General features: G+C 46.1%; 1 protein-coding gene, 1 long non-coding RNA gene and 1 pseudogene across 3 annotated transcripts; 2 read left to right on the top strand and 1 right to left on the bottom strand.

Moving 5' to 3' along the window:
• Window positions 1-598: 598 nt before the first annotated feature.
• Window positions 599-12,267, bottom strand: LOC109027560 (uncharacterized). Its single transcript, XR_008674044.2, has 4 exons — window positions 12,141-12,267; window positions 10,855-10,944; window positions 1,438-1,527; window positions 599-766 (listed from the first exon to the last, which is right to left on the bottom strand). It is a non-coding gene; the product is annotated as an uncharacterized lncRNA (long non-coding RNA).
• On the top strand, window positions 11,892-25,214 carry NEK2 (NIMA related kinase 2). Of its 2 annotated transcripts, none has more exons than XM_004028357.5 (8): window positions 11,892-12,625; window positions 13,495-13,712; window positions 14,285-14,525; window positions 16,722-16,804; window positions 17,593-17,719; window positions 18,668-18,887; window positions 20,765-20,890; window positions 24,334-25,214. In XM_004028357.5, exons 1-8 carry the CDS (start codon window positions 12,530-12,532, stop codon window positions 24,558-24,560), a joined length of 1,338 nt encoding a protein of 445 aa, XP_004028406.3. In that variant the 5' UTR covers window positions 11,892-12,529; the 3' UTR covers window positions 24,561-25,214. The 2 variants fall into 2 exon arrangements, with proteins under 2 accessions (XP_004028406.3, XP_018885830.3); XM_019030285.4 differs by having other exon boundaries at window positions 12,046-12,625; window positions 24,358-25,214.
• Window positions 25,215-26,715: 1,501 nt separating this feature from the next.
• On the top strand, window positions 26,716-27,786 carry LOC101143169 (farnesyl pyrophosphate synthase-like; annotated as a pseudogene).
• The last annotated feature ends 43,288 nt before the right edge of the window (window positions 27,787-71,074 follow it).

Below are 71,074 nucleotides of genomic sequence, written 5' to 3' on the forward strand. Positions count from 1 at the left end.
AAAACCAAAGTGCCGATAAAGGCACGCCATGGTTGATCAGGCCACGTGTCCACTCAAATGGAGTGGGCAAGTTCCTAAGACTGGTCCTGTCAAGCAATTCAAACCAAGTCAAAACCAAAACCAAAACCAAAACCAAAGTGCTGATAAACGCATGCCATGGTTGATCAGGCCACGCTTCCACTCAAATGGAGTGGTCAAGTTCTCAAGACTAGTCTTACCAAGTTTTAGATGTCCAGACTCCAAGAGCCCGTTCCTTCCCGGTGTTCAGCCACTGTGTTGATCCTCCACGGGGGTCTGCCACACACTGCTCTGGTGAGGCATCCCACCGGGGCAGATGCCTACCCGGGAGCGTTCTCAGGATCCACGTCGCCTGGGCTGGTCGGAGTCCCCCACAGGGATGTTTCACAGGGCATGCTTAAGCTGCCTAAGCAGCTGCCTCGACCATGTGCCAGTCACCTCGCTTCCTGGTCAGGGAACCAGGAAATGTAGCAGGACGAGCTGCAGACAAAACTCCTCAGACTCCGAGTTAAAGAAGGAAGGGGTTTATTCGGCTGGGGGCATTGGCAAGACTCCTGTCTCAAGAGCCAAGCTCCCCGAGTGAGCAATTCCTGTCCCTTTTAAGGGCTCACAACTCTAAGGGGGTGCGTGTGAGAGGGTCGTGATCGATTGAGCAAGCAGGGGGTACGTGTCTGGGGGCTGCATGCACCGGTAATTCGATCTGAACAAAACAGGATAGGGATTTCCACAGTGCTTTTCTATCCAATGTCTGTAATCGATAACATAACCGATTAGGTCAGGGGTCGATCTTTAACTACCAGGCCCAGGGTGTGGTGCCGGGCTGTCTGCTTGTGGATTTCATTTCTGCCTTTCAGTTTTTACTTTTTCTTTCTTTGGAGGCAGAAATTGGGCATAAGACAATATGAGGGGTGGTCTCCTCCCTTAATGCCTGTAACCCCAGCACTTTGGGAGGCCGAAGCATGTGGATCATCTGAGGTCAGGAGTTCAAGATCAACCTGGCCAACATGGCAAAACCTCGCCTCTACTAAAAATACAAAAAAATTAGCCTGGCGTGGTGATGGGCACCTGTAATCCCAGCTACTCAGGAGGCTGAGGCAAGAGAATCACTTGAACCCAGAAGGCAGAGGTTGCGGAGAGCCAAGTTCGCGCCACTGCACTCCAGCCTGGGTCAAAGAGTGAGACTCTGTCTCAAAAAAACAAAAACAAAAACAATACAAAACAAAAAACATGTTTTACTCAGGAAGACTGGTTTTCAATGTAATCAGTAGCAAGTACTTTTACAAAGTGATGAGGGCTTTGTGTCACAAATAACTCCCTTCCCCCAATTACTCTGTGTGGTCAGTTCTGATTTCACTGTACTTTGGGTTTAAGCCACGTATTTGGGAGAAAGTCATACGTGTCATTTCTCATAATATTCACCAAATGAAGAACTTTGGAAGGCTATGCAGGAGTCTACAGTTCACTGGAGGCCACGTGGCAGATCTCCTCCAAGGGGTTTCCAGATGTTTCCTGAAAAAGAAGAGAAGAGAGAGAGAGGTCTCTGCATCGTGTCTCAGATCTGAGTGAGGCCAGTTCTGGAACTTGTGGCATATTGGGGAAGAAATTAGGTCTCCAGAGCCAGGGACCAAGGCCTGTCCTCTCCTCAGCTGCCCCTCTACTGCCTCTCTGCCCTAAATGGGTAGCTGAAGGGGGACGAGAAAGAAGAGAGAGAGAGAGAGAGAGGGAGAGAGAGAAGACAGGAGCAGCAGCAGGAGAGTGCGGGCACTCGGGAGCAGCTCACATCTGCTTCTTGGTTGGGGAGTGTATTGAAAACCACCCTGAGAAGGCTCATGCCTTGGCCTCACTCCCCTTGTCTTGGGCTGACAGGACAGCTATACACTCAAATGCCCCTAAATGCAGGTTTGAGGACCTTCCTGGGGCGGGATGCCACATGGGGACAGGCAGAGCGGAAGCCAGGTGACAGAGCCAGACCAGCTGGGGAAGTGTGCACCCTCAGAAACGCTGGCTGGGCGGCCCTGTTGGAGGTTGTGTAAAATGCCCATCATGGTGCCTCAACAGTCAGCAGAAAGCTTGGGGTGTTAGGTTTCCTCTATGACTTCGTTCCTACCCCAAAATAATTATACTAAAAACCATAGTAGCTATTGCGTCTGGGGCATCTAAGCACGTCAGACACTACATACCTTATTTCACTCACCCTTCATTGAAACCCTGTGAGGCAGGCATTATTTCCCCCATTTTACAGGGAGGTACTGGGTCTCAGCAGGGGTGTAGGCAACTGCCAGGGGTCTCGCCCAGCTTGTAGGTATAGGGCTGGGTGTCAGCCTTCAGGTCCACATGACTCAGGTCAGGAGCTCAGAGCCCCTGTGCCGCCACACAGCCCTTAGCGTGTTGCACTGTTGCAGTGGACAAGCTCTCCAGGATCTGGCAAGGATGGTGAAGTCTGGTCAGAGGGTAGATGCCAGGCCTCACAGCACAGCTATCACAACAGAACCTAAACTGGAAATTGGGTTTTTGCTGTTGTTTTTTTAAAAATCCCCTGCATCTTTGTTGTTGTTGCTGTTGTTGTTTGAGACGGAGTCTTGCTCTGTCGTCCAGGCTGGAGTGCAGTGGTGCAATCTTGGCTCACTGCAACCTCTGCCCTCCGGGTTCAAGCGATTCTCCTGCCTAAGCCTCCCAAGTAGCTGGGACTACAGGCGCCTGCCACCACAACTGGCTAATTTTTGTATTTTTAGTACAGACGGGGTTTCACCATATTGGTCAGGCTGGTCTTGAACTCCTGACCTTGTGATCTGCCCCCCCTCAGCCTCCCAAAGTACCGGGATTACAGGTGTGAGCCACCGTGCCTGGCCAACATCTTAAACTAGGTAAGCCACATAAGCTAGCTTTCAAGATCTTGAATCTCGAGTAGATCCCAGCTGGTCTTCAGTTTGTATCTGCCACTCACCACCCTGAGTCAAATACTTAAGGTCTTTGTGCCTCAAGATTCCTCATTGGTAAATTCCTATCGGCTGTTGTGAAACAGAATAAGATGATGCTTACCCAGTGTCTGGCCTGAGAGCTCAGTAACCAGCTGTTCTAAGAACTAGAGGAACAGGCTGTAGCTTTAGGCTTTCCTTTCTGCCCTGGGATGTTCTCCCTGTCAAAAACAACAGCACTGAGACTGCTGTCCTGGTGGGTTCCACCGAAGGATTAACACTGAAGAGCAACAAAAAAGGGTGCGGGCTCTTCCTTCTGGAGCGAATGCACACTCGAGTTTGTTGCAAGTACCTGAGAGCTCATTACCTGCCTTGGCTGTGGAATAGGCCCATGCCGGTGCTTATGTCTTTCTGTTCTATCCCCTGAAAGTCAAAACAAAAGTTTCTTGTCTTGAGGTAGGAGGTGGGACTCGACTCCAGAGGTGGGGCTTGGACACCAGACTAGATTGAGGACTAGCTAAAACAGAGCCGGGGTGAAAGCAGCTTTGAATCAGACATGCCCACCACTGAGACATGTCAATTTACTGTAGCCATGGCAACACCTGGGCATTACCACCCCTTTCCATGGTAATGACCCAATGACCCAAAAGTGCCTACCCCTCCCCTAGAAATTTCTGCATAAACTGCCCCTTAATCTGCATGCAGTTAAAAGTGGGCATAAATATGACTGCAAAACTGCCCTGAGCCGCTACTCCCTGCCTAAGTTAGCCCTCCTCCGCAGGAGCAGTCAGGGAGTTGTAACACTGCTTCTTCAATAAAGCTTTCTGCTACCTCTGGCTTGCCCTTGAATTCTTTCCTGGGCAAAGCCAGGAACCCAGCAGGCTACGCTCCACTTTCGACCTTGCCTGCCCTGTGTCACTGACTTCCTTCTGCACCCTCCTCACACTAAGCAAATGCTCAGCCACCTGCTGCCTTTTCCCCACTCCCTTAGCCCTTCCCAAGGTCTGGGCTGGGTTGCATTCAGATTGGTGTGATCACCACTTTCATGGTGGCACAGCTTGCTTGGGGAACTCACTGATGGCGGATAAGGGGAAGGCGTGAGTTGTGACATGTCCTACAAGGTACTATGTCATGAGCATGGAATATGAAATCAGCTGCAGGCTGATGCCATGTGGGTGGTGCCCTCCTATGTCAGGGTGGGAGGCCTCCTGGGCAGGATTCTTGTTCTCCTGGGGCACAGCAACAAGGTGCAAACAGACAGAAGGGCAGGTCCCACAGCTGCTCTGGAAGGCTGACCAGGCTGTCCACACACACTCTATCAACCCCCCTCACTATCTTGTCCCACTGTAACTTCTGCTGGCTGGCTTCAGCCCCACTCAACTTGCAAATGCTCTTAGGGAGGTTGCTATACTCTCCAAATGACCAAAGCGAGTGTTTACAACTCTGCCCTTACCTTATTTGCTCTTTCTGCAACATCTGGCATCATGGACCACTTCTGCATTCTGGAAACCATTTCTTCTATGGGAACCTGTGTGACAATTTTTTTCCATATTCTCTCCTACTCCCCTGGATGCTTCCCTTGGTCTCCTTCACTGAGTTTTCTTCCTCTGCTTGCGCAGAATAACCTCCAGGGTTCCTTCCTTTCTCCCTTCCTGCTCTGCCACTCTTGGGGCATATTCATCTCCAAACGTGGCTTCTGTTATCACCTCCCAGCTATCTGTCTCTGGCCTAGACCAATCTGTTGAGACCTTGTATCCAACTGCGTGTTGGCCAGCTAGCTCCTCATAGGCCTTTGGGGCTCAACATGAACTCAGTATCAGCTTTACCCAAGCTGCTCCTGCCCCAGCATTTCCTCCTGTGGTGAACTACGCTACCATCCATCTGGTCACTCAAGCCAGGAATTTCCCTCCGTTTATCTTATGTATAGTTGATCACCATGTCTCATCTAACCCACCTTCCAGGCATTTCTGGACTCCCCTCTTCATTCCCACAGCCATTGCCTCAGTTTAGTCAGTGTCATTTCCCCAGTGTTGCTGCGATAGCCTCCCACGCTGTATTCCTATGCCCTGCATTCACTCTTTACCAGAGAAGTCTTTCTACAGCACACATCTAGTAGTGCTCATCTGCTCAAAGCTTCCACTGTGAGTCCATCACCTTCAGAAGACTGCCTCAACTCTTGGGTCTTCCTGCTCACCTGTCCATCCACCTGTCTTACAGGTAACGAACCACAGGTACCCTTTGGTCCACCAACCCAACCTGCAGGTCACAGCAGGCCTCCATGCTTTCACCTACAGTTTCCCTTCTCCTAATTCCAACTGCTCCTTTAGATGGGATTCAAGTGTCACCTCCTCAGGAACATTTGCCCTGACCCCCATGCCCTGCCATCTTTATCAGAATCTGGGTCCTCCTGTTTGCATTTTAGGCAAAGCTCTTTCAGAGCAATTATCATACTACATAGAGACAGCTTATTTACACAGCAGTTCCAGTGAAGTTTTGGTGAGAGGGGATGGAATCACAACATTTAGAGCAGGAAGGGTTCAACAACTTCATTTTACAGAGCCCAGAGAAGGGATGTTGAAAAGCTAATGCAGACATAGCTACTTAACAAAAATTGTCATTCGGGGTCAGACCAATGACTAAACAGCCCAGTGTTCCAGTGAGGTGAAATGGATTCCCTTGGTCACATAACTCATTAAGACAGAACTAGGCCAGACACGGTGACTCACGCCTGTAATCCTAGCACTTTGGGAGGCCAAGACAGGAGGATCACCTCAGGTCAGGAGTTCAAGATCAGTCTTGCCAACATGGTGAAACCCCACCTCTACTAAAAATACAAAAATTAGCCGGGCATGGTGGCAGGTAACTGTAATCCCAGCTACTCGGGAGACTGAAGCAGGAGGATTGCTTGAACCCAGAAGACGGAGGCTGCAGTGAGCCAAGATGGCGCCACTGCACTCCAGCCTGGATGACAGAGCGAGCAAACAAACACACAAAGAAGACAGAACTAGAAGAGCCTGGGAACCTGGAGCTCAAGCTCACTGCTCCTACCATCACTGTGCTGCCCCCGATGGAAAAGGTAGGTGTGTTCTCTAAAACCTCCTAAGTCCCTTAGAAACACATTATGGTCCTGTGCAAGGTGGTTCAGGCTGCTATAATAAAATACTTTAGACTGTGTAATTTATGAATAACAGAAACTTATTGCTTACAGTTCTGGAGGCTGGAAAGTCTAAGGTCAAGGTGCCAGCAGATTCAGTGTCTGATGAGAGCCCGTTTCTCATAGATGGCATGCTCTATGTGTCCTCACATCATGGTAGGGCAAACACATGGCAAACAAACTCCCTGGGGCCTTTTGTATTAATATAAGGGCACTAATCACTCCCCAAGAGGCTCCACCTCTTAATACCATTACCTTGGGGGTTAGGTTTCAACATACGAATTTAGGGAGGTCACAAGCATTCAGACTCTAGCAGGCCTCACCGTCCATAATTAGTTTTAACATTTGTCTTATCACATTTAGGTGATGAATATTCTTAGAGATAACAAATATCCTGAATTTACAAGTAACAGGAAAAAACATGGAAAATTATGAATGTCTGTCTTTGTCTGAAAGTTTATCCTTATATTGAAAAGAAATATGTTTTTCCCTAATTTGTACCCTTGGGTATAAATTCAAAACTATTCCCTTTTAAAATGTGATGGAGCTCTTAACTAAACACTGTTTGGTTTCAAAGATAACTTTCTTCTCATCATATCCTCCAGCTGCCTGCCATTTAGCTGAAGCTGTCTCTCAGTCTACATCTTGTCCTGTTTATCTCACGTGGTATGTGGCTGTTAAGAACAGTCTGCCTAACACCTCATTCTTTGTTCTAGAAAGTGGTTATTTGTTGAGCATATAGTATGTCATGCATCTTTTTTTTTAAAGCATCTCTTAGCTTCTGAATGTTATAAACAAAGAATCTCTCCTTTTTTCTCTCTAGAAATCTTTTTTAATCACTCGAAAGAATTGCCATAATCCCTGACTTCAAATTGCTTCAAGTAATTGTGGAGATAAGACTTATACACAAATGTCTTGTCTGATTTTAAATCCTACACATGCAAATCTGGGGATTTCCTGTAGGGACAGGCGTAGTAGTGCTGCCGCGCAGGTGCCAGCTCCTCGTTTATTATGCACTGATGTACAGCCCTCTAGTGGGTCTTTAATGCAACATAAAAAAACGAAGCTGAGGGCAATGAAGTATGGCTTTGTTCATTCATCCATTCATTTGATGTACAAGTGCTGGGTTCCTGCTTTGTTCCAGGCACATTTTAGGTGCTGGGAATACTGCAGTAAATCAAACAAACAGCAACAAAATCAGATACATTAGTTACTGGAGACTAAGAAGATGGAGAGGAGAATAAATTTGGGATGAAGAACAGGAACTTGATTTTTGGCACATTAAGTCTGGGATGCTCATTAATCTTCAAGTAGCTTCTTTTAAACATTAATTAGGTGCCGGATGCAGGGGCTCACACCTGTAATCCCAGTACTCTGGGAGGCCGAGGCAGGTGGTTCACTTGAGGTCAGGAGTTTGAGACCAGCCTGGCCAATATGGTGAAACCCTGTCTCTACTAAAAATACAAAAATTAGCCAGGCATGGTGGCCCACACCTATAGTGCCAACTACTCAGGAGGCTGAGGCAGGAGAATCTGTTGAACTCGCGAGGCGGAGGTTGCAGTGAGCCAAGATGGCGCCACTGCACTCCAGCCTGGGTGACAGAGTGAGACTCTATCTCAAATAAATAAATAAATAAATAAATAAATAAGAAAAAGAAAATTAAAATTAAAATTAATCAGGCCAGGCGTGGTGGCTCATGCCTGAAATCTCAGCATTTTGGGAGGCTGAGAGGCTTGAGCCCGGGAGTTCAAGATAAGCCTAGGCAACTTAGTGAGACCTCATCCCTACAAAAAGTTAAAACAATTGGCTAGGCATGGTGGTGTGCACCGGTGATCCCAGCTAACTCAGGAGGCTGAAGTGGGAGGATTGCTTTAAGCCCAGGAGGTTGAGACTGCAGTGAGCTGTGATCGTGCCACTGCACTCCAGCCTGGGCCATAGAGTGATACCCTGTCTCAAAAAACAATAATAATAGTAATCAGTGTCTCTATGGACATGTAGAGAGTGCCTGTGGGAGAAAATGCAAGTGCAAATACTCTCTTATTTGAGATTTCACCAAATTTAAATGAAAACTGACAACATGAGCACAGTTAGCAAGAAAAGTGTGAAGACAGTGAATTAGACCATGGGTGTGGGGAGAGTGGTTATAGAGAAGTTCAGCGGTTGGCCCCACTCTTATAGAGTTGCTCATCTTCTTTCTCTGTTTAAATGGAATCATCTCAGTTCTTCGTTTGTTTTCTTCTTAATTCTTGCCACAATTTGTCACAGTGGAGTTTCTCTGTGTACTTAGGTTACATCCATCTCTTCCACCTACAGGACTATATGTCTGTCCTATTCACTGTGGTATCCTCAGCATCTGGCACCTGGCTGAGCCTCTATTTATACTTGTTGGAGGATGAATTTTCCATTTAATAAGGCAGATAAGATACATGCACATGAGAAGCTAGTAATATGGCCTAGTATAATTCGAAATGAGTAAAAACACAGTTGATTACTCTTAAGAGTAATTAGAAGATAGATCATAGTGGGTTGAAGTCAATCAGGAAAAATTTCAGAGAAGAAATTGGGCATGAGCTGAGACTTAAAGAATGGATGGAATATGAAGGAAAAAGGAAAGAAGTTATAGGGGAAAGGATGTTCCCTGTAACCTGTCCCTGTTTGACTCCCACATGCTTCTCATCTCCCAGTGTCTCTTTCTATTCTGGTGTCTAGTGGTCTCTGCTGGGCTGTCCTGCCCTCACTCATGATGCGGGCTAACTCTGGCCAACCTTTAGGGTTTGTCATGTGAGTGATTCCTATGCTACCCTTTTTTTTTTTTTTTTTTTTTTTTTTGAGACGGAGTCTCGCTCTTTCGCCCAGGCTGGAGTGCAGTGGCGCAATCTCGGCTCACTGCAAGCTCCGCCTCCCTGGTTCATGCCATTCTCCTGCCTCAGCCTCCCGAGTAACTGGGACTGCAGGCACCTGCCACCACACCCAGCTAATTTTTTGTATTTTTAGTAGAGGTGGGGTTTCACCATGTTAGCCAGGATGGTCTCGATCTCCTGACCTTGTGATCCGCCCACCTCGGCCTCCCAAAGTGCTGGGATTACAGGCTTGAGCCACCGTGCCCGGCCTTTTTTTTTTTTTTTTTTTTGAGACAGAGTCTCGGTCTGTTGAGCAGGCTGGAGTGTAGTAGTGCGATCTTGGCTCACTGCAACCTCTGCCTCCCAAGTTCAAGCGATTCTCCTGCCTCAGCCACCCAAGTAGCTGGGACTACAGACGTGCCACCACACCCAGCTATTTTTGTATTTTTAGTAGAGGCAGGGTTTCACCATATTGGCCACACCCAGCTAATTTTTGTATTTTTAGTAGAGGCGGGGTTTCACCATATTGGCCACGCTGGTCTTGAACTCCTGACCTCAGGTGATCCGCCTGCCTCGGCCTCCCAAAGGGCTGGGATTACAGGCATGAGACACCACGCCCAGCCTCCTGTGCTACTCTTTATTATTGTCTTTGTGGTTCCACTGTCTTTTTTTAAATGAAAAGCCAGCATGTCAATACCTATCATTATACCTGGGCCATAGCAAGTGCTCAATAAACACTTGTTAAATGAGCATATGTGCGTAGGAGCCACATTCCATACTCTTGGGATGGCTCCTTCCCAGATATTTAGTCTCTGCCTAGAGCTGGGGCATTTGGCAATTGAGTACTTGAGGGCCCACTCAAAATCCTTGCATAATTATTAATAAGGGGCTTTCGCAGATTTTTATTTAACGAAGCTTTATTGCATGCCTTCTCTATTACAGGACTTATGCTGGCTATAAGCAGTTCGGAGTTCAGCTACTGTGAGAGCCATGTAAACAAATAATGATAAGTTTTGATTTATGTATAAAGTGGTCTATGAACACTGTAGATGGAGGATTGACTGTCCAAGTACGCCAGAGAGGCTTCTCAGATTACAGGAGAGAAAGTTGGAATTGAATCTTGAAGGACACGTTATGTCCTCTGGGCAGACATGACTGGAGTGGATAAGGGAGTGGGTTGGACAGTATTCTAGACAAATGCAATCACAGGTGCAAAGATGGTGGTGGTGGTGAGGAACTGAGAAAGTGTGCGTTTAGAGCAAAAGCAGAAGTGGCCAGAGAGAAGGTGCAGGACTGGATTTGGGGCAGGATAACCAAACGGCTCTTTTTTTTTTTTTTTTCTTGAGACGGAGTCTCACTCTGTCGCCTAGGCTGGAGTGCAATGGTGTAATCTCCACTCACTGCAACCTCTGCCGCCCGGGTTCAAGCGATTCTTCTGCCTCAGCCTCCCGAGTAGCTGGGATTACAGGTGCCTGCCATCGCGTCTAATTTTTGTATTTTTAGTAGAGACGGGGTTCACCATGTTGGCCGGGCTGATCTTGAACTCCTGACCTCGTGATCCACCCGCCTTGACCTCCCAACGTGCTGGGATTACAGGTGTGAGCCACCGTGCCCGGCCAGGGCTCTGTCTTATACAGTTTCATGTTGCTATAATAGGATGCCACAGACTGGACAATTTATAAACAATAGTTTATTTGGCTCACGGTTCTGGAAGCTAGGAAGTCCAAGATCAAGGGATAGCATCTGGCAGCAGCCTTTTCTCTGGGTCATAAAATAGCAGAAGGCATCACATGGTAAGAGAAACAGCAAGGGAAAGCCAAACGCATTTTTATAACCAACCGACTCTCAAGATAACCCACTCCTGTGATTACGTTAATCCATTCGTGAGGGCGTAGCCCTCATAACCCAATCAATTTAAAGGTCTCACCTCTTAACACTTTTGCATTAAGAATAAAGTTTCCAACACATGAACTTTGGGGGATACATTCAAACCACAGCAAGCTCTATGGATACCAATCTGTAAGAGGCACAAAAATAAAAAAATGATGCTAATTAACACAGCCACTTGCAGTGCCTTACATAACTTTTGAAACCTAAATTGGTCCTATTCCCCTGAGGTAAGACAGTGCCCTTGAATGTTAATTTAAAAATTCTCCTGGTTGGCAATTCCAATTATCTTATGTTATATTCAGGGCATGTAATAAGTCCCTTATTTTTACATAAAGAGCTTTTAAATTCTTATTAATAGAAAATCGGGTGTCTTTTAATCCTTTGCTGAACAGATATTTAAAGAAAACTGGCCTGTTCATGCATTTCCAAATTATTAGCTTTCTGGTAATGTACATATTCCTCTAACAAGCCCTGGATGGAGGCCTCTAAGTCCTCCTTCCCTGGTAAACATGGGGCTGTTCATTTGGCTGGGTAAGCTGAGAACGTTGGTTTGTGTGGGTGCGTAAAAGAGAATCTGTGTTCAATGAAGTATTGTCAATAGGGTTAATTATGTATTTGGCATACATAAACGGGACAAGACGTGTAAAGTACTTGGTAGGAGAGCGACTGTATTTCTTCTTTTTTTTTTTTTGGAGACTGGGTGTCACTCTGTCGCCCAGGCTGGAGCGCAGTGGCGCACGGCTCACTGTAACCTCTGCCTCCCGGGTTCAAGCAATTCCTCATGCCTCAGCCTCCCAAGAAGCTGGGATTACAGGCCTGCAATCCCATGCTCTGTTACTTTTTTTTTTTTTTTCATTTTTAGTAGAGACGGGGTTTCGCCATGTTGGCCAGGCTGGTCTTGAACTCTTGGCCTCAAGCAATCCGCCCGCCTCGGCCTCCCAAAGTGCTAGGATTATAGGCGTGAGCCACAGCGCCCGGCCTAATTTTCGTATTTTCAGTAGAGACGAGGTCTGCCCTGTTGCCCAGGCTGGTCTGAACTCCTGGGCTCAAGCGACCCACCCACCTCGGCTTCCCAAAGTGCTAGGGTTACGGGCGAGCGTGAGTCACCGCGCCCACCCGGGAGTCTGTATTTCTAATTTGTATTCAGCTCTCAGCATATCCTCAACGTGACCCCACCCAGGGTCAGGGTACTGGAACCTGAGCGAGGAAGGCGTGTGCCGGGGAGAGTAGTTAGTGTGAGGGGCCAGAGTGCAAAGGTCAGAAGGCATCTGGTGGAAGCGGTGTCCAAAGAAGCCTGAGGGGAGGTCCTTAGATCTCGGTTACCTTGGCGATCTCTACCAGACGGTTAGAGTTGCCGAGAGGCGCCGGCTGCCGCTTCCTTTCTCCCGCCCTCCGTTTGGCTTAGCTCGCCCAGTTCTCCCACAGGTTAAAAGCAGACGCCGACGCGGTTGCCTAGTGACACTTTTCCCAAAATGCCTAGGGTATTGTTGTGTTCTTCTTAGCCAATCAGAGAGGCGAAGCGGGCCCACCGCCTGCCAATAGACTGCGAGATCAGGGCCCGCGACGGTTAAACGGGGCCCGAGGCAGGGGTGGCGGGTCAGTGCTGCTCGGGGGCTTCTCCGTCCAGGTCCCTGGAGCTCCTGGTCCCTGGAGCTCCGCACTTGGGGGGCGCAACCTGCGTGAGGCAGCGCGACTCTGGCGACTGGCCGGCCATGCCTTCCCGGGCTGAGGACTATGAAGTGTTGTACACCATTGGCACAGGCTCCTACGGCCGCTGCCAGAAGATCCGGAGGAAGAGTGATGGCAAGGTGAGCGTGGGACCTACCCTGCGCCTGCCCCTGCTTAGGTTTCGTCGCCCCGGGGCGAGCGCCCTGCGCCACCGAAGGGAACCGAGAGGGCTGAGGAAATGGGTGCCCGGAAGACTAAACCGTCTTTCCTGGGTCTGCATCTGACAGCCTGTCCTGGGTGGCTTAAAGGATGGGAGACCGCTTCTTTTGATATATGTATTTCCATCTTTTCCCGTTTCTCTCCCCATTTCTCTCTTTCTCCTGCTTTGGCTTGCTAAGGACCTTCCATTGGTGACACGTAACTAATTCCTGAGCTGTTTTTAGAGCTCTAAGAGTGGCCCTCTCAGGCACAAGAAAGGGGCAGGACTACCAGAACCCGAAGCTTTGTATCTGCAGTCAGACTCCCTCAAAATATCCATTATTAGGATTATTGGATTCATATTTCCCAATGTATATAGGTAGAACTTTTACAGAAAGTAACATTGGACAGGAAACTGCCTGGCTGCTGCTGGAGGGATCTTTACCACGGTGTCTCATCCTGGGGAAACACGACTGGGGTGGAATGGGGCAGGGACTTTGACCACCTTCACCCCAGTTTTGACTATAGTACCTTTTAGCCAACTTCCCACTAACCAACTGAGGGTAGGGGTTGGGGGAGTCCTCATGTGCCTCATTCCCGTTTATCTCCCCACAACATCATTTACTGCTTAGAACTGGAGGAAGATTATGGAAGTAAACTCACAGCTCCTTAAGTTCATTGAACTAAATTAGATAATGACCTTGATTGTAGGATATTATTAAAAGGGAGGTAATTTGTTAAATCTTGGAACTTTCATTCTTTGTTTTTGAGCATAATGAGTTCATTCATACCTTGGAAATTCTTATTTCAGATATTAGTTTGGAAAGAACTTGACTATGGCTCCATGACAGAAGCTGAGAAACAGATGCTTGTTTCTGAAGTGAATTTGCTTCGTGAACTGAAACATCCAAACATCGTTCGTTACTATGATCGGATTATTGACCGGACCAATACAACACTGTACATTGTAATGGAATATTGTGAAGGAGGGGATCTGGCTAGTGTAATTACAAAGGGAACCAAGGAAAGGTAAGCATAATCTTTTAAAAATGTAAGCTGAAATTGGTCTAGTTTCATTTATTTTAAGTATCTTGTTTTAGGATCAGTAATATGGAAGAGTGTACTTGTATTTGTTTGGTAGGTCCATAGTACTTTAAAAAATTCCCGGTGAATCAACACCCATATTTTATATCAAAATAACAATTTATAGGCTGAGTGTGGTGGCTTACACCTGTAATCCCAACACTTTGGGAGGCCGATGCGGGAGGATCACTTGAGCCCAGGATTTCAAGACCAGCCTGGGCAACATAGTGCGACCCTGTTTCTACAAAAATTAGCCAGGTATGGTGACGTGTGCCTGTAGTCCAAGCTACTTGGGAGGCTGAGGCAAGAGGATTGCTTGAGCCTGGGAGGTCGAGGCTGCAGTGAGCCATGATCGTGCCACTGCATTCCAGCCTGGGTGACAGAGTAAGACCCTGTCTCAAAAAATATAAATAAATAAATAAATAATTTCCCTATTTGTACACTGGATAATTTATATCATCCCATCTTGGCAATGATTTTTTTAGAAGTTATATGCTGTATAACTGCTTTGGTTTCAGGCAATACTTAGATGAAGAGTTTGTTCTTCGAGTGATGACTCAGTTGACTCTGGCCCTGAAGGAATGCCACAGACGAAGTGATGGTGGTCATACTGTATTGCATCGGGATCTGAAACCAGCCAATGTTTTCCTGGATGGCAAGCAAAACGTCAAGCTTGGAGACTTTGGGCTAGCTAGAATATTAAACCACGACACGAGTTTTGCAAAAACATTTGTTGGCACACCTTATTACATGTCTCCTGTAAGTATTTCAGAATTTAGCTACTTTTTAAAACATCTTTTATTTTTGTTTTCTTGTTTGTTTGTTTTTGAGACAGAGTTGCCCAGGCTGGAGTGCAGTGGTGCGATCTTGGCTCACTGCAATCTCTGCCTCCCAGGTTCAAAGGATTCTCCTGCATCAGCCTCCTAAGTAGAATAGCTGGGACTTCAGGTGCATGTCACTATGCCTGGCTAATTTTTGTATGTTTAGTAGAGACAGGGTTTCATCATGTTGACCAGGCTGGTCTTGAACTCCTGACCTCAAGCGATCTGCTCACCTCAGCCTCCCAAAGTGTTGGGATTACAGGCGTGAGCCACCATGCCCAGCCAAAACATCTTTTAATGTTAAGCATTCTGAAGCAGGGAAATTGAGTTTTCTGTTTGTTTAGTAATATCTAGTAGCCAAGAATTGAAAATACTGTTATATTTTTCCACATGGACCACCAGACCAATAAAGTCTATATCAGTTTTTGTTTGCTGCATGAGTTATGTGCATTAAATGTAAGTATGATGAAGACAGATTCCTAGTCTAAGGTTTGCGCCGTTTGTCATCTCTCACTGGGTTAAATTTTTTGAGCATTCATGCAAATTAAAGCATATTCAGTTCAAGCTTTTATGGAGTGACTATGATGCATTAAACTCAAGGATTACAAAAATGAAATGAATTTTGTCCTTGCCCTCAAGAGTTGTTTCCCAATGTGTAGGTCCTGGTTATCTGCATCAGACTCACTTGGAGTGTTTGTTTAAAATGCAGAGTTCTGGGTCCCAAACCCAAACCCAAATCCACTGAGTGAATTTCGATCTCTGGGTGGGTTCTTGAACTCTGTTTTTTTTTTTTTTTTTTTTTTTAATATTTTACTTTTTATTTTAGACTTTGCATTTAAGAGGCTCTGTAAATGATTCTTGTGCATGCAGAATCAGAGCTTAGGAAGTTTGCTCACTTCAGATAGCATGTTTTTACAATGTTAACTTTTTGTACATTTTATTTTTTTGTTGCCTATCCCTGAAATATCTTGCTGAGTCCACTCACCAATTACCTCTATTGCTGGATATTTTGTTTCCAACATGTTTCACCATTCTTAGAAGTACTGCTCTGCATATCTTTGTATGAATTATTCTTTCTTCCTTTTTGGTTATTTCCTTGGAGTGTAGCTCATAAAATGAAATTGCTGGGGTAAATGTTTATGGCTGTTATTAGATATTGCCTGATGGCTTTTAAAAAGTTTAAGTCAATTGTGATAGCACTAATGTGTTAGTATATGACATCTGAACAGATAAAGATGAAGAAATATTTGTTAGTATTTTAGTAGTTCACCTTTCTAGGATTTTCCAAATATTTATAAATTATGTTAACAGATCTTACTATAGTATAAAACTTTGTAAATTAATGATTTTGGTTTTGACTAAAAATAGCCAGAACAGTACCATTTTCTCACTGTATCAAATTCCAAATAGAATGTTTTTAACATAAAGGACAATTATCCAGAAGTGGTTCTTGGGAAATTTGAAACCTATTCTTTTGTTCCTTTTCCCTCCTGCCCTTGTAATTAGAGTGGTTCAGCTTTCCTAAGGCGCTGATTGTCAAAAAGTGGCATCAGACTCACCAGTTGGACTTTAAAACACTAACCAGCCACTAGAGATTGCTTCTATTCCCTCTGTTGAGAATATAGCTCTGGTAGGCTGTTGTTATTGTAGATGTGGAAGAAAGGCAAACAATAAAATAGGTAAGGATAATATTAGTTACTACTGTGATTTATGGAGTGGACTAAGACAAAATATAAATGGATAATTCAATTAGCTATTTATGTCTATATCCATTTAAATGTGGACTAGATACATATTTTGACTATTCTTAAATTTCCTCTAGTTCTTCTAAAATGGTGTTTCTTAATTTGCCTTGAGAGTAGAAGTCTCTCATATTCACCTCTGTATTGTCAGTGCCTAGTCTATACTAAGCACTTTCATTTGTGAATGGAAAATGAGTGAATGAATTATGTATGATGGAGTGTATTGGAAGAAGATCATTGCCTTTTTTCCATTATAAATTTCAAGATAAAGTATAAGCTAAAAACTTTGAGGTTCTGTTTTTATCTCAGGAGTAATTTAATGTGTTTTTTAAGTTTCAAAACAAAATGAACTCTTAACACCTTCCACTTTCTTACCCTTTCTCCCTGTATAGGAACAAATGAATTGCATGTCCTACAATGAGAAATCAGATATCTGGTCATTGGGCTGCTTGCTGTATGAGTTATGTGCATTAATGTAAGTATGATGAAGACAGATTCCTAGTCTAAGGTTTGTACTGTTTGTCACATTTCACTGGGTTCAGTTTTTTGAGCCTCTGTGCTAACGAAAGTGTATTCAAGTCTGAAAGAATTGTACCCTGCGTAAAATTAAGGTAGATGAACAGGCTAAAAGAAACTATTCACAAATTAAAACTATAAGCCATGAGGCTGGCTCTTGACTGTTCAAGGGTCTTGGCTGGTTAGGTGCTTTCTTATTAGATTGACGCTTAGCTCAAGGGAGAGCACATAGGTCAGGCAGGTAAGGTAAAGCTACTGTAAGGATGTGGAAGAAATGAAACGACTTGGGTAGAGGTCTGGGGATCTGTAGAGAAGGGAAGAGCTCCAGTTCTTTTCCTTTGTTCTTCTTTTCATTTTTTTTCCCTTTGAAACTATTCTGTAGAGCAGTGATTCTCAACTAGGGATAAGGGAAGCAAATTTGCCTCTTATGGGGCATTTGATGATGTTTGGATAAATTTTTAGTTATCACAGCTGGGGAGTGCTTCTGGCATCTAGAGGGTAGAGGGCAGGGAGGCTACAAAATACCTATAATGCACAGGACAGCCCCCCACAACAAAGAATTATATGACCTCAAATGTCAATAGTGCCAAGGTTGGGAAACTTACTTATAAGAAGAAAATCCCAGAAGTAGAAACTTAAATACAAACTGGAGCTTAAGCTGTGCTTTTGATTTAGTTCCTATTGTATATTTTCATTTTTACAATTTGAAAATGTCTTCGTCGTCTTCTTCTTCTTTTTTAATCCTAGGCCTCCATTTACAGCTTTTAGCCAGAAAGAACTCGCTGGGAAAATCAGAGAAGGCAAATTCAGGCGAATTCCATACCGTTACTCTGATGAATTGAATGAAATTATTACGAGGATGTTAAACTTAAAGGTAAAGATGATAAGATGATATATTGTCTGTTTCTAGCTGTCAGTTAAGTGTCGGAGCATACATTCTCTCTTGTAGATCAATGGAGACTGAAGAAACGTTAAATATACTTTCTTAGCTAAATTTACTGTGTTAACACAAGTGAAAACATATGTAAATTTGGCAAATTGCACATCCTTGCTGGCCCACCTTCTGCGCTTTCTTTATTTCTCCTCCCACTCTGTCATGCTAACAGATGGTTGGTAGCAAGGAAAGATTGCAAAAAGAATTCAAATTCTTGTTCCCCTTGTCCTTGCCTACCTCACAGTGGCAGGTAGTGAGGGAAGGGGCCAGAAATAAGAGTTTATTACTCTGCCTCTAGCTCTAATTGAGAGATTAAAGACCAGAAGAAGGGGAGGGGTGATGGAGGGCGGAGGGAGGACAGCTAAAAAGCAGAGGGAAAATCAATAAAGAGATTATGTGGAAAAAGTCTGGCTATAGAATGGGGAAGGAGATGTTCTGGGGATCAGGCTGACATAAGAGAAGAAGGAAAATGCCGTAGGATCACAGACAAGGATACAGATGAAGTGACAGGATTGAGTCAGTGAGAGAGTATCTTGCTAAATGTAGTTTAGAAATGCAAGGGCAGTACTTCCCCTAAAACAGACCCTAGCAATGCTACCAAGCCCCAGCACAAGATGTGCCAATCTTCAGGGGTTGAACCTTCTTAGAAAGGTGAAAAGGGGAAAAGGGAAAAAAGGTAAGTTAACATCTGCATTACCTTGTGGACCCAGAACCTCATGAGTTAAAACCACCAGTGAACTTATTTTTCCAAGTGTTTAAGACCTAGCCATAAAGGAGTCCTTTCTTTTGTCTTGGAAACACATTTTTGTCGTTTTATTTTAACTGCTGTCTTAGGAGGACTATTCTGTTATGCAATCTGACTATAATACTGAGTATTTTTTTCCCCAGGATTACCATCGACCTTCTGTTGAAGAAATTCTCGAGAACCCTTTAATAGCAGATTTGGTTGCAGACGAGCAAAGAAGAAATCTTGAGAGAAGAGGGCGACAATTAGGAGAGCCAGAAAAATCGCAGGATTCCAGCCCTGTATTGAGTGAGCTGAAACTGAAGGAAATTCAGTTACAGGAGCGAGAGCGAGCTCTCAAAGCAAGAGAAGAAAGATTGGAGCGTAAGTCTGAATGGGGGTCAAAGCAAAGGAGAACTACCAAGTGGGTTATTTTGATGTGTCTGAATATCTCTTTGAGCAGAATATTTTATACATACAGATCTTATTAGAAGCTTTTGAAAAATACTTGAGAAACCAAAATATGTATTTTAGACTTTTTAATAATCAGGCTTGCTGGCACCTTCATGTTGGACATCTTTCTCTGAGATCAGTTGCTAGTTATATATTATTGGGCCTTAACTGTGATGGCCCTAATACGATAGCCTTGTATTTTACTCTAGAGTTACTTTTTTCTTTTTCGTCTCTACTGTGAATACCCTAATGTTTTCCCACTGTAAAGGAAGGTCTTAAAATTGCTGCTTTCCATAATAAAAAACCATGACTTTTGTCTTTTGAAATGGCCACTCCAACAGAATTCCAGGTCTAAAACCCTACAGTATGTAGATGAGATATGTTCAGGCAATTCTTTTTTTTTAACTTTTTATTTTTGAAAATGAGATGGGGTCTCACTATATTACCCAGGCTGGTCTTGAACTCCTGAGCTCAAGCGATCCTCCCATCTTACCTCCCAAAGTGCTGGGATTATAGGTGTGACCTACCACACCTGGTCTGTTCAGGCAGTTCAATAGAGAATCTAGATACAAGATATTTTAAGTCTATAAATAATACTCTGGTGGGTATTAACATTGACTTATGAGTATTAACTGATTAGATGCTAATTTAGTTTTGATATTGAAAGTGTGTCTACTCCACCAAGATGAGAGCTACTAGCAAGCATTTAGGGTTATGCAAGGTAGCTACGGAGTGAGGTTCTTCATTTTAACATCAGGAGACGAGAGATGGGGTCGTATTTGTGACCTGTCACCCTCGTGACTCACCTGATTTTACTTCTGCAGCTTTATGCCCAATCCAGGCTTTAAATAATGAAATATTGTATAGTCCTGTGAGATATGCTTACTGTATAGGTACAACCTATACTTACTTGGAAACCTCTGTAAAAAATAAGAAAGCTTTTTCTTATAACTTTCCCCAGTGTTTCATAATTTCTTTTCTTTTTTTTTTTTGAGATGGAATTTCACTCTCGTTGCTCAGGCTGAAGTGCAGTGGCACCATCTTGGTTCATTGCAACCTCCACCTCCCGGGTTCAAGCAGTTATCCTGCCTCAGCCTCCTGAGTAGCTGGGATTACAGGCGCCTGCCACCATGCCTGGCTAATTTTTGTATTTTTTAGTAGAGATGGAGTTTTGCCATGTTGACCCGGCTGGTCTTGAACTCCTGACTTCAGGTGATCCACCTGCCTCGGCCTCCCAAAGTGTTGGGATTACAGGCATGAGCCACTGTGCCCAGCCATAATTTCATATAGCAACTGAAATCTGAATACTTTCTGAATTTGGGGCCATGAATAAATAGTAACCTTTGTTATTAATACTAATCCTATGAACTACCACCTAACTGAATTGTGTTTTTTTTCTTTTGTTTGGGTGTGGTCATTCAACCAGCAGAAGGAGATTTTTGTACTGTGAGGCCAGATCATGCCCTGAAAATTAGCTGTTGCTTATCTTCAGTGAAGAGCAGAGATAGCTTTAGTTTTTTGTTTTCCCAAATGAGTTACTCCCACAAAAGATGACCAAAGGTTGAAGCTAACTTTGTATTTGTTTAAACAAGTCCTTTCAAGAAAATCTAAGATAACATACAGCCTACTAAAACACTCAATTAAAAACTAACATAATCAGGTTGACTGAGGCATAGTGAGAATCCTTTCCCCAAACATTGCTTATCAGTATCAGGCATGCTAGTAGTGATAAGATTGCCAAATGTAAATTGTTTTTTAGTCAAGGTCAGTTGTTAATTTTTTTTTCTTTGTCCATTCTCTTTTTAAAGAGAAAGAACAGGAGCTTTGTGTTCGTGAGAGACTAGCAGAGGACAAACTGGCTAGAGCAGAAAATCTGTTGAAGAACTACAGCTTGCTAAGGGAACGGAAGTTCCTGTCTCTGGCAAGTAATCCAGGTATGAGAATCAATTTGGTCAACAGAAGCTGGTGCTACAAATGAAGAAATGTGCACCAGTGTTGCTCCCAAAGTGGCTTAGGTAGCCCTTTTCATTTACAAATCTCAAATTTTAAGATGGATTTCATTGAATATATGCATTTCAATGGAAACAAAATTCTGTTATAGCAATGATTTATTTCCTGGGTTCATAGACCTGAGGCAATGAGTCATAGAATTTCATGTTTGATTTTCTTTACCTTATCAAACTACATGTTTAGTAATTGATACTTATTTTTATTATCATTTTTTTTTTTTTTTTTTTGAGATGGAGTCTCACTCTGTAGCCCAGGCTGGAGTGCAGTGGCACAATCTCGGCTCACTGCAAGCTCTGCCTCCCGGGTTCACGCCATTCTCCTGCCTCAGCCTCCCAAGTAGCTGGGACTACAGACACCCGCCACCAAGCCCGGCTAATTTTTGTATTTTTAGTAGAGACAGGGTTTCACCGTGTTAGCCAAGATGGTCTCGATTTCCTGACCTCGTGATCCGCCTGCCTCGGCCTCCCAATGTGCTGGGATTACAGGCATGAGACACCGTGCCCGGCCGATACTTATTTTTAAAAATTAGGGCACTTACAAAACTATTGTATGTTTCGGATTTCAGAGAGATAAACTGCATTTCAAGTAAAAATCAACATTTTAATATTGCCATGCCTCATTTTTCATAGAAAGCATGGCTTAAAAGGCATGATAAGCCACCTGCAGAATAGGCTGTCACGTTTGGATCTTTGCTAACACCCTTTCAAGTTGAAAGACATATTTGTTGAAATTTGATTGCTTAATATCTACATATGTTCTCTGCATTTCCTTCTTTATTTAAAGTCTGGTATATAGATATTCAGCTTTCTCAGGGTCCTGCCTTTGTGTGGCATTGTCCCTTCACTCTGCCGCACTGAGATATGGTTATCGTATATACCAGTGAACCATTGTCTAACATTCTCTATTTTATAGAAACCCTCAATCTAATTTAATCGACTCTTTAAGATTATGTAAAATGCAAACTGTGAAACATCTTTTTGCTTGATTTATGACGCAAACTAACTGTTAAAAGTTGTTGGTTTCAAAAATCGACCTTCTGAATTTTCAATAAAATTTAGAGTTTTTATAACTCCCTTATTCCATGTAGGACAGCATATATGAAAGCTATTATTCCCATCTTTAATAAATTGAGATGTAATGTGATCAATTTAGTGAGCATTGGCAGCATTTTGTAAATGGAACAGACAAAAAACCCTACTTAAGTTAGATTGATGATCACAATAACTTTGTAGTGAATAAGTGATGGAAAGAAATGAAACTACTGATAGAAGTAAATGAAACAAGGATTATATGAAACTTTGGCTTCATCTCTGTTAAAATACCTTCTTTTTTCCCAATATTGCAGTCTACCATTTCAATATTATAAAAATATTTATTTTGGCTTTTCATAGATTCCACACTGTCATCCATAAAGACAAAATAGACTTAAATCATGATTAGGGTGATAAAATGAGGAGAAAATTTTACCTGGATGAATTTCATGCATCAAACCCATTGCAGAGAATTACTTAAGACCCTGTTGGGGATGGCTCTTCGGTTAAAGAGTTTATTTACATTTGCCCTGATAGTCTTTGAGCAAAAGATGAAAATAGCTAAGTAAGGATGATGTGTTTTACTTTATAGGATACACAGATAAGTATGGGAATCTACTTATATGTGAATCATGGCAAATATTTAAAATGAGCCATAGGAATCAAGTATCCACTGGGGCAAGCAGACATTTTAGGGTATTGAGTGCTGAAAGTAGTGAACACATCAGAGCTATAAGATAAGCATCATAGCAGTGGGGAGCGGGTACCATTCTGAACTCAGGGCAGTTGGAAATATCCTCTCCCCATCCTTGGGCTATAAAATCCACACATGAGGAAGCCATCACAAGTATATTGAAATCATCACAGCAAGCAGCAGTGTCTTTTTTTAAAGCTGTTCTTTTCTTATTTGATGAAATATTCATTCTTCTATTTAATGGAAGAATTTTAAAAATGTTTTTAAAACACTTTCTTTCTTATAAAACTGTCCCATTAAGAGCCAAGTGTGGTGGTGCACCTATAGTCCCAGCTACTCTGGGGCTCAGGCAGGAAGATCACTTAAGCCGAGGCATCCGAGGCTGTAGTGCACTACAGCTGCACCTGTGACTAGCCACTGCACTCCAGCCTGGAAAACATGGCAAGACCCCATCTCAGACAAAAACAAAAACAAAATAAAACTATCCCATTAGTAAGACAATGTTGACTTACAAATGTAAAGGTATTTGTAGTAATAAGAAGGTGGATAGAGTTGAAACAGTGGAGATAAGGTCTAAAAGCAATCCAGTTTGCTTTGAAGCAGAAGCGACGTATGAAGCAGGAAGTCACAGGACCCTTGGAAGGCAGTGCATCTGTGTGCCAGCCTTTCCTATTTCTTCTGCCTGGAGCACTCTTCATCCAGACAGCCCTGTGGCTTCTTACTTCAGAAATGCTGTATGAGGCTTTGTATCATTACACCCACCACCCAGCATGTCCCTGTTTCCAGGGCTATTTTTCCTAATAGCACGTATTACCATCAAATATTCCCCACCAGTACTTGTTTATTTGTGTTTGGTTTATCTCCTCCTACTAGAATAGGGCCTTTGTTTGGTTCACAGTGGCCCATCCTATGAGCTCAGTAAATATTCGAACATATTTCCTTTAACACAAAGGAAAAATAAAAGGATTCTAGAATCTGTAAGCCTCCAGCCCCCAGTAATTCTGTCAGCAGTTAATAGTGTTGCCACTTTAAGTAAATATGATTATTATTTATTTTTTCCATGTAAAGAATAGTTTACAGTTTTGACTACTCTTACTTGATTTACCTTTTCCACACTGAATTTGTTTAGATTTTTTGGAAACAGATTTCTCGTCCATTAAGATGCTTTAAACTAAGTGTTCTTGAATATTTAACCAAAACTGTAGGTGTTCTCTATTAAAAAAAAAAAAAAAGCAAAGACAAAAAAAACCTCAGCTTCTATACTTTTCTGTAGGTAAGGTGTTCTGCATAGAATGGCACTTATTTTCAAGGACAGAGATAAATAACATTGATTTCCAAAAGTTTTATGTTGTCCATAATACTCAGTGTGTTTAAGAGTAAAATTGATTGTTGGTTGTTAAGAGAATAAAACTTATGTTCCTTGAATTTTGGCACATTCCAATATTATTTTTTCAATGCTGTGGATTAAAAGGCTGATTTCTGCCAGTCCTACACCCCTAACCTCCTATCCCAGAGAAAATAAAACAGGCACCTAGATTTCAAATGTGAGCCATAAGAGCAAATACTTTTTGATAAGTATAAGTATGAAGGAGTTGAACTCTGTTCAAGTAACTCAAAGCCCTTTTTCTTTTTCCTTCTAAAGAACTTCTTAATCTTCCATCCTCAGTAATTAAGAAGAAAGTTCATTTCAGTGGGGAAAGTAAAGAGAACATCATGAGGAGTGAGAATTCTGAGAGTCAGCTCACATCTAAGTCCAAGTGCAAGGACCTGAAGAAAAGGCTTCACGCTGCCCAGCTGCGGGCTCAAGCCCTGTCAGATATTGAGAAAAATTACCAACTGAAAAGCAGACAAATCCTGGGCATGCGCTAGCCAGGTAGAGAGACACAGAGCTGTGTACAGGATGTAATATTACCAACCTTTAAAGACTGATATTCAAATGCTGTAGTGTTAAATACTTGGTTCCATGAGCCATGCCTTTCTGTATAGTACACATGATATTTCGGAATTGGTTTTACTGTTCTTCAGCAACTATTGTACAAAATGTTCACATTTAATTTTTCTTTCTTCTTTTAAGAACATATTATAAAAATAATACTTTCTTGGTTGGGCTTTTAATCCTGTGTGTGATTACTAGTAGGAACGTGAGATGTGACATTCTAAATCTTGGAAGAAAAAATAATGTTAGGAAAAAAATATTTATGCAGGAGGAGTAGCACTCACTGAATAGTTTTAAATGACTGAGTGGTATGCTTACAATTGTCATGTCTAGATTTAAATTTTAAGTCTGAGATTTTAAATGTTTTTGAGCTTAGAAAACCCAGTTAGATGCAATTTGGTCATTAATACCATGACATCTTGCTTATAAATATTCCATTGCTCTGTAGTTCAAATCTATTAGCTTTGTGAAAATTCATCACTGTGATGTTTGTATTCTTTTTTTTTTTCTGTTTAACAGAATATGAGCTGTCTGTCATTTACCTACTTCTTTCCCACTAAATAAAAGAATTCTTCAGTTTCCCTGTATTTATGTGTCTTGCATTTGTTGGTCTCTTAGTTGATGGGAGTTGTGTTTATGATTTGTAGGTCTTCACTGTAGGGTACAGAAGGAAACATGGATCTGATGCTCAAGGGAGTGGCATTCCAGTCCTAAACTGTATGGCGCTTTACCTCCCATCTCATTAATCCATGTATGTAAGCCAGTGGTCCTTAACAGGGTGATTTTGCTCCTCAAGGGACGTTTGGCAATGTCTGGGGGCATTTTTGATTGTCATGATTTGGGGTAGGGTGCTACTGGCTGCTAGTGGGTACAGGCCAGGGACACTGTAAACATTTTACAATGCACAGGACAGCCGCTGACAACAAAATGTCAATGGGTTTGGATCATAATCCTGAATGATACAATCTCAAATGCGAAAATCCTGAAAGACCAAAATCCCTAATGTCTTAAATCCCAAAAGATCAGAATCCCTAATGTGTGAACTTCCAAAATCACAATCCTGAAAGATTAAAATCCCAGATGTTAAAATCCTGAAAGCCAAATTTGAGGTTAGGGATTAGTGCCGTTTCAGCTGTATACAGGATAATTGCATCATGTTAGGCAGAACTATTACCTTGTTATTGTCTTCATTTGGAAATTAAGTATGGTTTAAGAGATGTGGATGGATATCGAGTTGATAAGGGGTGAACTTGTTGATTTATGTGTCAACTTGACTGGATTAAGGAATCCCTAGAAATCTGGTAAAGCATTATTTTAGATGTGTCTGTGAGGGTGTTTCCAGAGGAGGTTAATATGTGAGTCTCAGTAGACTAGGTGGGGAATATCTTTCCTCAATGTTTAGTGTTTTGAAGATCATAAAAGCGACTTTTCAGGTGAAAAGTACAAGAAATCTCTCCTGCCAAATTATTCAGTTATGTACAAATTCTGCTCCTTCATGAATAGTGCCACGCTTGCCTTCAAAAAATGCCCTTTGTCAGAGAATAAAATTCGACAAGCTGAGCAACCTTGTGAACCAAAGACACTTGCTGATACTGAGGTTCCTCCAGTGTTACAAAACTCATTAACCAAACTGTTCTTGGTTAGGGATTTGACTGTCGAAGAAGATAGACTGCTTATATTTACCACTAAATCTAACAGAAAAATTATCGCATGTTTTCATTTTGGCTAGTGGACGGCACTTTCAAAACTATCCCCACTGGTTTTTATCAACTATACATGATTCATGCCCCTGTTGGTTCTGAAGATTCTAGAACTTATCTAGTCATTTAAACAATTATTTGAAGATTTGCTGCACTTTGCAGAAGAAAATAGCTTTCGATTGAATCCCCAAACCATAACAACAGATTTGGAATTAGGTGTGATCAAAGCTTCTAAAAGTGAATTTCAAAGTGTTACCAATAAAGTTTGTTTTTTTTCCATTCAGCCCAATGCATTTGATAGAAAATTAGATGAGTAGATAGGCCATGAGATACAGCAATGACAAAAACTTCAGTTTAGAAGCAGGAACCCGCATCAAGGAATAGAGCCCTTTGCTCCTCCCTCAGAATGAATGGAGACCAAAAATTAGATGCTTATGCCCAAGAAAAACAGGATTTCATTCAGCACTTCTCCCGGATTGTTAGGGTGCTGACTGAGGATGAGATGGGGCACCCAGAGACAGGAGATGCTATCGCCCAGCTCAAGGAGGTCCTGGAGTACAATGCCATCGGAGGCAAGTTATCACCGGGGTTTGATGGTGCTTAGCATTCCAGGAGCTGGTGGAGCCAAGGAAACAGGATGCTGATAGTTTCCAGTGGGCCCTGATGGTGGGTTGGTGTGTGGAACTGCTGCAAGCTTTCTTCCTCGTGGTAGATGACATCACGGATTCATCCCTCACCCACTGGGGACAGATCTGCTGGTATCAGAAGCCGGGCGTGGGTTTGGATGCCGTCGATGCTATGCTTCTGGAAGCATGTATCTATTGCCTGCTGAAGCTCTGTTGTTGGGAGCAGCCCTATTACCTGAACCTGATGGAGCTCTTCCTGCAGAGTTCCTATCAGACTGAGATTGGGCAGACGCTGGACCCCATCACAGCCCCCAGGGCAATGTGGATCTTGGCAGATTCAAGGAAAAGAAGTACAAATTGTCAAGTACAAGACAGTTTTCTACTCTTTCTACCTTCCTATAGCTGCAGCCATGCATATGGCAGGCATTGATGGTGAGAAGGCACACACCAATGCCAAGAAGATCCTGCTGGAGATGGGAGAGTTCTTTAAGATTCAGGATGATCACTTTGACCTCTTTGGGGACTCCACTGTGACTGACAGAGTTGGCACTGCCATCTAGGACAACAAATGCAGCTGGCTGGTGGTTCAGTGTCTGCAATGGGCCACTCCAAAACAGTACCAGATCCTGAAGGAGAATTATGGGCAGAAGGAGGCCAAGAAGGTGGTCCAGGAGAAGGCACTATATGAGGAGCTAGATCTGCTGGCCGTGTTCTTGCAGTATGAGGATGACAGTTACAGCCACATTATGGGTCTCATTGAACAGTATGCAATGCCGCTGCTCCCAGCCATCTTTCTGGGGCTGGCGTGCAAAATCTACAAGCGGAAAAAGTGACCTAGAGACTGCAAGGGCAGGGAGAGGAGGCTCTCAATAAATTACTGTGTAACCTTGAAAACAAAACAAAAAACTTCAGTTTAAAAATGCACTTTCCAGCTGGGCGTGGTGGCCAAGGAGGGAGGATCGCTTGAACTTAGAAATTTCATAACAGCCTGGGCAATGTAGTGAGACACTGTCTCTAGAAATAATTTTTTTAAAAGTTAGCCAGGTGTGGTGTGTGCCTGTGGTCCCAGCTACTTGGGAGGCTGAGGCAGGAGGATTGTCTGAGCCCGGGAGGTGGAGGCTGCAGTGAGCTGTGATCAAGCCACTGTACTCCAGCCTGGGAGACAAAGAGAGACCCTGTCTCTTAAAGGACGGGTGGGTGGGGGGTGGGGGAAGAGTGTTTCCTTGTGTACAGTATGTATTAAGAGATGGGGAAAAAATGTGTCATTCGCCTGCCTTGGAATTCCTTCCAGCTGATGACATTCTAGAAACTTTTAATGAATTAAAGCCACATTTGCCTGAAGACGCCAGCAAAGTTACTGACTGTTTTGAAAATAAATATGTACATGGTAGGATAAGAAAATACACAATGGTGTTGCTGTTTGATCACCAGTATTGTTTCTGTCAAATTTGTGGCCTAATGAGTGCATGCAGAACAGATTTCTGAGTACCCAAAACAACATAGAAGCATGACACAGAAAATAGGGAAATTTAGTAGGGAATGCTCATGTCAGTGTATATGGAATCATAGAAGAATGCCAGGAAGAACAGCACCATGTAGAAAATGAATGTGAACATATTCTCCAAGTAGAGCCATGCCCTAAAAGAGAAAAAGCAGCTATTCCTCATGATGCAAGACTTTAAAATATAGTTAATGATTGTGGAGGTTGGCCAGCTCTTATGGACTATCTCCATGCAATTGCCCATAATCCATTCCTGTAATACACTTTTTCGTATGTCAAATTATCTTGTTTTTTTTTCTGTCTTATTTTTTTTTTCACTATTTAAAATTGTCGGCATTCTTTTTTACAATTTGCTATGCTATATAATTCATCTTCAAATCATTTCTGATACTGGAGGCATAATTTGTGTAGAGACTTAGAAAGTTCTGTTTTTTTGCAAATTTGACTCCATGAAAGTACATTGTCACAGCATTGACTGTGTGTAAGCATTGTTCCTGTACATAAAAACATTGAAGCATCCTCAGTAAGTGAAGAGGTGTCCTTTTTGTACATCTGCATTTGTGAAAGGTAAAATGTTTGAACATCTTGGCTCTTTAGGTGGCTGCATATGCAGTAGTGACCCATCCTGTTTTTGATAGATCTCATCAAAAGAATCTTAGGTTGTTATGGTATTTCAGATGACCAAAGGCATAAAACTGGGTGCACACATTTACCAACCATGGGGATATGCATTTACATTTCCCTTCTTGACCTATTTCTTTTTTTTCTTTCGTTTTTTTTTTTTTTTTTTTTTTTTGAGATAGAGTCTCACTTTGTTGCCCAGGCTGGAATGCAGTGGTGTGATCACAGCTCAATGTAGCCTTGGCCTTGTAGGCTCAAGTAATCCTCCCACTTCAGCCTCCTGTGATGGAGTCTCACTGTTTTGCCCAGGATGGTCTTGAACTCATGGGCTCAAGCAATCCTCCCACCTTGGCTGGGATTACAGGTATGAGCCATTGCGCCCAGCCCCTTTATGACCTATTTCTTTATGAATATGGCTTGTCTGTTCATTACTGATCTAATTATGCAACTTTCATTAGTATATATGAATGTTTATGCTTGCACAAAAATGTATGTTATTATTGCCTATTTTATTGCATAAAGTGACCTATGAAGTGTTCTGTGTTTTCATATGTTTCTCAAATAAATTCCCTTTAAAAATGTAAATACATGTAAATGTAAAAAAAAGTAAATAAATATCTTTTAAAGAATTTTTAAATTATATTTTCCAGAATTACATTTTTGGAATTCTGCTCTTTCAGGATTATGATTTTCAGGTTTTAGACTTTACGGATTTTGACCTTTTGGGACTTCAGGATTATGACATTCGGGATTATGGCATTAAACATTGTATCTCCTGGGACTATGATCGGCTCCCAATGTCAATAGTGCCACTTTTGAGAAACCTGATCTAAGCTCAAACTTGTTGGGACATATCTCAGCCTTGAAGGAGAGTTATTTTGGATTTTGATGGATATTTAAATATGTATATATCTGACTTTTAGTATAAATTAGCAGTCTATGCTGTGCCTTTTCCTTTGTGAGATTTTCCTGGCAATGCTAGTCCTTTTAGCTTAATGAAATAAGACCAAGTTTTAAAGGGTTAATAATAAATGAGAGGAAATAGCTCCTTTATATAGGTAGGATTATCGCACAGCTGGCAGCATAGTTCCATCAAGTACAAATGATACTATCCAAACACAATCAGAAACTGATTACCAGACCTTTAATCCTAACAGAATCACCTTGACATGAATGTTGAGTATAACTCCTGGCCAGCTATAAAATTTGCAAGACCCAGTGCAAAATGGTAATGTGGAACTCTTGTTCGAAAAGCAGGAAACAAGCACCCTGAAAGGTACCTACAATGCTTTTCCCTTGTTCCAAGGTTTCTCTCTCTCTCTTTCTCTGCTTATTGTGATGTTATTTGCTATTTAATATTCTAAGTAAAGAAAAATTAAAAATTTAAATGATTTGCTTGAATTTTACCATTTATATCGTGCAATGCAGATTTTAAATGCAAATAGCAGAGCATTCAGCTGAGATAGGGAATGAATTTCACAATTCATATTTTGTGACTCTTCTCTGAGGGTGCCTCAAGTTGACCAGAGGAGACAGACACACCAGACCCTCAGGCATCTGGGAACCCCTGACTCTGACACCTGCTCAGTTCCCCTTTCCTCCAGTCACCAGACCTATGCAATGCCAGGCCAGGAGGAGCAGAGCCTGGCATCTTCCTTTTGCACAGGCCAACGGCCCCAGCCCATGGCAGTTTGGCCACCTCCAAGGATCTTTAAACCTCCAAGCTGGGACTTTATACTTGGATCAGGGTACCTCGATGGCCCTTGTCAAGACATGGCCACCAGACATGCCATGGGGCTGCCATGGAGGAGAGGGGAAATGGCTTCAGAACAGCCGCTGCCATGACCTGCCTGGGGATGCATTGGAGCCTAGATACTCAATGCTGACCCTTCCCTTGCCTGTGCCCAGGCCCCTTCTGGTCATGGGAAGGGGAGGTTGGGTGGGGCCCAGTGCACTAGAGGGTAGGGAGGGGTCTGAGAATCATCCTGGGAGTCTATGGGGCTGATGGGAGGTGGGATCATGCATGAGGAGAGGCCCTGAGCCACCACGCAGGCTCCCATTGTCCCACTGGACTCCACTTACAAAAGGCAAATTCAAAGACACAATTAGTAGCCAGGCGTGGTGGCTCGTGCTTGTAATCCCAGCATTTTGGGAGGCCGAGGTGGGGTGGATCACCTGAGGTCAGGAGTTTGAGACCAGCCTGGCCAACATGGTGAAACCCTGTCTCTACTAAAAATATAAAACAAATTAGCTGGGCGTGGTGGTGGACGCCTGTAATCTCAGCTACTCAGGAGGCTGAGGAAGGAGAATCTCTTGAACCTGGAAGGTGGAGGTTGCAGTGAGCCAAGATCACACCACTGCACCCCAGCCTGGTTGACAGAGTGAGACTCTGCCTCAAAAATAAATAAATAAATAAATAAATATAAAGATACAAGTATTAAGAATTTCAAGACTTCAACCTCAGAGCACTAGACTCCAGGTGCCAGGCCCTTCCTAATACCAGGTTTTTCTACATGTGGGGTCCTGTATGGCTGTGCAGGTTACTCGGCTGTGAAACCACCAGTTTCTCTAGGAAACTCCTTTCTACCTTAGAAAATAATACGTTTTCTTCTCACTTTGAAACCTGAGGCATGCTGGACAACTTCTCTAATTTTCCCCATCCCAGATTTCACCTTTATTTTCATTCATGGCTTAATTCAACCAACAAGCAGTTATTGAGCACCCACTATGAGCCAGGCACTGTTTAAGGTGCTGAAGATACAGCCATGAAGAAACATTGAAATCCCTGCCCTCACTGCCCCCTTCAAATGGGGCGTGACGGTCAGCAACTAATCAGCCACAGGGCATGTCAGCAATAAGCGTTAAGGAGCAGAGCAAAGTGGGAAAGAGGAGCAGGAGTGGGGGCTTGCAATTTCAGAAGAGGTGGTGATGAGGGGTGCAGCAGGAAGAGGAGGAGACTAACCATAGCAGGTTACAGTGGAGGTGGGGGTGGAGGGGAAAAGCAAAGGGAATGGGAGACCTGAGCGGTCCGGGGAGAGGAAAGACAGCAGACCAGTGGTGGGCTAGGGGGCTGGGGAGGGGAGCGGGGGTTTGAGTGAAACTGGGAGAAGCAATATGGCAGGACTTGGAAACTGAGGAGACATTTTAAATCTGATCATGAATCCCCTCTCCTTGCTCTTAAGCTAACAAAACCTTGTTTCCAGTTAGTCGCTGAAGCTGGGAACGTCTGGGGTATTTGAACAGTCATGGTAGCTTAGAAGGGGGTCCCTTTGATGGGGGCGTGGAGAGCGGGTTCCTTCCAAACGATGTTTCTCCAGCATCACACTGTAAGATCTTTCCAAGATGTTCTGCTAGACACTAGCACTGTACTTACCATTACACAGTTTACATGTTTAAATAATAATGAGTTCAACCCAGCACAGGCCTACTCACAGGCGCTTGAAAAAGGGTCACTGGATTTGAATCTGATTAACCGACTGTCCTGGCCGACAGAACCGCAAGGTGGCGCCATGGCTCTGCTAGAGCCGCAGTCCCACCCTCCCCGACTAGCCTGAGCAATTGGGAGTTACTGCGAGAGTCTATGCCGGGCATTGGATAAATGCCTTCTCCCCATTATTTCCTTCAATCCCTACAATACCCCTGTGAAGTAGGTATCATTCGAATCACATTTTACACGGGGAAACTGAGACTCAGAGATCACAGCTCCGGAGCTCAGGCTTTTAGCAATAACCCTCCACTGCCTGCCTCCGCAAGACAGCAAAAGGTTGGCCTTGTTCCCCAAGTCATCCAGTTTCCCACAGTGATGGGTTAAGCGTCATAACCCACGGCTTTATCCAAGCCATTTGAATTGAAGAGGAAGGTGGACGCAGAGCCAGCATGGTTAGGGCCAGTGGCCTTTCCAGACTTGCGTGCCAGGAGAGATGGGTTAGCGTGGGGGAGGCCGGAGAAGGGGTTTTCAAGTGACCCCGGTAGGACCCCCACGTCGCTCTCCCGCCTTTGCTCAGCATCATCTATAGCATGGCTTTGCATTTCCTCAAAAGCCCAGGCCAGATGCCCAGTACCTTCAGGCGGTCCAGTGTCCCCCACCCCCTAGAGCCATCTCATTCAGGACTGCCCTCCCCTGAAACGTTTTATGTTTCCAGAAGACCCTTCTCCTTCCAGGGCAAAGCCCTTTCAGTTAGGCAAGCTAGTTCCCTCAGTGACTTAAGGCTGTCCTCCTAGGCTGGACTTGGGCTGAATGCAAAAGGCGACACAAGGCAGCTGTTTAAAAAAGAATGAAGCAAATTTATATGCACCAACAAGAAGAGATTATTGCTCATTGTGACTTGGTGGCTGGGAAAATAAGGATCCCTATTAGATTGATGGATTTCACACCAAGGAGGAGGATAGAACCAGCCCTCCCAGAGGGCTGTGCTTGCTGCTGGCTAGCTGATGAAACACGTGGCTTACTTTACCCCTCGCTCAGCCCCAGCCTCAGCTTCCCTCCCTCTACACAGGGAAGACAGAGGTCAGCTGCTGAGGGCCTCCTCCATGCGAAAGGTTGCATTCCACCCTGCATTCAGAGGGGCTCCCTCGCTAACTTCCATGGAGGCACCTTGCTTACATTTCTGACACCACAGCCACAGCGACAGCTCTGGGGCCCTACAGCTCCCCTCAAGCTGCTGAAATCCCAGACAACCAAAGCTGCTCATCCCTTGATGCCCTACGACCACCCAGCCAGGAAACAAATCCCCCCTCCTCCCACTGCCCGGACTCTGAGACAATCTCTGGCCATCTTGATGCAACAGAGTGTTCCATAATCATAGTCACACATTCACAGGAAGTGTTCACAGATGATTCACTCTATTAAAAAACAAAACAAAACAAAACAGTTAAATCATGAAGTGACAACATCGTTGTAAAAAGTTCTAACGATATGGAAAGTATATATAGTGAAAATTAAAAGGTAAACATTCCTCACCCATTAGCCTAGTTTCTATCTCTGCTTTCGGAAGTAGCTATTAACACTTTGGTGTTTGGTGGTCCTTTCCAGACTGTGTGTGTGTGTGTGTGTGTGTGTGTGTGTGTGTGTGTTGCGGGATGGGGATAGAGTGTCTCTGTGTATGGGGGTCTGTGTGTGTGTCTGAGTGGATCCATCTGAGTATGTGTATTTAAAACACACGTAGGCTGGGTGTAATGGCTCACACCTGTAATCCCAGCACTATGGGAGGCTGAGGTGGGCAGATCACTTGAGCTCAGAAGTTCGAGACCAGCTTAGGCAACTGGTGAAACCTAAAAATGCAAAAAATTAGCTGGGCGTGGTGGTGTGTGCCTGTGGTGCCAGCTACTCAGGAGGCTGAAGTGGAAGGATTGCCTGAGCCTGGGAGGTGGAGGCTGCAATGAGCTATGATTGCGCCACTGCATTCCAGCCTGGCGACAGTGAGACCTCATCTCAAAAACAACAACAACAACAAAAAAAAAACACACTGGGAAAAATAGGATATGAATACATGCACTATTCTTTAATTGTTTTTCCAATTAAAAAGAATCCTTTCTTGTTGGTTTAGATAAATAAACCTTTCTTTTTCAGACAGCTGCCCTGTGTCATCATTTACCTTCATCCCAAGTTTACTCTAGAAGGCAGTTTACCTTGAGTCTTCAGGGAACTAGCCTGCCTAGATCAGCCAGAAAGGTGGAGAGTCAGCTCCCACCTCAAGAACTCAGGGCCTGGCAGCCGAGATGGGCGCACATCTTTGAAGCCCTTACTTATTCCCACAAAGCAGTTCATCAGCTCCAGTCACAGAATCACTGGTCCCAGTGCTATCCTTAAGAATCTCGTGCTTAAGGCCAGGCTCAGGGGCTCATGCCTGTAATCCCAGCACTTTGGGAGGCCGAGGCGGGTGGATCACTTGAGGCCAGGAGTTCAAGACCAGCCTGGCCAACATGGTGAAACGCCGTGTCTACTAAAAATACAAAAATTAGCCAGGTGTGGTGGTGCATGCCTGTAATCCCAGCTACTCGGGAGGCTGAGGCAGGAGAGTCACTTGAACCTGGGAGATGGAGGTTGCAGTGAGCCAAGATTGTGCCACTGCACTCCAGCTTGACCAACAGACTGAAACTCTGTCTCAAAAAACAACAACAACAACAACAACAACCTTGTGGTTGATTAACTGCAGGAGTGGTCATAACATAAAGAAGACCCCCATTAGGGTGTGGCCCCAAAGCACATGCTGGGGGGACCCCACAGCGGTTCACTGACAGCCTCAGGGCTTGCCAGAAATCTGACCCACACCTCCCCTCAGCTCCCTCTCAGCACCGTGTTGGCCTGCCTGCTGCCAAGACAGGATCCAGGTGGTCCCTTCTGAGGCCCAAACTCTGAACACAGAGAGCTGAGATACCCTGGCTTGGACACTCACCATTGCCCTGAGCCTGGCTTGCTTGTTTCACCTCTCTGCGCTTCAGTGTCCTCATCTGTGCAATAGGGATGGTAACAATCGCAAAGATCAAGAGGGAATACGCCATAGTCACGGACCTAGAACAGTACCTACTTATAAAGTTATTTCACTTGGCTTCAGGAGAGATTTAAAGTGGCTTATATGAATACATGGTTATAATAAAATGCATATATTAAAAGTAAGGAGGAAGAAGACAAGCTAGGGTGAAGCCAGGGATCAGTCCAGCATGAGAATTAGACATGATCATACACTTACCGTTGTTGGACCACAAATCTGTCTCTAAGCTTCCTAGTGGCCAAAACAAAAAAGGGCAAATGGATAGTTATGCCCCAGAGGCCTGTAAAATAAAGGCAGTTCACTTGCTCAGGTAATATTGAACCACTCTGGATGCTAAGGCAAGGCTTTTCTCCTTTGCGTCCTTAGACAAGGGACAGTGTGGTAGAAGGAGCGTCCTCCTCTGTGACATCTGTGAAGTGTGTGCCACCCCTTCTCACCTCTACCCTCCATGTAGCCTGCTGGCATCACCTGAAGCTCAAGTCAGCAAAAGCTATTGTAGCTGGGAGAGTAGTTTTCAAGTATGTTCATGTGTTTCTCTCTTTCTCCATTCTGTATATTTGCCTCTTTCCCCAGTGCCATTTTCAAGAAGAATGCCCTGAGGAGGGCTGGGATTCTTACAGCAAGAATGTCAAGAGAAAGAAAAAGTCCTTATGCAGCCAGTGACATCCAAGGCATGGAGGCAAGATAGTTGAGTCTGCAGCATCTAGAAGTCAAACTTTGACAAGAGAGAGAAGGGTTTCCTCAATTTGCTGAGTTCCACTAACATATTAAGAACCAGGTCTGGCGGACCAGATCCCGGAGTCTGACATAAGCTAAGGAGAACACGCCGCCAGGATGTGCTGCAAGCCAGCACCGCTTCTCTGACTTTAATGTGCATGTGAATCACCTGGGCACCTTGTTAACATACAAGCCCTGGTTCCGCAGGTCCATGGTGGGGCTTGAGAGTCTACATTTCTAATAAGCTCTGGGGATACTGATGCAGCTCGTCCGTGGCCCACTGTCTAGTGGCAAAGATGTTAAGGATATCAAGGCTAAAACTGAAAGGGATTAGAGCTCCCCTCCAGGCCCAGGAAACTGGGAAAAAGATGGGCTGAGGTTGGGGACCTGGGTGGTCACACTCGTGGGCTGATCTTCCTACTGCAGGCTAAAGTCCCAGGGTAGAGGACTGGATTGGTGGGAGTTGGGTGGGGTGAGCAGTTGAATAGATTGAGAGAAAAGGCAAACACAGAGTATTTTGTGCCCTGACCCCCATTTAGAACTTCGTTAGCCTGGTGGTGGCGGTGGGGGGGTGTTGGGAAAGGGGAGGGTGCTCTGCTGAGGACAGGGGAGTATTTGGTTTGGCATTCCCAAAGCCCCTGATGCCACGTAATGTGGGAGGAACTGGAAGAGATCCACTTTCTTGCACGTTCCCATGGGGGTTTCCAATGAGGATCTGGCTGGGGGCATAGGGTCTACGTGGGTCTTGGGCTTAATGGGAGTCACAACCATACTTTGGGGGTCAGCAGAGTTTTTGAGAGCAGAGGAGGTGTCCAATGGGTTGTGTAAGCTGGAGGTTACACTCACCAAGGATGTCAATAGCAGATGTCCCCAGGATTGCCAGAGACAGACTGGGCCAGCCCAGCTCATGGACCAGACAGTCACCTAGAGCAGAGAGCTGTGCAAGGAGCAGCTGGGGACCCATCCCACCACTCCCTTGAGCAATGCCATGAGGACTTCCAGAGTTCCTGGTACCACATTACCAAGAGGGCCCAGAAGTGAAGTGGCTCATTAGAGTTGAACTTTGGATTCACTGAATATTTACCCCAGACCAATCAATTGATTAGCCTATCAAATGCTTCTCTCACTAATCATGTAGCAATTGTGGCAATATTAGATTTGTTACAGGTATCAGAAAAAATACCTTTGCTCATCTGGGTAGAGAGGGTGCCCTTTTTTTTTTTTTTTTTTTTTTTTTAGCAGACATACAAAGGTGATCTATAATGCTGCTTAACGAATAGTCCTTACTGGCTGGGCATGGTGGCTCACACTTGTAATCCCAGCACTTTGGGAGGCCAAGGAGGATGAATCACTTGAGGCCTGGAATTCAAGACCAGCCTGGCCAACATGGTGAAACCCTGTCTTTACTAAAAACACAAAAATTAGCCGGGCGTGGTGGCACACGCCTGTAATCCCAGCTACTCGGGAGGCTGAGGCACAAGAATCTCTTGAGCCTGGGAGGCAGAGGTTGCAGTGAGCTGAGTTCACGCCATTGCACTCCAGCCTGAGTGACAGAGCAAGACTCTGTCTCAAAAATAAATAAATTAATAAATAGTCCTCACTGCTGTTGATGAAAATGCATACCTGGCAGCTTCTGGCTGGGATCAGCAAAGATGCAGGGACACAGGGCTGGGGCCACAGACCTGGGGAGGCCTGGGGGTTCAGCTGGAGGCATCCCCAGAAGCTACAATTTGAGCAGAAGTTGGGAGAAGAGGAGATACCCACATTGGTAAAGAGGGAGCAGAGAAGGGACATAAGAAGGTTTAGGCAAAGTATGGGGGAAGGTCCCATTTATTTGTCCGAGAGCTTCTGTTGCATGCCTGCCACGGAGCCAGGAACCGGGGAGTCAGAAAGATATTCCCTGCCTCATCAGGCTTGCTCTCCAAGGAGAGGATGAAGGACGCTGCACACCTCTGACCTCTGAACAGGAGCACTGCAGGGAGGTGGTTCTGAGAACCAGGTGTTCAAAATAGTCCTGCCAGTCCCCCTACTGCCCTGCCCTCTGGCTGGAGAGTCTGGAGATGGGGATCTGGATGGTCGGAAGACCAAAGCAGTATATCCCTCACCCCATTCAGATATTTCCCAGGGAGAAGGGGGCAGCCATTTGTATTTAGAAAAAGGTTCCCAGTGAGGGTTCTCTTTTGCCCCTTTCCCCCAGCTTCCCCCAAGGACACACATGCACACCCACCCACCCCCACACAAACACACATGTGTGTGCAAGCTGATGTGTCCAGGGCCTGAAGTTCACGCTGGGGCATGAGGACAGGGGACATAATCTACTGGGAGCAGGAAGAAGACAAGTTGGAAGACCTTTAAAGTCTCTTAGAAGGGATCTGGCTTTATTATTACGTATTTTTTCAGTTGCAAATTCACTTTCATCAAGTGCAGCCCCTTATTTTACCATGGGGACCCAGTGGAGGGGAGTAGAGAGGAGGGCTGGCCTGGGCTCACACAGAGCCAGGACTCACTGGGAGCCTGGTGGCCAGGAGTGCTCTCCATAACTCGGAGGCTGCTGGCAGTTCCCCTCCAGCATGCAGGAGAGGATTAATTATTAATTTTGTTTTTTGAGACACATTTTCACTCTGTCACCCAGGCTGGAGTGCAGTGGCACAATCTCAGCTCACTGCAACCTCCACCTCCCAGGTTCAAGCGATTCTCCTGTCTCAGCCTCCTGAGCAGCTGAGATTACAGGCATGAGCCACCACATCCGGCTAATTTTTGTATTATTAGTAGAGGCAGGGTTTCGCCATGTTGGCCTGGCTAGTCTTGAACTCCTGACCTCAAGTGGTCCTCCTGCTTCGGCCTCCCAAAGTGCTGGGATTACAGGAGTGAGCCACCGCACCCAGCCTAATTATTAATTTTTATAACAACCCAGAAACGTATCTGTGAACCATGAGCCCCGACACTTCTTTTCCAATATCCAGCCACTTAATCATGGTTTTAGCTGGGTCAGCTAAAACAGTCCCATCAGCTCAGAAGTGGAAAGCAGTGAAGGCCTTTATCAGCCATTCCTGGGGGCGAAGGCCAAGTTCACTGGGAGCAGCTGGTGGTGTGAGAGCCAATAATATTCTCTAAGAATCTCAGAGGCCTTTGCATATCAGAGCTGGGCCTCATGCTATTCCCTTTCCTGGCATGAGTCATTTCTTACCTTTGTGTTACTTAACTGCAGTTTTCAAAGCACTGTCACAAGACAGGATACCAGACGATTCCCAGACAACACCATAACTAGACTGGGTAGATATTGTTCTCATGGAGAAAATAATGATTCAGAGAGGGAAGTGACCCATCCAAGGTCACACAGACACAAGGACTTCTGTCCTCTGAACGTGACCCCCATCCCTGGGCACCTCCCACCTGGAGGAATCCCTGTCTGGGCCATTGTTTTAACACAGGAAAATTAATTTAACCCAAGATCCTTGGGTGTGTTTTGGGGTTGTCCATACATCCTCTGAAAGTGTCAGCAGCATTTGGGGCATTTGTCTGAGAGTCCATAGAGTTCATCAGATTCTCTCTGATGCTGAACAGTAAGAACAGCAGCTTTCAAATAAGTGGTCCAAAGTCCTACTGTGCAACAGTCACCTGCAGCCATGCCCACCTAATGGGGACTCCTTTTATTGGGTTCTGGGGTTTGCGGGGCACAGCCATGGCCCAGAGCTTGATCAGGCCAGGGAGCTTGCTGCCCAGAAATGTTTGGCTGCCCTTGAATCTGGAACTGTCCAGGCAGCAGACACCAAGCCAGGAGAGCTGGGTCTGACCAGACACTGTCTTTGGAGAGCACGGGCAGCTTCCTTCCAAGAGGGTGGTTATGACTGAGGCAGGTTCAGACATGGCCGCACCTCTGAATAGCCCTGTCCTCAACTAGAGTCTCACCTGGCACTGTGCCCTTAATTTCTACTCCTTCATCTGTAAACGAGAAACACTAGTACCCATTTCATAGCTCTTCTATACACTAGGGTGAACTGGTCAGAAAATATAATGCAAAAAGTTCCCACTTACAATAGCAAAGCCAAGGAATGAAGTATACAGGAACTGTGCAAAACTCATAACAAAAAATCTGCTGAATGACACCGAGGGACATTAAATAAAAGGCAAAACACACCACACCGAGAACTCAACACTGTCAAATGCCATTTGCCCAAATGCATATGTCTTATGCAATTCTAATAAAAATATCTAAGGTTTACTTTTAATGTGACAACATGAATTCACTTGGAAATAAATTTATGTATGAATAGAATCATAAAATTTCTGGGAGAAAAAGAACAGGGTGGTTCTGCATTCCCAGACAGTAAAATACATTTTAAAGCTTCAGTGGTAAACAAAAAACAAAAAAAGAGTGTGAAATGGAAAAAGGACAGGCAGCTCAGTGGAAAAGAAGAGAAGGCCCAGGAACAGATCCTATGTATAAAAAGAAATTGGTAGTGTATGCTGAATGGGATATTCAAATCAGTGATGGAAAGATTCATTGTTTAATAAATGATGTTGGAATAATATGGAAAAACAAAGCTACTAGCCTGGGCAACATGGCAAAATCCCATCTCTACAAAATACACGCACACAAACACACACAAACACACATACACACACACAAGAAAAGCTAGCCGGGCATGGGGGGCGCGTGCCTGTGGTTGCAGGTACTTGGGAGGCTGAGGATCACTTGAGCCCAGGGAGGTCAAGACTGCAGTGAGCTGAGATCTCGCCACTGCACTCCAACCTAGGTGACAGAGTGAGACCCTATCTTTAAAAAAGAAAAGAAAGGAAAGAAAGAAACAGAGAGAGAGAAAGAAAGAAAGAAACAGAAAGGAAGGAAGAAAGGAAGAAAGAAGGAAAGAAGGAAACAAAAGAAGGAAAGAAGGTAAGGAAGAAAGGAAGGAAGGAAGGAAGGAAGAAAGAAAGAAAGGAACATAAAAATAAAGCTAGATCCCTGCCTCATCCCAAGTTAAACTCACAATCTTAGTTTCTTCCTATGTAAGATGGAATAGAAATAGTTCCCTGATCATAATAGTAGGGGTGAAGTAAGATTATGCATAAGAATTTCTTAGCCCAATGTCCAGCTCATAGTCCCCACCCAATAAGTATTACCTCATATTATTATTAGCGTTATGATTAGTCCAGATGAATTATAATCTAAACATCTAATGACAAAATCATAGCACTACTGAAAATTTAGGCAAATACGTCCCTGATCTCAAGGTGGCAATGGTTTTCATAGAAGCAAAGGAAGAAACCAGCCAAGGCAGGGTGTACCAACAACCTTAAAATGTCCTTATCTTTTGACCCAGCAATTCCAATTTTATGAAGTTTATCCTAAGTATGTGCTCAGATAAATGTGCAAAGATGTTTGTGCAAAAGTGGCTATTGAATGTTTTTTATAACAGCAAAAAATAGGAACAACTTAAATGTCAAAAAATGAACGGTTAAAAAATTTTTAGGCTGTGCACAATGGCTCATGCCTGTGATCCCAGCACTTTGGGAGGCTGAGGCGGACAGATCGCTTGAGGTCAAGAGTTCAAGACCAGCCTGGCCAACCTGGTGAAACCCCGTCTCCACTGAAAACACAAAAATTAGCTGGGCATGGTGGTGGGCACCTGTAATACCAGCTACTCAGGAGGCTGAGGCAGGAGAATCACAGAGGTTGCATGAGCTGAGATCATGCCAGTGCACGCCAGCCTGGGTGACAGAGTGAGATTCTGTCTCAAAAAACAAACAAAACTTTTGTTTGTCCACACAGTGGACTATGCTGCCACTAAAAATAAAAAATAATCTTACCAGCCGGGCACGGTGGCTCATGCCTATAATTCCAGCACTTTGGGAGGCCGAGGCAGATGAATCATTTGAGGCCAGGAGTTTGAGAGCAGCCTGGGCAACATGGTGAAACCCCCATCTCTACTAAAAATACAAAAATTAGCTGGGTATGGTGGCACATGCCCGTAGTCCCAGCTACTCAGTAGGCTGAGGCATGAGAATTGCTTCAGCCTAGGAGGTGAAGTTGCAGTGAGCCGAGACTGCACCACTGCACTCCAGAATGGGAGACAGAACGATACTCTATCTCAAAAAATAAAAATAAAAAATCTTGCTGAACACTAATTGATTGATTGGGAAGAAATACTTAGATAAGAGTGCTAACTAGGACCAAAGAAGTATATATTGTATGATATCTTAAATATACCAAAATGTACACCAAAAGGGTTATCTCTGTGTGAGGGAGCAACTTAGTTCTTTTTCTTTATTCTTTCCAAACTCACTAAAATAAACCTGCTTAAATTATGATTCTACCAAATTTAATAGGGATTTTTTTTTCTTTGAGACAGGGTCTTGCCTCATTGCCCAGGCTGGAGTGCAGTGGCATGATCTTGGCTCACTGCAGCCTCGACCTCCCAGGTTTAATTAAACCTCCCACCTCAGCCTCTCAAGTAGCTGGGACTACAGGCACATGCCACTATGCTGGGCTAATTGTTGTGTTTTTGTTTTGTTTTGTTTTTATTTTTTGTAGAGATGGGGTTTTACCATGTTGCCCATGCTGGTCTCAAACCCCTTATCTACCTGTCTCGGCCTTCCAAAGTGCTGGGATTACAGACGTGAGTCAGCCACCATGCCCAGCCTTAATAGGGATTTTAAAAGTTCATTTTACAATTTTTAAAAATTGAGGTCTGGGCTGGGTGGCTCATGCCTGTAATCCTAGGGGTTTGGAAGGCTGAGGTGGAAAGATTGCTTGAGGCCAGAAGTTTGAGGCCAAAGTGAGCTATGATCTTGTCACTGCACTCCAGCCTGGGCAACAGAACAAGACCTTGTCTCTAAAAAAAAAAAAAAAAAAAAAAAGTAAAAATTGGTGTATTTCCAATTTTTTGTGCATTTAAAAGTCAATTATTGAACAGAGGTTTTCCAAAAGATACTCCTTTTTTTTGAGTCAGAATCTCGCTGGAGTGCAGTGGCACAATCTCAGCTCACTGTAACCTCTGCCTCCTGGGTTCAAGCAATTCCCCTGCCTCAGCCTCCCGAGTAACTGGGACTACAGGCGAGTGCCACCACATCCAGTTAATTTTTTTTTTTTTTTAGTAAAGACGGAGTTTCACCATGTTGGCCAGGCTGGTCTTGAACTCCCAACCTCAGGTAATCCACCCACCTCGGCCTTCCAAAGTGCTAGGATTACAGGTGTGAGCCACCGCACCTGGCCTACAAAAGATACTTCTCACCTTTGTTTCTCAAACTAGGGTAAATTTGTGGCATCTGCTAATAGGTCATCACAAGAACATGTGCACAATTTACTTGACTAATCCTCCCTTAGACGTTACTTTTATATGAAAACAAATCCAAATGAATTATAAGATAAATATGAAATGCTTATGGTTTCTTTTTCCAGATAGAGCAAGAGACCAGGCAGCCATCGACCCCCAGATGGCGGCTGCTTCAGGCAGGTCCCCGTCCATGAGCTCTGCCTTAGCTGCTTTGGAGAGGAGGAGGGGCCTGGTGCAAGCCCACGGCACTGCAGTGACATTTGTCCCCACACCCGAGGAAGTGGCCAGTGGAGCCTTATGTTTTCTTGAAAGTTCAAAGTCTCAGGTGTCACAAGTCCCCTCAGCCAAAGATTCCTCAGGTGGAGCCTTGCTTCCCAGAAGCCTCCAAAACAAACAAACAGCAATAAGTAAATGAGACCGAGAAGCTGGCAGGCAGCCAGCTTGGGGCAGGATGCAGGGCTGGGGGTGGCGGGAGTATAGAAGAGGCTGAGGGCTCCCAGCACACCGGCCTGCTGGGGCAGCTCCTTTCCAAGGACCTCATGCTTCCCTCAGCAGCCGGTGCCTCTGGGCAGGACAAGGTGCACAAAATGGGAATGCAGGCTGCCTGAGTGAAACTTGGCTGGGTCTGGGAGCAGGCTGGGCTGGCAGGAATGCTGTGAAGCTGGCAAATTCTGTGCAGGATGAGGCAGGGCTCATACCAGCTGCCCGCATAATGCCAAGGCCTAGGGTGCTGACTGTGGGTCATCTCACCAGGGCAACTTGTGTCCCAGGCTGCTCAGGAAACAGACGCCCAGGGGCCGAGCCTTGGCGTGTCTCGCACTTTCTGGGTCTCTGAGTCCACAGATGTTAGCCCACACCAAAGAAAGAGGCTCACCATTCAGGGGCATGGCGGGGCAGTGAACTTCCCACAAGCTCTCCCTGCTCTCACCATAGTCTGCAGCCTTGACCTTGGCTTTGTTTATGAGGGAGATGGTGAGGAAAGCCTTCCAGCAGGGGGGACGTGTGGGGGAGGCCACAGGACAGCCAGCATTCATGGAGCTTTTACTCCAGGTCAGACCCTGTAATAGCTGCAGACATGCATTTTCTCACATTTCTCGTCACAATTGCTGGATTATCTCCGTTTCACAGGTGAGGAAACTCAGGCTTGGAAACAATCAGTGGAGATAGAGGAAGGTCACACAGCTAGTGAATTGCTAGCTAGGGGTGGACGGATATACACTCACATCCACCATGTCCTGAGCTAGGCGCTTCCATTGCCCCAGCCCTGTGTCATTACGGAGCCCACCTCTAGGCCCAGCCACTGCCACCCTCCAGGCCCTTCTCAGCCCATAGCCCCCCTGTGCTCCCCTGCCTTGCATCCTTGATCAAGTCCCCAGGGATCTGCCCAGTTTCCTCTCTTTGAGAAAGCTGTCACTCCCCTCTCTGTCTAGGACATGGCTGAAGGTGGAGTGCTGACCTCCCCTCCTCTTCCTCCAACACAGGCTCATGGGCCTCTCCTCCCTGCTTCCCTGGGTTAGTTTTCCTCTGGAAAATCAGGTAAGTGATCATCAAAATAGCAAGCATGAGTTTACAAAGGTTCTAGAACCAAGCTGAGCCCTCATATGTGCTCCCTGGTTGGTGGTCCCTGACTGCCTCTGAGAAGGACATTGGAAGCCCAGGTGGAATCTGAACTCTACATTTATTTCTAAGAGTTTAGAGTTTACTAAGACCCCCACTTTTACCCCCACCCAATTCTTTCCTTCCCCTAGCCCCTTTGTCTGGTCTCTTTTGGTGGCCAGAGGTAGTGAAGGCAGGAGGGCTCACACTTTCTTGGGTGGGCTATTTGCTTCTCTGTGTTTTCCATTCCATCCCGCCCCAGCCTCCCCCTGTTCCCAAGGAAGCCAAAGATGGGGCATTAGATTTGCGTGTTTTAGTCTTCTATCTTCGCATGAGCAATGGCCAGACCTTAATTAACCCTAATTAACCCTAGAGATGAAAGCTGTCTCAGGATCCACCTGGGAGACCATACCTTAAAAACATGGAAGAGTGGGGCCTACTGATTTTGTTTTCTAAGCTAAGTCAAAGGTTCGAAACAATAAATCTTTCTCTACGCAGGAGGAGCAGTGCTATTAGCTCATGGCTGCTGAGCCCATTGGATTTCACCCACAGCTGTGTGTGGGTCAGCAAGGTGGCAGCTTAGAGATGCAAAAGTGGGAAGGGGTCTGGGCATGGTGGCTCACATCTGTCATCCCAACACTTTGGGGGAGTCCAAGGCAGGAGGATCACTTGAGCCCAGGAATTTGAGACCAGGCTGGGCAACATAGTGAGACCCCATCTCTACAAATTTTTTTTTTTTTTTAACTAAAAACCAAGTGAGAAGGGAAACTATTTCACAGAGTTGTTGAGTGAATTCACTAGACAACACTTACGCCATTCCTGGTACATAGAAAGCACCAAATACATGTTAGCTGTGATTATGCTGTGGAATCGTGATTCTTTGGGGCCCCTGACACTCACTGAACAATATGAAAATGTTCCATTTTCTGTACGTCACTTTCCTCTTTCTGTCCATAAATTTCCTTCCACCATGTGGCTGCGCTGGAGTATCTCTGAATCTGCTGTGATTTGGGGGCTGCCTGATTGTTCATTGCTCAATTAAACTCCTTTAAATTTAATTTGGCTGAAGTATTTCTTTTAACAATGCAAAGTGCCGTATGGGTTGACTTGGGGATCAAACCCAGCCCAGGCTCCCTGGGGAGGTAATGCTGAAGCGGAGTCTCAGGATGAGAAGGATTTAGCCAGGGGCTTTGCAGCAACTTTGGGCATTTTCCAAGAGCTTGGTTGGGCTAAAGGGTTGGCCTTGGTTAGGAGGGTAGACCATTCAAATGTACCTCAATGGATAAATGGATTTTTAAAATGTGGTATATACATACAATGCAATATTATTCAGCCTTAACAAATCCCGACATTTTCGGCAACATGGATGAACCTGGAGGACATTATGTTAAGTGAAATAAGCCAGATACAGAAAAACAAATACTGTATAATGTCACTTATATGTGAAATCTAAAAAAGTTGAACTCATAGAAGCAGAGAGTAGAATTGCTGTTGCCAGTGGCTCAGGGGAGGGAAAATGGGGACATGTTGGTCAAAGGGTACAAAGTTTCAGTTATGCAATATGAATAAGTTGTGGAGATCTAATGTACAGCGTGGGACTATAGTTAACAATTCTGTATTATATACTGGAAATTTGCTAAGAGGATAATTTTTTTTTTTGAGATGGAGTCTCACTCTGTCATCAGGCTGGAGTGCAGTGGTGCAATCTCAGCTCACTGCAACCTCCGCCTCCCCGGTTCAAGCGATTCTCCTGGCTCAGCCTTCCGAGTAGCTAGGACTACAGGCACGCGCCACCAGGCCAAGCTAATTTTTGTATTTTTAGTAGAGATGGGGTTTCACCATGTTGGCCAGGATGGTCTCAATCTCTTGACCTCGTGATTCGCCTGCCTCAGCCTCCCAAAGTGCTGGGATTATAGACATGAGCCACCACATCCGGCTGTGGATAGATCTTAAGTGTTCTCATCTCTCACACACACAAAGAAGAAAATAGTGACCGTATGAGGTGATGGATATGTGAATTAGCTTGATGGTAGTGATCATGTCGTAATGTGTACATATATCAAAACATCAAGTTGTACACCTTAAATATACACAATTTTTATTTGTCAGTTACATCCCAATAAAGCTGTTTTTGTCTTTTGTTTTTAAAAAAAGAGTTCAAAGTTCTAATACCTAAATTACTTTTCCAGGCCTGGTTAATTCCCATTCTCTTGCCAGTAACTTTTAGTAGAAAGAAGGACAGTCTCCCCTCTCCCTTCCCAATCCTCCCCTCCACCCTAGCCCTTGTCCCAATACAGAGGCTTTGATGAGTTCTGCTCTGAAGTGCCCAGTGGTCAATAAGCACCAAGAATCCTGACCCAGCCAGGCATTATCTCCCGGCAGGCTTGCTTTTCACCAAGGCCTCCTGGTACTCACATGTTGCAGTTATTTTATCTTGCCTTCAAAGCTTGTAGTGATCAGAGGTATTAAACTCTGGAGCCAACAGCTAATATTTGTTGAGCAAGATCTCATGCAATCTTTGTAGCGGCCCTGTGAGAGAGGTTCCCCTGCTATCAGCCTGATTTACAGAACAGAAAAGTCACTCGCCTGAGATTACACAGCAAGCCAAGAGGCTGAGATTCAGATTCATACATCTGACTCCCGAGTGCTTGGGTTTAACCCTCGAGCTCCTGTCTCTTGGCAGACCCCGTGGATCAGTCTGCTAAAGTTGACCCGAGGAATTTCCCTCCTTCACCTCTGAGCTTATATCCAATCCTCGATCTTCAAGTTTTCATCACTCCTGGGATATTTCCCTTTAGAGGCAGCTGATTCACAGACCCATGGAGTCAGAAGTTTACATTTTACTGACAGATCAATTAGTCCCCAAGGGAGGATGTAGAGTCCTGCCTTGCAAGAAACCCCAAGGACCAGCAGGTCTCTCTGCTCCAGTGCCCCCGGGCCCCTTGTCAGCCATGGCCAGGGTTGGGACAGGCAGAAACCAGCCTGAGAAAAGCACGGAAAACAATGTCCAGAGCCATGATCACGGGTTGGTCCGGTGGGCTGCTTCCTGGCATGCTGATCTATGCTGGTGCTCAAACATCACTGGAGCGAGTGTGGAACCAGATGACTCAGTTTCTATGCACGTCTCCTTTCAACTGTGATGTGAAACTTGGTCTAGCTTCTGCCAAAGAAAACACAGCCATTGAGTAGGAATAAAATTTGTCCCTGGTCCACTCATTTCTATTGAAAATGTTCTCACAGGCTGCCTGGTACAACTTTTCCTGAAGTGGGTTGTGCCATGACAGGAGCTGTCTCCAGGGAATAAGTGGTTTATTAACTGAATTTAAAACACTTTGAGAGGCTGGGTGTGGTGGCTTACGCCTGTAATCCCAGAACTTTGGGAGGCCGAGGTGGATGGATCACGAGGTCAGGAGTTCGAGACCAGCCTGACCAATATGGTGAAGCCCCGTCTCTACTAAAAATACAAAATTTAGCCAGGCGTGGTGGTGCATGCCTGTAATTCCAGCTACTCTGGAGGTTGAGGCAGGAAAATCGCTTGAACCCGGGAGGCGGAGGTTGCTGTGAGCCGAGATCGCGCCACTGCACTCCAGCCTGAGTGACAGAGTGAGACTATGTCTCAAAAACAAAACAAAACAAAAACAAACACTTTGATGGGTTGAGTTCCATGGCTAATGCCTGTAATCCCCACACTTTGGGACACCAAGGCGGGAGGATTGCTTGAGGCCAGTTTGAGACCAGCCTGGGCAACATAGGGACACCCGGTGTGGTGTTATGAAATAGATTGGTTTTCGTCCAAGAGGGTTCCTGGCTCATAACTACCATAGCCCTTGTTTCAGTCTTTTGTTAGAATGTTGGGTGCATTAGGCCTCAGGGGCAGCCTCTGACCTTCTCCCACGCTCTTTTCACTCTAACATTCCCTCGCCTTTCTGATTGTGGATTTTAAGACTCTCCCATGTGAGGGTCCCACCCTATGCCCTGGGGGAAAGAATGCTGATGTCAAGAAGCTTCCATAAAAGCTCAAGAGGACAGAGTTCACGGAGCTTCTATCCGGATAGCTGAACACAGGGAGGTTCCTGGAATGTAGTGCCCAGGGAGGGCATGGCAGCTCCACACTCCTTCCCTGATACCCTGCCTTACATGCCTCTTCGTCTGTATCCTCTGCGATATCCTTTGTAATAAACCAGTAAATGTAATAAGTGTTTCCCTGAGTTCTGTGAGCCGCTCCAGCAAATTAATCAAACCCAAAGAGGGGGCCATGGGAACCTGAACTAGAAGCTGGTCAGTCAAAAGCTCTGGAGGCCTGGACTTGCAACTAGTTTGTGTGGTGGGGCGAGGGGGCAGTCTTGGGGGTCTGAGCCCTCAACCTGTGGGGTCTGACACTGTCTCCGGATAGATTGTGTTGGGACTGAATTAGAGGACACCCGGCTGGGGTCTGCTGCTTGGTGTGTGGGGGAAAACCCTCCACATGTGGTCACAGAAGTCTTCTGTGTTGATGATTGTTGTGGTGTGACAGTTGACAAAAAACACAGAGAGAGCTTTCGCTATGCACTCTGTCTCTACCAAAAAAAAAAAAAAAAAAATAGCCGGGCATGGTGACATGCACCTGTACTCCCAGCTCCTCAGGAGGGTGAGGCAGGAGGATCGCTCGAGTCCGGGAATTGGAGACTGCCATGAGCTATGACTGCACCGTTGGTGAAGGCTGGGTGACAGAGCGAGACTCTGTCTCTAAAAAAAAAAAAATTAAGGCCAGGCACAGTGGCTCAGGCCTGTAATCCCAGCATTTTGGGAGGCTAAGGCAGGCGGATCACCTGAGGTCAGGAGCTGGAGACCAGTCTGGCCAGCATGGTGAAACCCCGTCTCTACTAAAAATACAAAAATTAGCCGGACGCAGTGGTGCATGCCTGTAGTCCTAGCTACTGGGGAGGCTGAGGCTGGAGAATCGCTTGAACCCAGGAGGTGGAGGTTGTAGTGAGCCGAGATTGTGCCACTGTGCTCCAGCCTGGGTGAAAAAGCAAGACTCCATCTTAAAAAAAAAAAAAAGAAAGAAAGAAAGAAAAAAGAAAACAAAACCACTTTGATGTATCTCCTCTTGTTAGCAGTGTTGGTTGTGTACTGCATTAGCCAAGGGAGGGCTAGGCTGCGGTAACAAAGAGATCCAATACTGATGTAGGGCAGGGACCAGCAAACTTTCTGTAAAGGGCCAGAGAGTAAATAGTTTAGGTTTCGCAGGTCATATCTGCTCTGCTTCAACTGCTCCACTCGGTCCTTGTAGAGTGAAGGTAGTCATGGACAATATGTAGATGAATGATCGTGGATGTATGCCAATAAAATACTATTTACAAAAATAGGCAGCGTGAGTGTTTGCCCACCCCTGCTGCAGCTTAAAGATGATAATTTCTCTTCTACGTAACAATGGTGGAGTGAGTGGCCCTAGTTTTGGGCACAGTTGTTTAGGGATCCAGGTCCCTTCCATTGCAAATGAGGCTGGGAGATGTGGTCTGGTTTTGTGTCCAGGAAGAGGGAAGAACGGATGTTGGCAGATGGCCCACAGTCTCTGCTTCCCCACCAGCTTCCATTGTCCCTGCCCCTTCTCACTGCCTCCTTTTTTTGTGCAGGTGTCCACTCTGCCCCACTCCCCGATCCCTATGCTCCTCTGCCTCCCCCTAGAGCCCCTGTCCCAGATAGTGCAGGGGCGGTTGACTCTACTCCTCTTTTTTTTTTTTTTTTTTTTTTTTGAGACGGAGTCTTGCAGTGTCCTGGGCTGGAGTGCAGTGGTGTGATTTCGGCTCACTGCAACCTCTGCCTCCCGGGTTCAAGTGAGTCTCCTGCCTCAGCCTCCTGAGTAGCTGGGATTACAGGAGGCTGCCACCACACCCAGCTGATTTTTTGTATTTTAGTAGAGACGGGGTTTCACTATGTTGGCCAGGCTGGTCTTGAACTCCTGACCTTGTGATTCACCCGCCTTGGCCTCCCAAAGTGCTGGGATTACAGGCGTGAGCCACCGCGCCCAGCCAACTCTACTCCTCCACTGGGGTTGGCCTGATGGGTCTAAAGGTCAACACAGGCCTTTTGTTACAGTGATTGGGGCAGGCACCTGGGCCTGAGCCCAGCAGGGCAGAGCATGCTTCCTGGCCACAGGGATGATTCAGGAGTGAGAGAATGTGACCTTAATGAGAGGGCTGGTTTGTTAGTAGTATCTGGAAAAGAAGTGTCCTTTCCCTTGAAAGAGAGTCTTTCTCTTCAGGGGGATGTGGTGGCAACTCTGTGGCTACTATAGCCATTTTTAAAAAAATTGCAGTAACATATTTATAACATAAAATTTATCATTTAACCTCTTTGTTTTTTTGAGATGGGGTCTCACCATGTTGCCCAAGCTGGTCTTGAACTCCTGGCACAAGCGATCCTTCTGCCTCAGCCTCTGGAGCAGCAGGGACTACGGGCGCACACCACCACACCTGGCCGTATACATCACATGTTGTTTATACATTCGTCTATCGATGGACATGGGCATCACCTCCACCTTTTTAGGCTGGTCACTGAAGCCTAAATTCTGTTTAATTCTGTTTTTAATTTTAATTCTGCTCCTCTGAGATGAGCCAGCTTGTGCATGAAGCAAGGCTTGAAGGAAAACACGGCTGCATGGATCGCTGGGCCACTGGACTGAGGTGCTTTGAAGCTGGCAATTCACGAACCTTTGGATTTGTGGATCTGTGGATCTGGGAAGCAATGAGTTTCTTCATTGTTGAATTGAGGTTTAGGTCTCTTACAGCTATGAGCCGCCTAGATGATGCATCTTCCGAGAAGTTGCCCAGTTTCAAAAATTACAGAAGAAAACAAAAATGAACAGAACCACAGAGAAGTGGAAATTATTTTGCTGATGTGAATGCTGGAAAAAAAATTAAAGTATGTTTTGTAGCAATTTTAAAGCAATATTTTGTAATTCTATCTCTGCGAGTTACTTCTTTCCTGATGTATGTGAGTGACTTAATCTTATGAGTGAAGGAAAAACAGAAAAGAAAGACAAATTTGATTAGGTTAAAATGTTTTGTTATACCCGATGTATGTCATAAATCCCTTATTTTGACCTTTAAAGAAAGATTTTTATTGGCCAGGCAGAGTGGCTCACGCCTGTGATCCCAGCACTTTGGGAGGCTGAGGCAGGTGGATCATGAGGTCAGCAGTTCGAGACCAGCCTGACCAAAATGGTAAAACCCTGTCTCTACTAAAAATACAAAAATTAGCCAGGTGTGGTGGCAGGCACCTGTAATCCCAGCTACTCGGAAGGCTAAGGCAGGAGAATCGCTTGAACCTGGGAGGCGGAAGTTGTAGTGAGCCGAGATTGCGCCATTGCACTCCAGTCTGGGGGACAAGAACAAGACTTTGCTTCAAAAAAAAAAAAAAAAAAGAAAAGAAAGGAAAAATTGGGTTTCCATATACTGACTCTGAATAAATGCTGTGTGGATATGCAGAGATGGAGAACCAAATTATAAGCCTCCCCAGGGCTCTCACATGTCCCCATCTGCCTCAGCTGATGGATGAGCTAGAGGCTGGTATGTGGAAGTCCTCCTCCGAGCTACGGCACAATTTGGTAGAAAATGCCCTGAACTGAATGGCAACTCTGGGGATCTTCCCTGGTCGAGTGACCCTGGGACTATCTAACAACTCTGGGCCTCTGTTTCCTCATCTGTATAATGGGCTTACTAATACCTACCCTATCTACTCTGTGGTGTTGGTAGCGAATGAGAAAAGACTTTGAAACTGAAAAGGGCTGTGCAGATTTAAGGTTCCTGGGGGCAAAATATTAACCCATTCTTTTATGCAAGTTCAGCAGCCTGGGGGAGGGTGGTAATCACTCTCACAAAAAGCTAGGCCAGCCTTCTTATAGTTATTATTTATTTTGAGACAGTCTTGCTCCATCGTCCAGGCCAGAGTGCAGTGGTATGGTGCGATCCTAGCTCACTGCAGCCTCGACTTCTTGGGCTCAAGTGACTCTCCCAGCTCAGCCTCCCTGCTCCTAAAAGCTAGGACCACAGGCATGTGCCCTCGCCCAGGTAATTTTTAAATTTTGTAGGGATTCGGTTTCACTATGTTGCCCAGGCTGGTCTCCAACTCTTGAGGCCAGCCCTATTGCCTACAGTATGGAAGCCCAGGCTGCTAGGCCCGGCAGTGGTCGAGCACCCTGGAAATGGGCTCCTGAATGCCTGTGGCAGCAGCTAATTGTGCATGTGTCTTCAGGGAGGAAGATACAGATTTCTTTCCCTTGATTCTGCTTATAAAGAGCTGGATTCTGACGCTGGGGCTTGCACACTCACAGACATTTCAGCTCCTATGACTACCATGGGAAATGCGATTTTCATCTGACAGTGAAGTAACTGAGGCTCAGAGAGTATACATACTCAGGATCACACAGCTTGTCAGTGTCAGAGCCCAGATTTCAACCAAGAACCCTTGTCTTGGTCTCCAGAGTTCTCCGCAATCTTCCATACTGCCTTTGTCTCCAAGCTTTGGGCTCTTGCTCCTGCCATGTTCCTAGATCTCTGAGGGTTTCCTCCCTCTGCTCTCCAGTCTGTGGCCCTGGGCATTTTGGGGTGGGAGTTGGGTAGCCAGGAAAAGAGCAGATCCTTATGAGTAGAGACAAGGCTTTCCAGGGACAAGTGTTGGCAGCCCTGGAGGCCACGCTGCCTGTGGTCTTGCTGCCTCACTCTCACCCTGCCGTGGGAGCTGCCCATGGAATAAACATTGACACTGGAGAGATTGATGTAATGACAGTTTTTTAGTGAAATAGTTTTCCATTTATTGATGCCAGAGGAAAAGTCTCCCCTGGAGATATGTGTGTAGGTGGGAAAGGGACCCAGAAGTAAGAGCTACCCATCTTCTATGGGTCCAGTGGATCACAGAGCCCTTGGCTCCAAGGGCAGGGGCACTACCTCATTCATTCAAGTGTCCAGAGCCTGCTGCACAGGACATTCACTCAAGTGTCCAGAGGGCCTGCTGCACAGCTGGCATTCAATACATATGTGTTAAATGAGTGAATGAATGAATGATATCTGCCGTGAAGGATCGTCCCATCTGCCTCACTTCCCGTGCGCTCCGCATCTCCCAGCTCTTGCATTCTCCTGCTCACGGTCTCTCCTGCGTCTCCTTCTGGCTCTAGTCTCCACCCACTGACCTCCTGACCTGTCTGAGTTCATCTCTTCATCTCCCTCCTCCTGCCCCTCCCTATGTGCTGCCCAGGCACTAAGGGCTGCTTTATAGGTATGGTTTTAGTTAATCCGTGCAGGCTGACATTCCCCATTCCACAGTTGACAAAGCTGGGACCTGAGGAGGCCAGGTGGCTCACCCAAGTTTCACACGTAGGAAGTGGCTGGGCTGAGACTCCAGCTCCCAATGGCTGAGCTCTGCACCTTCTGAACCCAACTGCACAGTCTGTGGAGCCCTTCCCCCAGAGACAGCTTCCCCTGGAAGCTTCCCAAGACAGAGGTGAGGGGAACAGCCCACGCTTCTCAAGCATGCTGCCAACACTGAGCATTCTGCAGCCAGGCACAGGCCTGTGGCCTTGGCTGCATTTCCCGTGTGGGGAGAGAGGAGCTGTGGGGCTGAGTGAGCTGCCAGCGGAGACCTTCTCTCCTGTCCAGCCACAGATATGGGCCCGTGCCTCGGAGCACAGACCGACGAAGGCTGCCCCCTCACTGTCTTCCTCTGGGACCAGGCCACATGACTCCCTCTGGGTGGGGTGGGAGAGATGGCTTTCAGAGAACCCCCTCTGATGCATGACTCTGCAGCAGGAGGGGAAAAAATCCCAGGCCTGTAACAGAGCCTGTGGTTTCTTAGGGAAAACCACAGAAAACTTACAGCTTGGGATGGTATACCCACAATCCCCACTGCACAGGGTGTGGCCCAAGGGTACCTCGGCTGCCAGTACCTATCTTGGCACAAGACTCCACTGGCAGCAACTTCTGCTTGCAGCCATTAGCGCTTTTGTCTGGCAGTGCCCCCTGCACGGGGTGGCTGTGCTGTTGGTGGCCCTTGCCGAGAGGAATTCCATGGGAGGAGGAACAGGAAGGTGATGTCGGGCAGCCTCCTTTAGCCTCTACTGACCAGCAGCCAGGTCGGGCATGTCGGGGGGCTATGGTAGCTTTGATCCCACCACAGCCTGGAGCAGCTCCTCCAACCTTGACCCCTGGCTCACCCCTACTCACAGCCTTCCCATCCTAGCCTGGTGGATGCCCTGTCCTTTCTAGGCCTCGGCAGCCACCAGCCTGGCTGCGGGTGGCAGAGCTGCCACCATGAATTTCCAAGCCTCAAAAGCACACTGCGCTTAGATGCGTTGCTTGGCAGTGGCCTTTCTGAGCAAGGCCCCGGGGGACTGTGTGGAGCTTGGGCGAGAATGTGGTTGTAGAGCTGTATATGGGGCACTATCGGTGGTTTCTGTGGTGGGCCCACACAGAAACCTCTGTTGTGCTTTTACCCTGAAGCCGACAATGTGCCCCAGCTATTAGCTCACTGGACAGTCTCCAGGAACTGGGCCCAATGCTGCTTCCTCCCATAAAACAAAGCTATAAACTATTGTTCCTGCCCTCCTCTGTCCACAGGCCCCACTGCCCACAGCAGGCATGTCTGCCAAGGCCAAGGTCAAAATTTGCCAATGAGCTCAGCAGCGGAAACTCAGTAGGCTGCGCGGTTACCTCCTCTCTCTCCATCAGGGCATTGGAGGTCATTCCTCTCATTTTTTTTTTGAGATAGAGTCTTGTTCTGTCTCCCAGGCTAGAGTGCAGTGGCATGATCTTGGCTCACTGCAGCCTCAACCTCCTGGGCTCAAGCAATCCTCCCACTTCAGCCTCCCAAGTAGCTGGGACTACAGGTGTGCACCACCATGCCCAGCTAATTTTTGTAGAGATGAGGTTTCTCCACGTTGCCCAGGCTGATCTCGAACTCCTAGGCTCAAGTAATCCTTCTATCTTGGCCTCCCAAAGTATTGGGATTACAGAGGTGAGCCACAATGCCTAGCCCCTCCCTCTCTTAATCTTCCCTTTCCCTTGCCCATCTCAGTTACAAGGAGCCTTGGCCATGGGAGATGGACCGAAAGTCAAGGGTTTGATGTTGACTTCCATTTTATGTGTGTGTGTCTTCCCAGGGCTTCCTGGCCTCTGCCTCGACATCCCAACCCAGGAGTAAGGACAGTCACTAAGGGGTCGGGACAAGGGTCTGCCTGCTGTCTCCGCTTAGCCTCCTCTGCTTCTCTTCTCGACATTGGCTGTCTGTCTGGGGTTAGGAGAGGATGAGAGGAGGTAGAGGATGAGGCCGGGGTCCATACTCACGGGCGAGAGTTGCCTCCTCTGATTTGGAGTCACAGGCAGTAGCCACAACCCAGCCAGCCCTGTCCCAAGGAAGATCAAGAAAAAGCACAAAGGGCTTAGTTCACAGCTCCCTTTCCTGATGGGGCCAGAGAACCTGCCCCCTGCCTCTGGATCTGCCAGCGAGTGCTTAGACCAGTGTAGATAACTTCCTTTCTTGTCACCCCTACCCCTGCACCCTGAAAGTCTCCTGAATTGGAGTGGAGGAATCAGTATGAAAGAAGCTGGGTCTGACCGGGCCTAGGAATAACAATCTGGGCGCGTGACAGGCTGTTCTGGAAGAAAGGGAGTTTCTTTCCCTCTTCCCACTCTTTCAACAGCCTGGCTCTAGTGGCAACATGTATCAGGGAATTATTATTATTATTTCCATTTGGGATATAATTATAGTAGCTCTGAGAGCAACGCCTTACACACTTGGCACTGCTGGGGAACGTAGGCATGTAAGTACATCACAGAGTCATCTTATCTCACCCCCTCCACTCTCTTCTCCTTGCCCTCCAGCCACGCTCCACCCCCACAGACATTTATGGGACTTCTCTGGCTCTGGGCCAGGAAGATCATTTTGACTCCCTCCCCATTCCCCAATGCCTCTGGAGGGCCCCCTTTTTAGCTGCATCCTCCACTGGGTCCAAACCCAGCAATCCCCTGGTTGGAGCCTGGGCAGCTGAGATCACTGGTCTAGAAGGGCCTTGCCCTGGATTCTCAGCTGGTGTGGGTTGGGGGTACACAGAGCCCTGGCAGCCAAAGGAACAGGGTCAATGGCTGGGCAGGGTTGAGGAGGTACGGGCACTTGGGTGTGCAGGGGGCTTTGGAGTCAGTTCTCTGACTGGGGTTGCTTCTGGAAACTCCCTCCAGCTCCACAGTAGCCCGGGGCTGAGGGGGGCAACCTCAGCGATGTCAACCGGGCACGGAGAGGGTCCTGGGGCTGGCCTGTGGCTAGGAAGCCTGGCTGCTGGGTCCTCTAGGAGCTGCCCAGTGCAGAGGTGAGGCGACTTGGTCACATGCTGGCTTCTTGGCCATTAGTTGTGGATGCAGTGTGTGGCACCAGGGCTGTGGAGATAAGCTGACAGCCTCCCCGTCCCGGGGGGGCCCCCTGCAGTGGCGATACTGTAGCCTTGTTATCCTTCCGGAGGCGGTGACTCATGAGAGAGGCAGTGTGGGGAGGGTGCCTGGAGCCCTCTATCTGCAGGAACACATCCCAGTAATGCCTGCTGCCTATGAAAAGCCTGTGAAACCCATTGAGAAGGATAGCCTGTGGCCACACGACTCCCTCCAGGATTCTGAAGGTGTGAGAATGGGCACAGCCCGTGGTCTCCCCATCAGCTACTCCCCTACTTCCCAAATTCTCTTATGACAAAGCCATTTGAGATTTATGTCCTTGGCCATCTTCTTCTTTCCATTGAGTGCATTTCTTTTTTTAAAATTTTAATTTAATTTAATTTTATTTTATTTTTTGAGACAGGGTTCCCTGGCTGGAGTGCAGTGGCACAATCTTGGCTCACTGCAGCCTCTGTCTCCCAGGTTCAAGTGATTCTCGTGCCTCAGCCTCCCAAGTAGCTGGAATTACAGATGTGTGCCACCATGCCTGGCTAATTTTTGTATTTTCTGTAGAGACGGGGTTTCACTATGTTGGCCAGGCTGGTCTCGAATTGCTGATCTCAAATGATCTGCCTGCCTCGGCCTCCCAAAGTGCTGGGGTTGCAGGTTTGAGCCACTGTGCCTGGCCTAATTTTTATTTTTTAACTTTTGTGGGTATATAGTTGGTGTATATATTTATGGGGTATATGATAAATTTTGATCCAGGCATACATGTGTAATAATCACAGGGTAGATGGGGATGCATCCCCTCGCGTTTATGCTTTGTGTTACAAACAAGCCAATTATACGCTTTTAGTTATTTTAAAATCTACAGTTAAATTCTTATTGACTACAGTCACCCTGTTGTGCTATCAAATACTAGATTTTATTCATTCTTTCTACTATTTTGTGCCCATTGAGAGTACTTCTGCTTAATCAAATCATTCAGGAGGTTCAGATCATCATAGGGTAGAGAATGCTTATAGGTATGGGATGACATAACCTTGAAGGACGGCTTGAGTTGCTAGGGAAGAAAGTTGCCATAGGATTTTGGTAAGCCATCTTCCCTTTTTCACCATTCAGAGAATCTACAAAGAATCATGTAAGGAAATCAAGTGCTAGAGTGGTCACCCATGAAAGGCAGGACACACCTACAAAGTCTAAGACTTGCTCTCTTTATCCTCTATGTATGTTTCTGACTTTTTCCCATCCCTTTTCTCAACACTCACCCTTCTAATATTCTGGGGTGTTAAGTGACAGGTTTACCCACAGGCAGGGGATGCAGAGGGGGCCATAGGAGGGAGATGGCCATCTGTGCATGATGACCAGGTATGAGGTGGAGCACAGGCTAGAATGGTGAGTTCTGCCTAGGGTGGAGTGGAGTATTAGAGGAAGCTCCTGAAAGGAGGAGAAGTTCCCCCAGTGGACAAGTTGAAGAGGGTACTCTGGGCCCAGGCAGAGTCGCCAGAAGAAATACAGAACACCCAGTTAAATTTAAACTTCAGATGAACAGTAAAACAATTTTAGTACATGTCCCAAATATTGCATGAGACATGCTTATACTAAAAAGGTGTTCATCATTTATCTGAAATTTAAATTTAACTGGACATTCTGCATTTTGATTTGCTAAATCTGGCAATCCTGGATCCAGGAAACAGCAAGAGCGAAGACAGAAATGGCATTTGTGGGAAGGAGGAGTGGTTCCACCGGGCCTTGGGCCATCAGCAGCTGTGATTGCTTTCATGGGAGGTCCTGACTTAGCTCAGGATTACAGACCACCTGCCAGCAAGTGCCCACACCCGTTGCTCTTAGCTACTGCTTCAGCTCTTTCTTTCAGGATCACCTCGTCACCAGCTGGAAAAATCCAGTTTCAAGTATTCATAATTCATTCTTTTCTTCCTGAAGCTTCTGTGTCTAGTCCCTTCCCTTGGGTCAGTATTCATTCAAGCCACCCAGCATACATTGAATGCCAGTCCTGTGCCAGGCAATGTGCTTGACATTGGGAATTCAGTGGCACATGGGACAGACATAGCCCTTGACCACATGGAATTTACAACACACATTTTAAAACCTCTTTTGACAGTATACATGGTGAGTGGGAGCAGACAGTAAAAAATACACAAACACATATACAAACTAAATTTCTCCCATCCTGTTTTTAAAAAAATAGCTATTTTAGAGAAAGGAAATTTCTGAGACATCTCTGTAATTCTTAACTCCTTCTGCATTTGCAGCATGGACCTAGAACAACTGAGTTCTCCAAGTTTTCTCTGTTCCTTCTATCTCATGCACTGGATTGAGAACACAGAGGACACAGAGGAAGGAAGAAGGTGACTGCCCTAGACCCCAAATACTAGTCTGGTGACAGACACAGAGCACACATTAAAAACAGAACACCAGCTGGGTGTGGTGGCTCATGCCTATAATCCCAGTAGCACTTTGGAAGGCCGAGGTGGGCAGATCACGAGGTCAGGAGTTCGAGACCAGCCTGGCCAACATGGCGAAACCCTGTCTCTACTAAAAATACAAAAATTAGCCGGGCATTGTGGTGGGCGCTTGTAATCCCAGCTACTCAGGAGGCTGAGGCAGGAGAATCGCTTGAACTCGGGAGGTGGAGGTTGCAGTGAGCCAAGATCGTGCCAGTGCACTCCAGCCTGGGCAACAGAGCGAGACTCTATCTCAAAAGAAAAAAAAAAATTAACACAAAAAAACCAGAACACCGCCCCTGCCAAACTACCTCTAGTACAAATATTAATATTTAGTTAGAAACACAAATCAGTAGCAGCAGTACTGTTATTTCTGTCAAGGCTAATGCTGGCCTCCAGGTGCTGGACATGTTCTGAGTACCGAGCGCTTTCCATGCATGGCCCCCTTCAGCAGATGCCCCAGAACAGTCCTGTGAGTTTGATACTATTATTAGCCTACAGTTGAAGAAATGACAGCTCAGAGAGAGTGGAGGATTTGCCCAGAGTCTGACAGCTGGCAAGTGACAGGGCTGGGACAGAAGTTTAGGGTTTGAGACTGCAGGACTCACACACTTAACCACAGTTCTAAAGACCTGGAGGGATTATCGCTGAAGACTGGAATTGCCTGTGAGTAAATGCAAATGTGTGTGCATTTTCACAAGTGTGTTTGTAGTCCACATCAAGGAACTGCTCTCAACCAATCCTTTCACTGGCTAAGGGCAGTAATTAAGCCGAGACAGTAATTAAGTAAATTAGCTCAAGGGTAGAAACACAAACCTCCCCTCATTGTTCTCTCCTGCCTTGGAGGATCACAGTCTGGTTTGGAATTTCTAGAACTGGTATTTCTTAAAGTGCAGTCCCCAAACCAGCAGCATCACCATTACCTGGAAACTTGTGAGAAATGTAACATTTTCTGGCCCCACCTGTGATTTCTGCCGATTCAGAAACTGAGGGTGGGAGGTGAGGCAGGGCCCAGCCATCTGCGTTTAACAAGCCCAGGTGATTCCGATGTTCCGGAGGCAGCATCACTTTCCAGCTGCTACGAAGTTTCTCGGGCCTTTGCTCTATCAATGTGGCAGAAGGCAGCCCTAAGGGGTTCGTGGCTGGGACTAGGGCTCCCTTGGTCTAGTGCACCTGACATGTGATAGATACTCAACATGTGTATTTTGGATAAATGAGTAAATGGCACCCAGTGTCCCAAATCTCTGTTACTATGACAGGAGCAGAATGTCAGTAGGATGGCACCTTGGCTCAATTGGCCATGCCAGAATTCTCAGGAGTTCAGGCTGACCAGAAGCACCTTGAAGAGCAGAAGGATGAAATTTTATGTCCACTTGAGTTTCAGGATGAACACAGACCATGAGAGGGGCTCACCATCCTTCTGATCTTTGGAGTTTTTTTAAAAATTATTTTTATTTATTTATTGTTTTTTTTAATTATTATTATACTTTAAGTTTTAGGGTACATGTACACAATGTGCAGGTTTGTTACATATGTATACATGTGCCATGCTGGTGCGCTGCACCCACTAACTCGTCATCTAGCATTAGGTATATCTCCCAATGCTATCCCTCCCCCATCCCCCCACCCCACAACTGGCCCCAGAGTGTGATGTTCCCCTTCCTGTGTCCATGTGTTCTCATTGTTCAATTCCCACCTGTGAGTGAGAATATGCGGTGTTTGGTTTTTTGTTCTTGCGATAGTTTACTGAGAATGATGATTTCCAATTTCATCCATGTCCCTACAAAGGATGTGAACTCATCATTTTTTATGGCTGCATAGTATTCCATGGTGTATATGTGCCACATTTTCTTAATCCAGTCTATCATTGTTGGATATTTGGGTTGGTTCCAAGTCTTTGCTGTTGTGAATAGTGCCGCAATAAACATACGTGTGCATGTGTCTTTATAGCAGCATGATTTATAGTCCTTTGGGTATATACCCAGTAATGGGATGGCTGGGTCAAATGGTATTTCTAGTTCTAGATCCCTGAGGAATCGCCACACTGACTTCCACAATGGTTGAATGATCTTTGGAGTTTTAAGCAGGAGGTTTCAAAAAGATTAAGTGACCATAGGGATAACTGGCTTTTCTAGTGATGTGCTGAGAAACCAAGTCTCTGTATAGAAAGCCCTGACTTGTAGCATTTGCTAAGTCCCTTGGTGTAAATACTTCCACCACGGCCCACGGATTTTCAAATCATGAGCCGATGGGAGCCCGCTGCAGCATACAACTGGCCCTGGAAGGCTTTGTTAGCAAGTTCTTTAAAACTGAAAGACTACTTGTCTTTAAAGCATACAAGTTATATATATATATATGTGTGTGTGTGTGTGTGTATTATATATATATATATATGAAAATCAAACAGCATAGAGGGCCTAAAATGAGAAATCTTCCCCCGGCACCCTGAGTCCCACCTCCAGAGGGAATCATCTTTTCTGGTTTTAGTTCTACTGAAGATCCCTTCCATAGCTACAAATGGTGCACTTAAAGCAGCACATATTGGTCTGTCATCCACAGGGGGCACCAATGCCATGGCTTGGAAGACCAGGAACCTAGCTCATCTCCAGCACTGCTCACTGCCCACCGCACTCCTCCATTCACCTAGCTATTTTGATGATATTTTGCAATTCTTCTATTGGTTACTTCTTTGCTTTTAAGTAATAATAGCAGTCACTTATCTAGTGCTTATTGTTAGAACAGGGGCTGTTATAAGCACTTAAGACATTAATGATTGAATCCTCACAGTGACCTTCAGAGGTAGGTACTATTTTCATTCTCATTTTATAGATGAGAAAACTGAAGCACAGAGAAGTTAAATAACTTGCCCAAGCTAGTAAAAGGCAGAGACAGGATTCAGACCCGGACAGTGTGGCTGCAGAGTCCATGTTTTTTTGTTTTGTTTTGGTTTTGTTTTGTTTTTGAGATGGAGTTTCTCTCTGTTGCCCAGGCTGGAGGGCAGTGGCGCGATCTTGGTTCACTGCAAGCTCCGCCTCCCGGGTTCATGCCATTCTCCTGCCTCAGCCTCCTGAGTAGCTGGTACTACAGGCACCTGCGACCGCGCCTGGCTAATTTTTTGTGTTTTTAGTAGAGACGGGGTTTCACCATGTTAGCCAGGATGGTCTCGTGATCCACCCGCCTCGGCCTCCCAAAGTGCTGAGATTACAGGCGTGAGCCACCGCTCCTGGCCCAGAGTCCATGTTTTTAACCTCTCAGAAGAAGGTTATAGAAAGTTACTTAGTGTTGGGGGGACAGTTGCAAGGGAAATGACAATATGAGTATAAATAGATAAGCAAACTGCAGCCTATTTGCTTTATTGCCCTTAGAAAAAACCAAGTCAGGTGAGGGATGATGTCTATACAAGCATATGTCTGCTCTTTCATGTAGACAGAGATGCCCACAAAGCTTATTGTTGGGCTAGAATGGCTCAGGACACTGTCCACCACAAGAAGTATGGCAGATGGGAGCTGCTAATGGTCTGTGGACAAAATATCATTTGTATTTGCATATGAAGACCTCAGTGATTTAATGAAGATATACCTATGATGTGGGCTTTCCCCCCACCCATTTTTCTTTCATGGTATTTGTTGGATGGACCCCTTCAAACTGGAAGGTTTCAGTCCTTTTTCAGATTTGGAAAACTTTCTTTCATTATTTCTTTGATAACTTCTTCTCTTTTATTTTCTCTGTTGGAGTTTGGGCTTCTTAGGTTGATTCTCTGTCTCCATTTCTGTCTTCTTGGCTTATATTATGGGAGATTGATTCACCTTTTTCTTCTAGCCCTTGTAGTAAATCTTTCATTTTAGCGATTATACTTTTAATTTCCAAGAAACTTTCTTCTTCTTTAATTGTTCCTATTCCACATCAACCTGCTTTTGGTTTATAGCCTCCATTCATATCTTCTTGGGTTGCTCTGAAGTTACAAATTAAAATTATCATAGAGTTCCTTGAATTAGCTTCATTTCCTTTGGGGCCAGTTGTTCTGGTTCTTATCTTGATTTGACTGTTTCCTTTGGTTCTTTGAAATCAGCTCACACTCAGTACTCATTTGTTTAAGCTACTCTCATTGAGCCTGTACTCTGTCTCTGTGGGGTGCTTTGCCTGGGCTGGAAATATGAGGTTGACAAGCGCCCGTCCTCATGGGGCTTTCCATTTCTCAATAGACTCTATTCTGACAGACAGATTTGCTGAGCATTGGACCACCCTGTACTTAACATTTTGGCTTCTTGTCTGCCAGACCCACTAGGCTGTGAGCAGGGGCTTGAGAACCATGACTGTGTCTTATTGATATATTTACAAGTAGGCCCTCGGTAAAAGTTTGATAACTCTTGGGTTAAATAGAACTGAACTGAATTTTGTGATGGTTGATATATTTACACATGCACACACTCACAGATGATGTAGAGGTGTGCCAGGGGCTGCTGGAAGGATAAGAAAGACCATGACCAAACGGCATTCTTCTGAAAGGTTTTGGAGGAGCATGAGAATGTGAGTTACCCCAAGCTCACTGCCCATCCTGCTCACACTCCATTCACATTTAAATAAACACCAAGGCCACCATTGCCTCTTCTCTCTCCAACAGCTACAAACCCTCACTTTTGCCTGGAGTTTCTTGGCATCCAACCTTCTCCCTTGTAAAGTGTGAAAACCTGTAATTCTGTACTCAATCATTTTTTAAAAGGAGGGTGGGCAGGAGTGTACTTATCTGCCCTTCCGGAGATGGAGGCCTCCTTCCAGAGGGCATGGCCCATGGGTCTACAACTTCAATACTTTCATTAGTTCATGCATTCATTCGTTCAGCCAGCCATCAATCTTTTTTTTCTACAGATGTGGTCTTGCTATGAGTGGCTCCAAGTATAATCATACCTCACTGCAGCCTCGAACTCCTAACCTCAAGAAATCTTCCTGCAGGCCGGGCGTGGTGGCTCACACCTGTAATCCCAGCACTTTGGGAGGCCGAGGCGGGTGGGTCCCCTGAGGTCAGGAGTTGGAGACCAGCCTGGCCAATATGATGAAACCCCATCTCTACTAAAAATACAAAAAATAGCCAAGCATGGTGGCACGGGCCTGTAATCCCAGCTACTCGGGAGGCTGAGGCAGGAGAATTGCTTGAACCCAGGAGGCAGGGGTTGCAGTGAGCTGAGATCGCACCACTGCACTCCAGCCTGGGCAACAAGAGCAAAATTCCATCTTAAAAAAAAAAGAAAAAGAAATCCTCCTGCCTCAGCCTCCCAAGTAGCTGCAACTAGAGGCATGTGCCACCATGCCCAGTTCATCAATCCTTTATTAAGGAAATCTTGTGTGTTAGACATAGTGCTAGGCTCTGGAAACAAAAAATTAGATATGGTGCCCACCTTCCAGGAGTTTACAGTCTGGGAGACTGTAAATAAATTATTTGACATTTCTCCAGGAATAAGCAGGGTCTAACCTTCCTTAACCACGTGTTTCCATTGAATTTGATCTCTGTTTGTGGGCCTGTCCCCACATTAGACTACTGCCTCCTTAGGTTGGCACTCAGTAGATATTTGTTGGTTGTATGAATGAGTGAATGAATGAATAAGTAGCATTGCCTAGCATGGTGGGACATGCCCCGCTTCTGCACTCTGAAGGGACCCATTGCCAACTCCCTAAATATCACAGAATCCCAATAAGAGTTTGAGACCCATGGCAAGCAAAGAGAGACCCAAATTCTCTGCAGCCTTCCTATTTCTTTCATAGACTCACCCTAGGGAGGAGTTGACTCCAGACCCAGGCACCCCACTGGGGAGGGCTGGGCTGGTTAAAATTGGGGTCAAAGTGAGCATGAGAAATGCAAAGTCTCATTAACAACCAGCCCAGACAGCCAGGCCAAGAGGGTGAGGGCAGTGGGAGTAAAGGGGTGGAGGGTGGGTGAAGGGAGGCTCCAGGGTGCAAGGAGTTGCTGCTGATCCATTATAGGGTTAAAGAAAGAAAAACACATGTTAACATTGGGGCCAGGGCCTAAAGTCTGTGCTGCCTGTTCTGAGGCCGAGGCTATGGCAAGCACAGAGGAGGCTTGGGCTTCATCAGGGCATTCTGCCAGGCGCGGTCCCAGAGCCAAACTGATCTGTGAAGTCACTGGCCAATGATGGGTGACACTGGAATTCCCCCTTTCTCCTGTCAGAAGCAACTGGCCTGTCGGAGCATAGGGTCTCCCATTTGCTTCCCAGGAGGTGGGGAGGCCCTTCTCTGAGAAGTCATCAATCCTCTCTTAGCCATGCTCTTGTGCAGCAGGGCTGGGCTGGAGGTGTAGATGCTGAGTTCTGGGAAGTCGTGGCCGGGAATTCAGAAGCGGAACTGGCTTCCTCCAGGATGCATGAAGAAGCTATCGGAACCTCCCCCGACTGGCTCCCTGCGGCAGCTCTTGGCAAGAACACAGTCAGGCAGGAACAACGGGCGGATGGGCCCAGACATGGGGGATCCGAGGCTAGGGCTGTGGCCCTGTGAACATCCAGGGACCATACAAAATACACAGGTCCTATTTGTAGGGCCATGGCTGCTGGGCCTGAGCACAGGGGGGCCTGAACGCAGGGTGGCTTGGGCATGCCCAGATGGATGAGTTGCCTGGGAAGGAGCTTGAGGAAATAAATGGTCTGGAGGGTGGATGCCAGGACCCGGAGGCCCAGCTGCCTCACAGCCAGCCCAGGAGCACCTCCTGCTCCTGGTTCCAGAACCCCCAACCTCACCTAAAGCTTACAACATTATGCTTATGGGGTGGCGGGGGCAGGGGAGGGGGTCTTGGGAGGCCCCAGGAAGGTGGGTAGGTAGGCTTCCTGTGGCAAACCTCTTGGGGGCTCAGGGTCTCTGGCTGATTAGGCGGGAAGATCTTCCTCGGGCTCATATTGGGGTGGGGGCAGGACTGACCATAAAGGGGACACAGGGATATGGCTCCCAGAGACCTTGTGGTGAAGACAGAATTGTCTTCAAGAAAAGAGCAGCAACTTGAGAAGCTCTTTCCATTTATGTGCTTTTCATAAGCCCTTGAGAAATCGGTGTTTCCCCTTCCCCAGCGCCACCTCCCCTTCCCCAGCAATTCCAAGAAGCCGTGACCGGGGGGTGACTGTGGTGGTGTCCAGCCCCGACCTGAGCCCCAGGGGCAGGAGCAGCAGTGAAGGCCCAGTTCATCCTCGGACAAACGGGGAGAAAGGCAGCTCCTGAGACCTTTCTGGAGGTGGCCCAGGCCAGCCCACCAAGGCTGGGCGCCTCCCTGCTGGTGTGGGGAAGCCCTCCTGGGTATTTCTCTGCCTCCCTTTGTCTTGAACACCTCCAAGGGCGGGAGGGGGCAGAGCCCCACTTCCCCCACTCTCACAGAAACTATAAATGAACAAGGTCTTGTCTCTATGCCACTCCTTGGCTCAAACCTGTGCTGAGTCTGCATGAGTGACTGTGAATGTGTATGTGTGCCATGTGTGTGAGCCAGTGTGGGGTTGTATGTGAATGTGTGTGTGGGTGTGTGCATGTGTGTGAGTGTGTATGTGTGAATGTATGCATGAGAACATATGTGAGCATGGGGTGTGTGTGTGTGAACACACGTGTTGGTGTCTGCAGTATGTGCATGACCTATGTGCGGCAGTGTGTGGAGGTGAGCCTGTGTGTGGTGAGTGTGGGTAGGTGTGAATGGGTGTCTATACAGCGAGTGTGAGTGTGTGAGGAGATTCCCCAGCATGCTGGGCCCTGTGTTCCCCACAAAGTCCCCTTGCAGTTGATCCTGGTGCTCTCCTGGAGCCACGGTTGGTGGGATGCAGAGATTGTTTCCGGAAGGTCCAGCATTCTGGAGCTCTTTCTCCAATTGCCTAGAGAGTGGATCCTTTGTGGCTAAAGGGACTGATGGCTTCCTGCCTTTGCCTTCTGCCTCTGACTTCCATCCCAAGAATGTGCGTGTGCCTGCAGGTGCACACAAGCGCACTGTGTAGTCACTGCCTGTGGGACCCTGTGGGACTCTGTGGAGCTGACCCCAGGCCCCAAGCCGCCAGTGTGAACAGAGCATACGTCTCACTGTTGTTGGTGAGGGCAGTTTCAGCCTCTCCAGATATAGGAGACATTCGCCTTTGAGCTTTGTCAGGACTTTGAGTCCCTGACAGGCTCCAACAGGGACACTGGCCTGCAGGCAGGGCGTTGCCTTGAAGCTGAGAGCACAGTGTGGCCCCTTAGGAATCAAGCCCACTGCCTGGGCCACTGAGGCCTCTGCTTCCTCTCAGCCCCACATAGGGTATGTTTGGGCTCTGGAGGTGGGAAGGGTTGGCCCCCAGAGCCCCCAGCAGCTTCTTCCTCCTCTTTGGTTCTCCAGCTAGAGACTCCTGTACACCAGAGTCTTCATGGGCCTAGGTGGGTCCAGAAGCCAGGCCTTTGGTGGAAGAACAGAATCCCTTTTGGATTCAGGCAGGGTGAGAGGATCCTGCTGGGGATGAATGTGTCTTGGTAACAAAGCAGACTTTCAGCTGCTTAGGTTCCTGGGGCCTCAGCTCAACCCTCTGACCACACAGGGCAGAGGTGAAGGGCTCAGCCTCTGGGATCACAGAGATCAGAGTTCAATTCTGGGCTCTACCACTCCCTGTGCTGTGGGAAATTGGATGAGTTACTTCATTGCTCTGAAGCTCAGTTTCTGCAGCTGTACAATGGGTATGATACTACTTACATCGTAGAAGTGTTATGAGGAGTAGTCCATCTTTAGAAGCATCTAACATTTGGGACATGGAGGAGACCAGTGACTTGTGAGAACTGTGGCAGGAGGGACCTGGGTGGGCAGACACAGATGCCTCTGTGTCTGGGAGGCTGTAGACACCAGGCAACTGCATTCCCCTTATTCTCTCCATGCCTCACCCCAAATACACTGGCCAGGGGTGTCCAAGCTAGAAGGACCTTGGACACTACCCCCGGCTGAAAGAAGTGTCAACCTGCTCCTCAGGCACAGGGCTGGGACTAGAGTCCTGCCGTCCAGACTTGGTGGGACTTTACAGTGATTAGGAGAACCACTTCTGGAGTCCCTCTCAGATCCAGATTCAAATCCCAGCTCTACCACATCACTTCACCTCTCTAATCTTGTTCTCTCATCCGTAAGATGAAAATACTACTAGGCCACATCTTGGAGTCATGCTGGTCAATATGGTAGCCACTGGGTATGTGTAGCTATTTATTTATTTATTTATTTTTGAGATGGACTTTCACTCTTGTCACCCAGGCTGGAGTGCAATGGCGTGATCTCTGCTCACTGCAACCTCTGCCTCCCAGGTTCAAGTGATTCTCCTGCCTTAGCCTCCCAAGTAGCTGGAATTACAGGTGCCTGCCACCACACCCGGCTAATTTTTGTATTTTTAGTAGAGACAGGGTTTCACTATGTTGGCCTGGCTAGTCTTGAACTCCTGGCCTCAGGTGATCCGCCTGCCTTGGCCTCCCAAAGTGCTGGGATTACAGGTGTGAGTCACTGTGCCCAGCCATGTGTAGCCATTTAAATTCAAGTAAAATTAAATAAAATTTAACATGCATTTTCTTAGTTGCACTAGCCACATTTCAGATGCTCAATAGCCACAGGTAGCTAGTGGTCACTGTTTTCAGGCAGTGTAGACAGAATATTTCCATTGTTTCAGAGAATTCTATGGGCAAGTGTGGCCTCCAAAGGTTGTTTGTGAAGACAAAATGAGACAATGCAGATCAAGTGCTGGGCTCAGAGCCTGGCTCTGCATCAGTGATGCCGGCTGTCACTGTTGTTATCAGAGCCTTCTAAGGGGTTCTCCTTCCAGCTAAAAGTGGCCTAAAGATCAGAGGGTTCCTTGGGACCATGGCCATGCACAGCGACACATCCCCTTGAGCCACACTCTGAGACTGGGGACACATTGTTCGACCTCTGTGCTTTCCTGATGAGACTGAGGCCCAGAGAAGCAAAGTAACTTTCCCAAAGTCATCTGAAAGAACAGAGGCCAGAATCCTGTTTGCTGACCCTCTCCCAGTGCCCCATTCTACTTTCCCTGTTCACAGGCACTCAGAGCAGGCACACCAGGATTATCTTCTTAAAAAAAATAGATTTTTAGGACCTACCTGAGATAGAGTGAGCCAGAACTCACAGGGTATGGCCTGAGGTATGGTTTGTTTGTTTGTTTGTTTGTTTTTTGAGACAGGGTCTTCCTCTGTCATCACCCAGGCCCGAGTGCAATGACGCAAACACAGCTCACTGCAGCCTCAACATCCAGGCTTAAGCAATCCTCCTGCCTCAGCCTCCCGTGTAGCTAAGACCACAGGCACCACCATGCCTGGTGGCTGATTTTTTAACTTTTTGTAGAAATGAGGTCTCACTTTGTTGCCTAGACTGGTCAAAAACTCCTGGCCTTAAGCAATCTTCCTGCCTTGGCCTCCCAAAGTGTTGGGATTACAGGGTGTGAGCCCTTGCTCCCGGCCTGATATCTGCTTTTTTACTAACAGCTCTAGATGCTTTTGATCGTTAGCCAGGTTGGGGCACAGTTTGAAGGGAACTGTGTCTCCTCCATCCTCTGCTCAGGACTTTGTAGGTCTCAACAGGGAGTGCTCGTCACATGCACCAGCCGCCTAGGGTCTGACTGGTTCAGGTCCTTGGTGGAGCAAACGAGGAAGCCATGGCCTTCCCCCATCCCCCAGGCTCCCCTGAGCTGGCTTCCCCAGCATGCCCTTCTTCCACCTCACCACACACATCAGAAATCCTCAGGAAAGGCAAGTGAGCGGGGACCTTGGCCTACTCCCACTGGATGTGCCACAGCAGCTGCTTTCAACAAGGTGGGTCAGGCTGGGGCTGAGGAGGCCAACAGAATGCCCAGGCCTCAGCCCAGGGCTCCCTCAGGGACTGTTTTTGGCCCAGACACCTTGACTTTGCCTCAAGCAGGTTAGCCCTCGACAAGGGAGCCAAGTCCCTCCAGCTCTGGCTGCCAGGGAGGCCCCACAAGATGGCCGCCGGCCAGGCCTTAGTGTTATTTGGCTCGGGAGGACTGCTCTCTCCGACAGGAAGTCTTTAATCTCCACAACAGTGGTAATCACGAGTTCGGA

This window comes from Gorilla gorilla, chromosome 1 (genome assembly GCF_029281585.2).
Source record: "Gorilla gorilla gorilla isolate KB3781 chromosome 1, NHGRI_mGorGor1-v2.1_pri, whole genome shotgun sequence".
In the NCBI taxonomy this organism is placed as follows: Eukaryota; Metazoa; Chordata; class Mammalia; order Primates; family Hominidae; genus Gorilla; species Gorilla gorilla.

Coding starts and splice junctions, on each gene's coding strand:
- NEK2 (XM_004028357.5), top strand. CDS start 12,530: ATGCCTTCCCGGGCTGAGGACTATGAAGTGTTGTACACCATTGGCACA. Junction 14,526..16,721: donor CACCTTATTACATGTCTCCT/GTAAGTATTTCA, acceptor CTCCCTGTATAG/GAACAAATGAATTGCATGTC. Junction 18,888..20,764: donor AAGAGAAGAAAGATTGGAGC/GTAAGTCTGAAT, acceptor CTCTTTTTAAAG/AGAAAGAACAGGAGCTTTGT.